The sequence below is a fragment of the Triticum urartu genome, chromosome 7 (genome assembly GCF_003073215.2).
Source record: "Triticum urartu cultivar G1812 chromosome 7, Tu2.1, whole genome shotgun sequence".
Taxonomy (NCBI): domain Eukaryota; kingdom Viridiplantae; phylum Streptophyta; class Magnoliopsida; order Poales; family Poaceae; genus Triticum; species Triticum urartu.
The window spans coordinates 132,693,043-132,765,131 of NC_053028.1; the positions used below are offsets into that span (position 1 = coordinate 132,693,043).

Here is a 72,089-nt window from a genome sequence, read left to right on the forward strand (position 1 = left end):
CCTTCTTGTAACGGAAGGAGAACTGCAGCCCCACCATCTTAGACATGGCTTTGCGCTGGAGATCGGTTACCAGTTGTTGATCGTCAAGTGCACAAAGACTCTTGTGGTCAGTGACGATCTCAAATGGAGCACGCTACAGGTACGGCCGCCATTTGTCGATGGCCATCATGACGACGAGAAATTCCTTCTCATATGTGGATAGCTTCTGATTGCGTACTCCTAGAGCCTTGCTGAGGTAGGCCACTAGATGGCCATCTTGCATAAGCACACCGCCCACGCCGGTATCGCACGCATCCGTTTTGATGGCAAACGGGCGATTGAAATTGGGCAGCGCCAATACTGGCGTGCTCACCATGGCGCGCTTGAGCATGTCAAATGCTTGCTGCGCTTTGTCGTCCCAGAGAAACCCTTTCTTCGTCAACAGTTGCGTCAGGGGCTTGGCGATGATGCCGTAATGGGGGACGAATTTACGGTAGTAGCCTGTCAGCCCCAAGAAGCCGCACAGCTCCGTGGGCGTGGTGGGCACGGGCCAGGACTGCATGGCGCTGGTCTTGCTATTTTCCGTAGCAACTCCCTCTTGTGAGATCACATGCCCGAGGTATTCAATGCTTGTTTGTGCGAACGAACACTTGCTGGCCTTGGCGAATAGTTGATGCTCGCGGAGGAGTTGCAGAGTGAGGCGAAGATGTTCCTCGTGTTCCTGCAAGTCAGTGCTGAATACCAAGATCTCGTCCAAAAATATGATGATGAACTTACGCACATAACGGCCGAACACTGTATTCATCAAGCACTGGAAGGTTGCCGGCGCATTGCAAAGGCCGAATGGCATCACCCGGAAGTGGTAGTGGCCGTGGTGTGTCTTGAAGGCAGTCTTTTCCTCGTCCTCTTCCCGCATTCGAATCTGATGGTATCCAGCACGTAAATCAATCTTGGAGGAGTACTTGGCGCCGGCCAATTCGTCCAGGAGCTCGTCAACTACCGGGAGGGGAAATTTGTTCTTCACTGTTGCAGAGTTGAGTCGTTGAAAATCGACACAGAAACGCCAACTGCCGTCCTTCTTCTTGACCAGCAGGACCGGGGAAGCGTAAGGGCTCATGTTGTGCGCGATAACACCGGAGTTGAGCATGTCCTGTACTTGCCGCTCGATTTCATCTTTTTGTGCCGACGAGTAACGGTAAGGTTTGGTGTTGATAGGCGTAGTGCCTGGCTCCAAATGAATGCCATGGTCATACTGACGACGGGGTGGCAAAGTAGTGGGTTTAGCAAACACGTCTTCAAATTCAGATAACATCTTCTGAATATTTGGGGGAACAGGTTCCGGTTGGGTTTTGTCCGTCCGCTCGATGGTAACCAGGGCTGCTGTCCAAATGTCATTCGCCACTTCCATGCGATGCAATTCACAGGCATCCAATTCCGCTATGCGAGGCAGGTCTGAAGATTTTACTCCCTGCAGGTGGACAGTTTTGCCATTGACGTCGAATTGGATCGTCTTCAGTTGCCAGTGACAGAGCATGGGGCTGTGCGCTGAGAGCCAGTCGATGCCAAGCACTCCATCATACGCGCTTAGCGGGAGAACCCGGAGATCGGTATGGAAAGTGTGCCCTGGGACCTGCCATGCCAACTGGTGAACAATTTTGTCACAATGCAATCTCTGACCATTGGCCACTCGAACTGTAACCGCGGGTAACTTCTCTGTTCGGGCAGCGATCCGGGCGGTGAACGCTTCAATGATGAAACTGTGTGAGCTTCCCGAATCCACCAGCAGCAGCATAACCTGATCACCCACTTGTGCGCGCAAGCGAATTGTAGCAGGGCCTTCCTCGCCAGATACAGCATGTTCAGACAGAGAGCAACATTCAGGCTCTTGCGCCCCTGGTGCGTCTAGCAGCTGCAAGGCATGCACCGTGTCATCAGACAAAATCTCGCCGAAATCACCCACTTCTATCATCAAAATCTGTCTAGTGCGTTTGCACTGATGCTCGCGGGAGTATTTGTCACCACAGCGGAAACAAAGGCCATTGGCACGCCTGAATTCGCGCAGTTGACGTTCCCGGGCGTACTCGTCCCCACCCTGTCGCGGAGGTGTCGCTGCTCGTGCCGGTGCGGGAACTGGTGCTGCTGGGGGAGGAGGACGACCCACTGGCAGAATGCGATGGCGCGGCAGACGTTGTTTCTCCAATTCCTCTTCCTGGATGCGCGCAAACACGGCTGCTCGTGTGATGCTGGAGGGGCTCTGCAGCCGCACCCCAAGCCGTAGCTCATCTTTAAGTCCCAAAAGAAACTGTGATATGAAGAACTGTGTGCTCAGGGTCGGGTCCAGGGACAAGAGATGATACATGCGGGTCTCGAATTGCTGCCGATAATCCTGCACACTCCCTGTCTGGCATAACTGAACCAACTCATGCATCTGTGTTTCGAATTCTTCTGGCCCGAATTCCTCCTCGATTGCTGCTCTGAAAATCGCCCAACTGACCCCGGGATGCTTCTGTCGGTATGCTTGCAGCCACATTGCCGCCAGGCCTTCCATGTACAGCGCGGCGGTGGTCACCCAATTGTGTGGCGGCACACGGTACAGCTCGAAGTAGGACACGCACCACTCCAGCCAGATGCGCGGTGTGGTGCCGTCAAACCGAGGGAAATCATGCTTGGGCGGCTTCGTGTAGTAGTCCCCCTGGCATTCGCGCTCGGTGGGCGACGGGGCCCCGACAATCAGCAGCGGGGGGCCGTGGTTGACGAGCCGCGCGAATGGGAGCTGCGCCGCGCCGTCCGTGTAGAGGTGGGTCGGTGAGGGGCGGATCGGTGGTGGAGGAGGTGGTGGTGGTGCACGTGCGGAGGAGTCCGCGGTTGCTGACGGAGACGAGGTGCCCGCGCCTTGCGTGGTGACTGGATCGGGCGCTGGCGGGGTCTTGTGGGCCTCATCCACGTCGGCCTGGGTGAGGTCGATCTGCTTGGCGAGGTGCTTGAGTTCGTCGGAGACTTGGTTCTTGTAGGAGAGCTGTGCTTGGTGGCGCTCATCGGTAGTTTTCTGGTTCGCGTCGAGACGGCGGATGACCGACTCGAGCAGGTTCTGCAGCTTGTCGGTCGTCTCCGACATGGCGTCGAGCACCCGACGAGTCTGGCCGAGGGTTTGGAGGGCGGCGCCGTGGTCTCGCTCCAAATCAACCGAACCCCGGGTAGGATTTTGTGCGAACTTGCCGGAGCGGCTCGCACCTAACCCGGTGGATGTTACCGGCGATCAAGAGGGTGTGAGACAGCGGCATCGGCGAGGTAGTGGGCAAAAAAAATTGGCTCTGAATACCAGATTTGTCACGACCCAGAGGAGAGGGGAGATCGGGATGAGAAAGGGGATCGAGATGCAGAGGGTGAGAGGAGAGCTTGGAGAAGGGGAAAGGGGAATTGAGATCTTTTTCCATTCATACCCAGCATCTCGTCCACGGTACAATATGTAGCCACCCACCTGGGCCCTCTCACACCCACACACGGCCTTAGGCCCAACACACACTGCCTACATGGCCTCTGGCCCAACACACACACACACACACTAGCTCTGTTGCAGTTCAGTTAGTTCAGTTAACTGAACTGCACTTTCAGTCCGCTGCGGATGTATCATCAGCAGGCGTGACAGGCACGGTGCTGACTAGGACGTGAGCGCGTTCACCACGGTCAGCTTCCCAGCGAACGGGCCAGTCCTTCCGACATGGCAACCTGAGATGCTTTAAGATTTGCGGTTTCCATCCAATGGTTAAGAAGGCGTCCACCGGGAAACCCATCGCAGCGAACGTTCGCCAAATAGCACTCCCCTTGTGTCTTGAATCACTGCCACTTGCCACTCGCAGTAGCCTTTAGCCCAGAGCAGTACCGATGGCTACCACTTCACCAGGAGCGACAAAAATGGTCGTGACAATTCACACATGGTGCACGGGCGATCCACCAACCTCCAATCCAAGCGAGTGCAGTCCAAAGTCCCAAAGAGGATGAACCACGCAAGCACACATGGCCCCCCCTCAGACCATCGACCGTCGACCATCGACGACACATCCGGCCTCCCACTCCCACCATCAAAACGAGCTGTCATCTTTATTCACACCATCATTTTCTTATCCACCATGAGCTGTTGCCCGTGCCAATTCACGCTAAAACTACACATTTCCAATAATTATTGGCTCATCTCTGCAGACTTAGCGCTTAAGACTTTCACGATGAGCTGTTGCCCGTGACAATTTACGCTACTAAATTAAATCACACATTTCCATTTTCAGCTCATCTCCGCAGACTTAGCGCTTAAGACTCTGGGATGTTTCCAGGACACGGGCCGGCCCCGTGCATCACGCGCCCATACACTAATCATACTGCTGTAATCCAGATCAGATAATCAGTGCTACCCCACTAATTACAGTACATGGCACCCACCCACCATCGCTTTCCTTAAACCCCTCTTCTCCCCACCCATTTTAATAGCCCCCTCGCCCCTCCGCAGAAACGCGCAATCCATTCGTCCACTCCCCGCCCGGTCTCGAGATCCCACATCGCACGCACCGCTTCCTCCGATCCCCGGCCGGCAGGCGCCCGAGCCCGATGGCGACGCTCAAGGTCCCCTCCAACGTCCCGGCCCTCGCCGACGACTGCGACAACCTCCGCAAGGCCTTCCAAGGTACGCCCGCTCCCCTCGTCGTCTTCGCGATTCCCCCGCGCGGTCCGATCGCCTGATCTGTCGGGGTTTTTTTGGTCTGTGCGTGCGCGCGCGTGCAGGGTGGGGCACGAACGAGGCGCTCATCATCTCCATCCTCGGCCACCGCGACGCGTCGCAGCGCCGCGCCATCCGCAAGCACTACGCCGACACCTACGGCGAGGAGCTGCTCCGGAGCATCACCGACGAGATCTCCGGCGACTTCGAGGTAAAACCACCCGCTGACCAGTACGCCTTTCCCCCTCTCACATACCCTGGAGCGGTCGAGCCTATTCAGATCTCTGACTGATCGGGTTGTTGGGATCAGAGGGCCGTGATCCTGTGGACGCTGGACCCGGCGGAGCGGGACGCGGTGCTCGCCAACGAGACCGCCAGGAAGTGGCACCCCGGGAACCCCGTGCTGGTCGAGATCGCCTGCGCGCGCGGCTCCAAGCAGCTCTTCGCCGTCAGGCAGGCCTACCATGACCGCTTCAAGCGCTCGCTCGAGGAGGACGTCGCTTCCCACGTCACCGGCGACTTCCGCAAGGTACCTTGTCTTGTCCCGTTCCTATCTTCCTGCACATTCAGTCTTGGAGATGCCATACTCTGCCATATACCGGCGCGTCCCTAAATTGACTGACTTATAAGTAATTACGCGGTGATAAACAAATTCGTTCGAAGCCGTGCTGTCATTTACAATGGACTTGATCTGCGTGCACCGTGCTAAAATGCCAGTAAGGTTTATGGATCCAAATATCCACTGGTATGAAAGAAAATTACTGTTGATCCTTTTGTAGAAGACTCTGTTCTTCTCTTCTGGAAAACGATATGAAAGTGCTTCTTCTATTTTGCATGCTGTTGGTGTTAACTCATGAACCATGAATTTGAAATTTCAAAATGCAGTATCTTATCCCTTTGGGCTACATTCAGATCAAATTCAAACTGCGATGGTGACTTTTGTTACCTTGTTCCTGGCCATTTTCTGATTTTAGAGGTGGAAATTTGTGCGGATATAGATGATTTTGGCAAAGTAGGGCCTGAATTTTCTTTGTTCCTTTTCAGCTGTTGGTGCCACTTGTAAGCTCACACCGCTACGAGGGACCAGAGGTCAACACAAGGTTGGCTCATTCAGAAGCCAAATTACTACACGAGAAGATTGAGCATAAGGCTTATGCTGATGATGAGGTCATCAGAATTCTCACCACCAGGAGCAAAGCTCAGCTGCTTGCAACATTCAATAATTACAATGATACATTTGGTCACCCGATCACTAAGGTGCAGAAATATCTTATGCTCTGTTTTTCCCCCTTCTGCTTTTGAAAATCTGACAGGATGTAACCAGCTCATTCTGTTCTATTTGTTGTGCCTTTGCTCTGTTTTGCATTACCAAATGTCCAATAAGTAAGATGCATCTCTGTTTCAGAAAATCTGTAATATGCAGTAACATATTTTATCTCAGTTTCACATGACTAATGATCTTTGGTAGTGCTACTCCACTATTCAAATTCTGAAGGGAAGTAATCACAAGTAGTCTTTACCTGCTCTGCCTGGTGGAGCTATATATTCAATTTCAAGCTCAACTTTATTCTGCCTTTTGTACCCAGCTGGATTTTAGATAAATTTCCATATGTATATTGTCTGGATCTGTTGCCTTGGTGCTTTTTTTCAGAAAGATGCATATTGTTAAATTTGAATGCATTGCTAGTTATTCTAAGAGTTCCTATTATATTACTAAGAGTTATTCTGCTATCCTGTATAGTTGATTTTTTTTTGTCGCTAAGATGTGTGTGTGCATCTGAACGCTCCATTCCTCTTGTAAAACCCTTTTAACTGCTTACTTGCAACTTAGAAGCAAGAACTTAATAGTATCCGCCTACCTGATTTGTTTTTAGGACATACCAGAATTAGTTATTCTTATAAATCTTCACTACTCTGCAAACTAAAAATTTCCCTTCAATAGTCGGTTTGAATCATTTGTAATACATATATCCTTTGTGTTATTTGCCTTCCTCACTTTTGTTATTACAGTTCATGATATTTAGCAGAATTTTACATCTGAGTTTCGGGACAATCTTGCTTGACCAATTCAATTCGTTCTAGATTTGTTTTATCCATTTAAGACATGCTTACTAACAATCTCTGCTATTTACAGGATCTGAAGGCTGACCCCAAGGATGAGTTCCTCAAGACCCTGCGGGCGGTCATCCGGTGCTTCACCTGCCCTGATAGGTACTTTGAGAAGGTGGCCAGGGTGGCCATTGCAGGGAATGGAACCGATGAGAACTCCCTCACTAGGGTCATCACCACCCGCGCCGAGGTGGACCTGAAGCTGATCAAAGAGGCGTACCAGAAGAGGAACAGTGTTCCCCTGGAGAAGGCCGTCGCAGGCGACACCTCCGGCGACTACGAGAGCATGCTCCTTGCCCTCCTGGGGAAGGAGTGAGCCTTGCCCCTGTATCCAATTCCACCCCCTGTTATCCTTTTATATATCTCGATCGGAGAATAAACCCTGGTGTGCAAGGCCGTAGTCACTCTGGTTATGACCTTGCATAACAGTGAGAATAAAATAGAGATGTGCTTTACGATGAGTCATATAGTAGTACCTTTTGTACTTAGATGCTGGCGTGTGAAATACCGAGGGCATATTGAAAAGTTGAGTTTTCTGTAAGCCTGAAAAGTATATACTCCTATCTTGCATCTGTTTTTCTTCCGTTACCGATTTGCCCCTTCCGATGAAATGAGATCCTCTAACATCACGAAGGGATGTGCGGATAGCTACAGTACTCTTAACATCCCTTCTTCATATTTATATGATTAAGACAAATGACTTGAATTAATTTACAAATTACAAAACTACTGTATACATTTACAAAAATTACGTACAAACAAAATTATGGAGAAAAAAATGATTTCAGATTTATTTTCTATGAACAGTAAAAATGTACAGTACCTATTGCTACCGTACTCGCCATAGTACCGTGACATTCCTTCTCCGTTTTGCACTGGATTGCACTATGGTTTTGTAACATCCCTTTATGATGTTAGAGGATCCGTTCCCCCTTCCGATTCCGTCGCGTCTTGATTGCCACGTGCCGATGCCGACTCAAAATTGATTACGACTTTGATTCTTCACCCCGCAAGCTCCCTCACCTCTATAAATCAATCTCTCACCAGCAGAGAGACTACCCACTTCCTTCGTCTGCGAATAAGTATACATCTAGATTTTGTTTAAGTCAAAGTTTTAAAACTTTGACCAACGTTATAGAAAAAAGTAGCAACATTTATGACACTAAATTAGTATCATTGGATTCCTTTCGAAATGTAGTTTCATAATGTACCAATTTGATGTCATATATGCGGACGGAAGGAGTATTCTACACCCCTTCATAATCAACTGAGCCATCGACCCCAGATCAGGTTTTTGGTAGCCGCGATGGACGGCTGGTTGGACGAGGGGTCCTCCTCCTCCTCGTCGTCTAAACGGCGGCGGCGGGATTGCGACTGCGACTAAGCCGAGAGCCGCAGGCCGCGTCGGAAGCAGCACCTCTATCTGGCGCCGAAAGTACTATGCAGCCGATGGAGGAGTGCGCAAGCTTCCCGAGCCCGCCGCCATCCTGGACGACGATTTTGGAGGAGTGCGCAAGCTTCCCGAGCCCGCCGCCATCCGGATAAGGTGGCCGGTGCGCGGCCCCATGCACTTCGCCGCTCTGGGCACCGACATCTTCTTCGCCGCCGGCCCGCGTTTCCACGGTGACGACGCCCCACCCGCAACCTTCGTCTACGAAACGCAGGCCGCCGCCCTCGCCGCGGGCCCGCCCCTTCCGACCGGGCTCCACAGCCTGGGGGCCGCCATGGCCGCCGGTCGCAAGCTCTACGCCCTAACAAGCCCCTGCCACCCCGAGGCGCCCTGCCTGCAGGCCCTGTCGTGGGACACTGGGACCTCACCGCCAGAGGAGACCGGGCGGACTGGTTCTGGAACGCCGCACCGTCATCATCGCCGCCGCCGCCGTGCTGCGGGATGGACGTCGTCGCCCACGCGCTGCACCCGGACGGGCGGGCTCTTCGTGTCCACCGCCTACGCCACCCACTCCCTGGACACCAGCGACGGCGCGTGGAGGGAGCTCGGGGACTGGGTGCTGCCCTTCAAGGGCCAGGCCCACTTCGACGCCGGCCTGGACGCGTGGGTCGGGATCCACCGCGAGGGGGACGGGCGCGTCTGCTGCTGCCCCGTCGCCTCCCGCAGCGCCGCCGCCGGACGGCCGCCGGGCTGCAGGGTGCTGAGGGAGAAGCTGTTCCTCCGTAACGGCGAGAAGGCGTACCAGAACGGCGGCCGGCACCTCAAGGCCACCCTCACCTGCATGGGCCGCGGCAGCTTCTGCCTCGTCGAGAACGTCCTGCGTCGCAAGGGTGGTCGGGACAGCGTGCTCCGTGTCACCTTGTTTAGCCTCAAGTATGATCACATGGGAGAGCTCCGGACCAAGGTTCGCCCCCGCATTAGGTCCTATGCAGTGTCCAAGAATAACCACACGTTTTCTCATGCGGCGTTTTGGATGTAATTTTTTCAAAAAGTGGCGCTTTATATTATTTAAAATATTTAAGCATTACAGCCGGCATCTACATAATTAAAATGCACACAGCCAAATAAAATCCTCACATAGAAACAAAAAATAAAAAGACGAAATACAAAGAAACATGTATGTTGGATAAAAGTACCTCTCACCGTAGCCTCTAATCGTGTACACACCTTTGTAAATAGGTCTCGATTCTTACGCTGTAGAGAGGACCATAAACGAAAAGTTCCGATACTTTTATGGATGTACTAATTAGAGCCTGCTCCCTTTGATCTCAAAATAAAGGACCGCGATGTCTTGAGTTCCCGCGAACGCCTCACTTGCCTGTCAAACCAATCAAGTCATTAATCATCCATTCATTTTAACTTGTACTCCCTCCATTTTTATTTAGTCATATTAGCTTTTGTCAAAGTCAAGCTTTGTAAACTTTGATAAAGTTTATAAACAAAGCTATTAACATATACAATAAAAATCAGTACCATTAGATTCATTATTGAATATACTTTCGCATCATATAGATTGCTATTGTAAATACTTATATTTTTCTATAAACTTTATCAAACTTTATGGATATTGACTTTAATCAAATTTAATATGCAGAGTACATAAAAACGAAGGGAGTAATTGGTCCAAATTACCATATGCCTTATTTTTGAAGAAAAGAGGGAAAGTTATATATGCTCTGTTTTGCAAGATGGAGCGAGTACACAACATTTTATCGCCGCTTCCACCCAAGATCGCCAAAATTAGTTATAGCTAAATTTGATGGAATTGAATATTTTTTCTTGACATAGTACAGACGTAGATGTTTATACATATATGCACATGCATTCACTCATATGAACACACACATGCACACCCTACTCCTTCTGATGAGCACCTTCAAGAGACTGAGCCGGCGCATCATCTTGAGATTGACGAAATCACCATAGACATCTTTGTAGTTAACAAGAACGTCTCCTTCACTAAACGCACATTGCTGGAAGGATTGAAATAAATCTGAAAAATGTGTTAAGTTAGGACTTGAACTCGGATGGGCTGAAACTAGTTTAACTTGTACTTTCTCTAGAAATGTGTAGGCTCAAGACGAGTGTAGTTTTGAATTAGCAAAGCCGATCAGAATTTGGACGAAATACCAAGGCAGACAAAGACACACTGGTTACAAAAAATCAATTCAGCTCTTGAGAGCATATGTTTTCTGCCTGAGAAAAGTGGTTATTGCAAATGTCAAAATTTTAAAAGAAAATATATGTGTTCATTGTCAGACCTAAATGATACCTACAAATTTTTAGTGGAAAAGCTTAAGCTATTTGAGTTGTGCAGAAAAAAATTCAAATGCCAAATGTTACACACTGATGAAACACTGCTATTCCATTTCACATGAAAATTGTCAAGCACGCTTGGTAGACTAACATGCCATCCACAAAAAAAAAATCAGAAGGTTTGAATCTTTTTATTATTTATTTTGAATGTACTGTTCATCCGGAAGCATATGCTCACAGAGCCAAAACGACCCTTCCCACTTGTAAGATTGATTTTTGTACTGGTACCGTTGCTGCACCTATAGTCGTAACTGTTGCCATCGGCCTAGGGCGACCTTCCGACGACTACTACACACCCTATAAGAAAGATGACGAGGGATCGTGTTTTCACCATTATCATTAGGATTCCTTGAGAATCATGGTATGGAGCCAACATAAACAGATGTTTTAGGAGTGAGGATAGGAACCATCGTGGGAGCATTGGACTGTCCTTATATACCTCGGTGGACGACCCGGTCCCTACCGGTTAAGAAAGATCCTGACAGAGGCCTCATACCGGCCCCAAACGCCCAGGCTGACCGGTGCTCCTCATATCCAGCCCAAAATCTATGGTAGATATGACCGGGCACGTCCGCCACGTCGGACTTACCCACACGAAAACAATAGTTAACCCATCGATCCGATTGACTCTTCTCCTCCGGGATGGGTGTGGACGCATTCACGCCACCTTATGGCGCCGCTCGAGGGCCAAAGGCCGCCTATTTAAACCGGACAATGACCGCCAACCCTTGTCCCGGAGGAGAAGAGTCCATCGGACCGATGTGGTGAAGGAAATATGAGGGGTGACCGGTTACTGCCTGCTCTGGGCGCATCCGCGGATGTATGGGGTCGGATTTGTCAAGTCCGGCTGTAGATGCTCTAAGATAGAAGTACATGTGCGTGTCATTAGTTGTGCCACGAACAACAAGGGTCAGCTAAAATAAAACCCAAAAAAAAACAACAAGGGTTTTGATGAGGGACGCAAGTGCCCGATCATGAGATTCTAGCACTTGGGTGACCCTAAGGACTCCATCTTTGAACTAGAAGCAACCAAGCGGTGGGACAAGGTTTTGGCTACAGTCCTTTTTTTCAGTTTATTTTATTTTTCAAACGAATTTGAATTCAATTTTTCTCTACTTTTTGCTTCGTATGGATGTTTAGGGGGGGGGGGGGGGCCGAGAAACTCGTGTGGGTGGTGGGGGGGGGGGGGGGGTCGAGAAACTCCATGACCGAGCGCTAACCGAATTTACCGCCTGGTAACCAAAACCCCAAAGCCATAATTCTTGTAATTGAAAAATGTATTTTCTTAAACTGCCCATAGGAAACATATTCTGACTTTTTATCTGTTGAATGTCCAACAAGACGTTCCTTAATAACTTATGCAATTTGCATTGGGTCGTGTGTTTTGGTGAGAGAGCTCCAGTTGAGTTTAACACACCCTATATGAAAGGAAAAGATTCCAGACAAATGAAATCCCCCGGGATTCCAAGGAAGCCAAATAAGTAGTATGCACGTGTTGGCTCCATGATGGAATGACTAGCTACTTTGTCTCACGATCATCAAACAACATATCATCAAATAAGATGAAAACAGAAAGTAAAAAAAAGAAATCAAGAGTGAAGCAACCCCAACACAAGTTCCTATTCACTTAGCCAGATAGCATATTTATCGACGTCTCAGTAGCTTTCACACAGGAAGAAAAGCAAAAAGATAGACTACAACCAGATGATACGAGCTTCAGCAACCTCAGGAAGATAAGCAAAACTCGGTGGCACAGAACAATCAATGATCATTCTCACTGAGTAGAAAGTAACATCACGCTAGGTCCCTCTTGGTTGCTCTGCCCTCTGGATCAGCTTCCATCGAGGAGCCAAACAGTGTTTCCAAGGCCGTAGTAGTGAGAAAATATATCCCTGCAACCCTCAGGCAATCGCTGATCATTTTTCCTCGTCGATATGAGCGCCTGCAGGTTGGGATGATGATGATATAAGAAACAGAACCGCAGCCTAACGTAGAGTACAACAAACAAAAGGAGAAGGAGAGTCATATTGTGCAGATTTGTAGTAAGTACGTACCAGCGTGGATCGTTGTGTTCTGGTTCCAGCTGCACGGAGAGATTTTCCAGCAGCCCAACGTTTGGCGATACTAAACTGTCGTAAATTGTGTTGTTCTTTTCATGCTCGGTAATGGCAGTGTACAGCTCCTCTTTCATCTTCTTGATTTGCCCCTCGTTTTCACTGGCGAGGCCCTGCAGCGGCGCTCGCAGATTTGTTTTTGATGAGTTTGCGTTATTAAACATTGGATAATAATAATAAGATGAGTAATGCTACACCTACATAGGTTAACATGGGTTTTACAAACAGATGGGTTGTGATCGGAGAGAAAGAGAGACCTTTGTGTTGCCGCGGGAGGCGGTGGAGAAGGGAGACGCGCGAGGAGCAGAGAGAGGCGTGCCGCCGTGGACGAGCCTCCGCCGTTGGTCCTCCTCGACAGCCGCCCGCGCTCGCTGCAGCGCGCGGCCTCCGACGGCCCTCCTGGCGGCGTACCGAAGCGCCGTCGACATCGCCGTTTGATTTCGCCTTCTCTGGATCGTGTGTTGCTTGCGGAATCGGTTTGATGGGAGGGCTTGTGTCGATCCATTAAAATCATTCAGCTGCGCATCAGGGGCGACCGTTGGCGATGTCCACGTCGGCAACAGTACGAGACAAAAAAAAGGATTTATCCTCTTCGCTATTTATTCTAAGAAAAAGAGAAGAGGAGAAAATCGCCTTCAGCCCCTTCTCTGCCCTCCGCCTCGTCCTCCTCTTCGGCGCCGCCACCCCACCCAGCGGTGTCGCCTCTCCTTCCCGGTATGTGAGCCGCCGCCTCGCCGCCGCCCCTCCTCCTCCTCCTTATCTTCCGCCGTCTCGCCGCTGCAGTCGTCCCCGTGAGCAAGCTATCTAGGCTAGGGTTCATCGGAAAGAAAGGAAAAAAATCCCCATTCCCTCCGCCGTCTCCTATGCCCTGCTGCCCGCCTACTCTTCCTCTCCACAGCATCGTGTTTATCCTCGACGCAGAAGGACAGTGCGGACTGCAGAGACGCCCTGCCGCCGTGCTCCTTTTTGTAGGGACGGGGGGTCGTCGTGTGAGTCGGATGGGGACTGGGGCCTGGGGGCGGAAGTTCCGTCGGATGGTGGCGGTCGTCGCCTCGGAGGGCGCAGGGGGAGGCGTGCTGCTCGCGTCGCTCACGAGCTCTACGAAGCGCTCTCGTTCTGCACGGAGGACGCCGGGGGCTACTTTCCCGCCGAGTCCGCCACGCGAGCGCTCGTGCGGCTGGCGACCCGAGATGCTGCTCGCCGTGCGCGCCATCACCTACCTCTACGACGCCATGCCGTGCGCCGCTGACACCGTCGTCCGCCACCGCTTGCTCCCCGTGCTCTGCTCCCGGCTCCTCGCGATCGAGTACCTTGATGTGGCCGAGCAGGTAACCGAGCAGCCCTCAAAAACAAACCAGACCATCTCATTGACCTGAACGAAGCGCTTTATGTGGTCAATCACGCTTCTTCTGTTTGTATGAGCAGTGCTTGCAAGCGTTTGAGAAGATATCGCTGCGGCAGCCGGCACAGTGCTTGCAGGCAGGCATGATAACTGTTGTGCTGGTATACATGGACTTTGTCTCTGCAAGTATTCAGGTTAGAATTGCAGAAATTCAATCTTTTGGTGCCAAGAATCTACTGCATTCGCTAATTGGGTGAGTGCTTGGATGGTTCAGAGGGTTGTTGTCTCAGCTGTTGCAAATGCCTGCAAGAAGGTCCCCGCAGATTGCTCCCAGTTTGTGATGGACTCGGTCCCAATGCTGTGTAATCTACTGCAGTCTGAGGAGAAGATGGTATTGTTACCCACTAATTTAACCGAGCTTGCTTGTATTAGGCATGTACATAGTGCTCTGCTAAAGGCAAAGGAGAGGTTGACAATGCAGACAAGGAGAAGTAGTGTCATGGATCTGCATGGAAGTGTCATCGAGAGATGTCTGGTGTCAAGGTGAGCTTCTGTCAGTCCTTCTCCCCCCTTTACTTCTAATCTGCATCACTCTCTCTCCCTTTATGCCCATATCTGCAAAGATCGCACTGTTTCATAGTGTGTGCATATTTGATATCATTCCCACTATTGTTACCATGTTGATATTTTTTAATTAATTAAGAGGACTGTATGCACTATGTAAGCGTATAAATGGTTTTTCTCCTATCATTTTTGTTTATATGATAATAGGTTCTGCAATTTTGGAGTTAACAAATGTGCTTAGGTATCTGTATATTGGTCACTCCCCAGTCATTGCTGATTGTTTTCTGTCATTAGTACATAGTTGTACAAACTGAGAATTAGTTCTGTAGTGCATATTTGTGTTGATATGCTGTACATATCGAGTTCATCATCCAAGCACCTCTTGTGGAAAGAGAGAAAAAAGGCAGGAACTCCCAAGGATGCATGTACAGTAGTATTCTTTTGGTTGACAAGTTCATGCATGGTTAATTATTAATTCATTCATAATTTGTTAACTTGATGTATAGGTTTTCACCAATTACAGCTGGGTCTGACTGCTAATTGCATCGTCACGATACTTCACCACAGAGCACCAGGTCGAGGACTCTTTGGAAAAATACCTTTACCTCACGCTACCCAAGGACAGCTACCCGAATGCTAAGAAGGTAACACCTCTCTCCGGCATTGAATTTATTCAGAAGTGTTCGGCTGCAATAATTACCATGGTTTGCTTGCTAAACAAATATGATAATGCTCCTTTATTAGTACAAATTTTCATGCATCCATACATGCATTAGATGCAGATAGTAGTATACTAAAGTAAATTTTCATACTAACTACGAGCTTCACTGTGATAAGAGATCAAGTATTCAGGCTGTCTTTTTATTTGCTAGATGCAGACTCTTAACTATGCCACTTGATCCACTCTGGAACCACACCAAACGGTAATACTTGATGAATATATAGGTTCCTAGGTTTAATATGCCATCTGTTGCTTGACACCGCACCTATACTAATTGGCATCACACAATCCTTCAAGTTCTTATGTGATCTACAACATCCTTGTTTATACAAAACTCTGATTCACAATATAAAAGTGTAACTCTTAATTTAGGAATTACTCACCTCACCATCAGTGTTGATGAATGTCAGATGACTAGCTCTCTAGATTACTTTCCTTTATATTACAGATTCAAAGTTGTTGGTCCCAATGTCTTGTTGATTAGAAGGGACAATACAAATTACTGATACACCTCACTGGTGACATTACTTTGTGTTCAGAACTGATACATACAGTAGAATGCACAGAGCTACTCTGTTGCTTTCCATTTTGTGTGTGATAATGTAGCATGTTAATTTGGATCTCCAAGGCACCCATGCTCTCTTTTCTTCTCTCTAATATCTAATTTCAAGTGTCTTTCCTTTCCTCTTCCATTGCCTAATTGGAGTGATGTTGTAGCATGTTATTGCAATGCCACTGAAGAGAGTAAAATTACAGGGTGATACATGAGAGCATGTATATAATTGGTAAGATCAAGCTTTTTACAGCTTAAACTGAATTAAACTTGTTGATATGGCGATAGGGTGTCCAGTATACATGATTGTTGATTAATTTTTTATATAAACTTCTTCCAATTTGTTCCACTATGGATATGGATCTCTTCTCTATGAAGTCCTTTTTGTAGCTTGGTCTTTTTTGTTTGTGGTGCAACTTAAGACCATCCTGACATATTGGCTTATATTGCCATTTTTTCTGAAAGACACGTGATCAGGTCTTAGGGTATAGTGTTATCATAATTTCAGATTACCAATCCCAGTCTTGGAATTTGTAGATTGGGTGGTTCGTGTGCAGGTACATCAACAAGAAGTTCAGCAATAAGTACAGCGCGGCGATCGTAGGTGCAAATCGATGACTGGCTCTTCACGTTACAAGTTCTTCATTCTTTCGATTTTCACTAGCTCAATTTGTAAGTAGATTCGAATTTTGTCTCGAAGAATAAAGAATAATCTTTTTTGATTGGGGATCCTGTTGTGGGAGAAATGACTATGTTTTGCACATCATTTTATCGGTTATGAAGTAGTTCTCTTGCTGTATTTACGTTGTCATTTATGGATAATGCAAGGAGCAGTTAATCTACATCAGGTAAAGAACATCCGAAGTCATTGCTTTCTAAAAAAATTGGTGACTAATAAAAAATGGAGCTTCCAAAATCATTGAGGCGGTGTTTTAGCAATCTATTCTAGGAAACTAACCTAGATTTCTACTGAGGCGGTGAATAATGACTGATTCAGTATACATGGTTGTTTTTGCAGGCTGAATTCACTCTTGACGAGCTCATGAAAAGCGACCATGAAATCAGAAGGTGAGCTAAAAAATCCTCTTCTCTGTTATTGTTCCAAATTGCCCAGTATGCGTAAATGTAGCATCTATAGCAAAGCAAGTATACCATAATAATAATGTCCTACTCATGTGCTCATTGTATATGGATGAAACGATAAACCACTTTCCAGTTTGCTCATAGATCTCTCACCCACAGCAGGCCATGGAGATTTGGAAGAGCCAAAACAGATATGTGATGGTGCTAGAAGGGTGGGAATTTGAAGATGCTACCCTCTGGAACATGAATTCTACAGAGGCAGAAATAGTAAGGTCTGGTCATGGTGATGGCTCAATCATCTCCAGTGAGCCCTGCAGGGCCATGTCAAGGACAACACAAGTAGGTACGTGTTTGAAGCCTTTTTCTGCTACAGGTGAGATTCAGTTTGCTGTTGGCTGCAATTGCTTATAGATTGGTGTATTTTGTTGTGGGTTAAATAGTGGTAGTAAGATCATAATATACTAATGGGCTCCTATAATCCCAAAGTGCATTGGCCAACAGATAGATATTTTACATGATCTTCTAGATGTGCTTCATTTTTGCCATCGGAAATGATTGCTGGCAAAGTGCAAATATGATAATTTTGCTGCTGGAACGATTTTAGAGACCTGACTATGCGGTTCAGAGCAGTAACAATGTCGTGTTATCCACTCTTTTCATGGAACGATTTTCAGAACTTTTTGAAGCCGTGAGCGATCAACCTTCATGATATTGTTGGGTGCATGAAATATATTTCTTTCTATTTGTCGAATTGAGAATTTCTTGCCAATTATCTGCGATGGTGTGCGTGGTGCTGCAACCATTTTAATAGACTGAAACTATTGCCTTTTCTTTTATTCTACCTTTTCCCTTAAAGATCTCTGATGTAGCCGCATTTGTGCATTACTGAATTAGAGGTCTGTCGGAACATGTTGTCAAGCCTTTTATTTACTGAATTACCAGTGATATGCGAAGGCACCAGGCAAATGTGGATCCAAACTGATACGGCATATAGATGGAAACTCTTACTGAAATATAAGAACAGAAAGAGATGAACTGAAAATTAAGTTCAGGTTTTCTTATTTCTTGCTTCTCATCCACCCTCGCACTAGCCTCCATAATCTTCTTAGTGGCAGGTTTATTTATCACTTTGAGTAGCGGAGTTCAAATGGCAGGTAAGTTCTTGTAGATAAGATATAGGAGAAATGGTAGGTGCAGCCTGCCTAGGTATAATTGCAATAAAGGAAAAAAATAGCGCGCTATAGAAAATAGCATCGCCCTTGAAAATATGCTATTAGCGTACTATAGTGCGCTATATCATGCTATTAGCGAGGCATTGTACATTGATTTATTTAGCGAGACAATTCTCTACACGCTATAGCGTGCTATTAGCGGCGCTATAGCGCGCTATTTCTTTCGGTGCAATTGTATGATGTTAACCAATCAATCTGTAAGCAAATTACTTACTTGAAGAACTATATTTGGTATTGTCCTTGTGCCAAATCTTGGGGTAACTATTCAAAGACTAGGTTGCAAGATTATTACTAGAAGTTGCAACAAAACAATCGTGTGTAACCTAGAAATACATTTGTACTGAAGTATTCTAACACACTGCATGATATAGGGGATGTAGTAGCCTCGTGTGGGCCATAGCAAACTATTGAAGGTGTTAGATATGCACAAAGCGATGAGCTGCTTCATAGCATAATACACTATTAGAACAATATTTGGTACGGACAAATATAGAACTATGTTGGTGAGCGTATAAACAGCCGCCTCTTCTTGTCTCTTCTGTTTAGGTCAGATCATTATGAGTTCGTATGTTTAATTAAATTCTGCCACATGCCAAATGATATGACTTTATAATCATATCACTATAAATAAAAATGGGTGGTATAAAATCTGGAGTTATATTAATGTCTATGCGCATGGGTCAGAGAAAGTATATTAATCATGCTAAGATAGTTGACTCTTTTATTAAAATTCAGTAAAACTGATGAGTGATCTGGGCTCCTTAAGAGCCTGCTTGAGATGTTTTGGTTCTATAAAACAATTATAAAACATCAAACTAAATTATTGTATTGTTAAGATTTTTACTTGTGTACTGTTACAGCAAAATCTGGTCTTTCCTGATTGAAGTATGGGAAAAAGGAAGCGCTCAAATATGACGTTTATCAAATACCGAGGTCAGTCAGTTCCTGCTTTTTGTTGCCCTCTGTGTTTTAGTTATGATTTTGCATCCTGACGTGTTTGACAATATAGTTAGATTAATTATGCTCTCAGTCATGGTATATCTGACTGTAGGTGCTTTATGGTTTATGGATTAATGGCTCTAGAGATAACAAACTTGTTGATTGAATTTGGATCCGTAAATGTGAGCGATGAACAAAGACTACAAAGAAAGTAGTTTGACATTTGTAGTCTTATCGATCCATGAATGTATGTTATGAACATATAATTGTTCAGAGCTATTTTGTCGAATAAATAAACTTATATTTGGACTTTCATCATGTGTTTCTGATTTTTATTTATTCAAGCCAAAATATTGGATGAACTCTGAGATTGTTACATGAATGATTTTATCGTATTTCTCTTTTGATCCGATATCATGAATCAACACCACCCTCTTGCTCAATAATGTTTAGATAATGGGAGTGTTTAATTGCATGCAGCAGTCGTATGCATAGTTCTGTAGCAAAATCACGGATATATTTATAGCACAACCCTTGCACACACACACCCCTCAGAATATATGAGAAATGGAGATCCTCATCTTTCATGCTTTGGTTGATGGAAAACAACAGAGATGGGGAAAATTATAGCACAACCCTTGCACACACACCCCTCCAGAATATATGAGAAATGGTATGTTCTTACCCTCATACAAGTATTCGATTTTTTCTCCTCCCAATATCATCTAAGCTATCATTTAGGGAATACACTTTAATGTTTTCTTTACTTGCTTTGTGGCAGCTGTTTCTTGTTTTGATTCCTTAGTCAGGAAATGTGGTACAAATAATAAAGATGTTAATCTGTGAAAACAGAGTACTGACTTTCACACTAATGGAATGCTACCACAAATTGAGACTGGAACTGTGACAATCCAGACCAGTGGTTTATATCGTTGAATTACTAAATCCTTTCATAAGCAGCTGGTATGAGTTGTCAGTGGTTGTCAACAACTATGAAGTTCCTGTTAAGGCTACTACAAACGTGTGGAGGTGACTAGACCTCACTTCAGATAATATAGTCTCACATAGCTAATATAATATGGTACCTTTCTAAAGGAAAGATAGATTATTTTAAATCTGTTATTCTGTTGTACTCATTGGTTTGAGTATGGCTTTCTGGTACAATTTACAAAGCCAGTGTTCGTATCAACCTTGTGTCAAACCATTTACATCTTCTCAGCTTTATCACTTACAAGGAGTGATCACAGATTTTTACGATCTGTTATTATTTTGTACTTCCACCTAACTGCTTGTGAAGATTGATCGTTTCCTTAGTTACTTACCTTCATGTGTTTCATCTAGGATAGCTTTCGACCTAGCTTTATCTCCAAAGAATAAATGATATTTAGGCCTATTCCATATGCAACTTCATTTCGTTCTCACCTAAATCGAATGCAATGCAGGAACACCTGTTGGGATCCAGTACTTCGGACAGCTTGAGGAGCATGGTTACTGGGGCAATGAGGTTAAACTGTACGAGCATCATGTCGATGCCCTGTTTGCCATGTTTTTGGCGCAACAAGCCACACATCAGGTACTATGTATGCACCAACAACAAGACATTTCCCAGGCAAGGTCCGAGGATGGTAACTCCAAAAATACATCCTTTCTTGCATATGCTCCCTCCGCTTCAAGGTCACCGCAAATCGCTGCCTTGCTCTCACCGTGTATCGCCTCTAGACGCACCATCAACAACAACAGAAACCTTTTGGACGCTGCAATGCCCTGCTTTTGAACAGCTAGCATATGTCTCCTTGGCGGATGTTTGCATAGTCGCAAAACTTTGACCAGTTGATGGTGATGGTGGCTCTCTTGTCCATTCCTAACATGATGTGACAATCGCCATGCACCTTGCTGTTGCATGCTTGATCTTCAACGCATCATCATAGGAGTGAATGTAGTCCTCGAGGTTTTCTTTGGTGTAGAGGACCTGAAAATAATACATGAGAAAGGAAGGAATTGAGAGGGATGCACCGTGTTATGTATATATGTTGTTGCCATGCCTCTAAGATTATCACCTATCAGCTTCAACTGCACCTGTTTATATCTATACTAAGACTCTTATCTATCTTTGTTTTTGATGCTCTGCTCTGTTTCAAATATCAGTTGTTTAACAACAAACATATAAGTTAGTAGATTCAGGAAGGAGGAAGGGGCGCGCCCCCAACCTGACACCGCCCAGCTCCCGCTCAAGAGGCGCCACCCAGTGGCGCCCCAACCCCTAGTAACTATCTATCTACGCGGCAAACGGCTGGTGGGCTGGACCTGATCCAACACGAGAACGGCTTCGTTTCCTTTTCGCTTTGGACAAAGATGGAGTCGTGTTCTTCTTTGAGTTGTTGGTAGGGTTACTCTGCTCTCTCCAGCCTCTAGAAGAGAGTCTTGATGCCATAATCTGCTACATGTCCGTGCTTCGCTAAATTGAGCTGCAATTACCCGCCTCTAAGCAAATCCGTCCGAAGCTGTGTGTGATTTACAATGGACCTAAACATTCACTATTTTATGAAAAAAAGATTACCGTGGACGGTGCCAAACTTGTAAAGCTTCACCGTCTCCCAATCATTTGTATAGATGTTGTTTTGTGCTATCTCATTTCTTCAGTTTTCTTCTTACAGTTAACCATCGAAGTAATGCCAGCTGATTCAGTGAGGGTGCAGAGGTAGGGTTGCTCCGGGCGAAAGCAGAGGTAGGGTTGCTCCGGGCGAAAGCAGACGGCGCGGTGTCTGCGGATGTTGCTCTCCTCCTGGGGGTCGTTGTGGAGTTCTCCGACCTCCTCCGCTCTCGGGTCACTTTCTTCAAGTGAAAGCCCAGGACCTGCGGCGCAGGACCAGACGATGGCGTGATGCCGCTTCCCCTCCTGAGGGCGTCGTCTTGAAGATCGTGATTCCATGCGTGCTTTCCCAGAGCTGGACTTGCACGACATCGCGGCAGGTGGCCGGCGATGCGCCCAGAGGTGGATCGGTGTTTCCTCCTCCGCATCAAAGACAACGGATCTCGGCGGCGTGGCATAGCGGAGACTCGGCGCCTGATGCGTGTAGATGGACTCGCGCAGGAGGAGGTGGCTGTCTGGCGTCATGGTGGCGTCGATGGCAGAGTGGCCTAACAAGGTAGAAGCCTCAATATCTGCTCTGAAGACGGACCTGCGGAAGATGGCGGCGACGACACATGTGAGTGCGTCAGATCGGTTGGTGCCCTAAACCCGGTATGTGGCTCGGCTGGGGCTTCCGGCTTTTGATGATAGGTTTAGGCGAGTGGTCTGGGTATTTGGCCCAGCTAGTATCCCTTCATCATGTGGATATGAGTAGTGGCATATGTTGCCAAGATGTTGGATTCAGACATATTGTTGTAATACTTTGTAAGGTCCTCGAGAATAATCAATAAAGTGGTCGCATGCATCTCCCAGATGCAGAGGCCGGGGGCCATCCTCCTTTTCTAAAAAAAGCTGATTGAGAAATAGTTATTTCTCACTCACCCTTTAACCATTGAAAAGAGCACCGTAGGATCGAAAGTATGTCTAGGGGGGGGGGGTGATTAGACTACTTGACCAAATAAAACTTATCATTTTCCCAATTTTAGTTCTTGGCAGATTTTAGTAACTTTGGACAAGTCAAGCAATCTTAACATAGTTCAATCAAGCATGCAAAGAGTATATAAGCAGCGGCAAGTAAAGCATGCAATTTGCAAGAATGTAAAAGGAAGGGTTTGGAGGATTCAAACACAATAGGAAACACGGATGTTTTTGTCGTGGTTCCGATAGGTGGTGCTATCGTACATCCACGTTGATGGAGACTTCAACCCATGAAGGGTAACGGCTGCGCGAGTCCACGGAGGGCTCCACCCACGAAGGGTCCACGAAGAAGCAACCTTGTCTATCCCACCATGACCGTCGCCCACGAAGGACTTGCCTCACTAGCGGTAGATCTTCACGAAGTAGGCGATCTCCTTACCCTTACAAACTCCTTGGTTCAACTCCACAATCTTGTCGGAGGCTCCCAAGTGACACCTAGCCAATCTAGGAGACACCATTCTCTAAGAAGTAACAAATGGTGTGTTGATGATGAACTCCTTACTCTTGTGCTTCAAATGATAGTCTTCCCAACACTCAACTCTCTCTCACAGGATATGGATTTGGTGAAAAGAAGATTTGAGTGGAAAGCAACTTGGGGAAGGCTAGAGATCAAGATTCATATGGTAGGAATGTAATATCTTGGCCTCAACACAAGTGTAGGTGGTTCTTTCTCAGAAAAAGTAAGTTGGAAGTGTCGGTTTTTTCTGATGGCTCTCTCCACGAATGAAGAGGAGGTGGAGGGGTATATATAGCATCCACACAAAATCTAACCGTTACACACAACTTGCCAATCTCGGTGGGACCGAATTGATAAACTTGGTCAGACCGATTCAGCAAAGCTAGTGACCGTTAGGATTTTCGGTGAGACCGACATGCAACTCGGTAGGACCGATATGGTTAGGGTTAGGGCATAACGTAATCTCGGTGAGACTGATTTTGGTAATAAGTTAACCAGAGAGTTGGTCAGGTAAACTCGGTGGGACCAATTCGCTCATTTCGGTGAGACTGAAATGTTACGAAAGGGAAACAGAGAGTTTACATTGCAATCTCGGTGGGACCGATCGCTCATCTCGGTGGGACCAAAACGTTACGAAGGGAAACAGAGAGATTACAATCCCATCTCAGTGAGACCGAGATCCCTATCGGTGAGACCGAGTTGCCTAGGGTTTGTGGCAGTGGCTATGACATCTGAACTCGGTGGCACCGGATAGAAAGAATCGGTGGGGTCGAGTTTGACTTTTGGTTTAGGTCATATGTGGATGTGAGAAAGTAGTTGAGGGCTTTGGAGCATATCACTAAGCATTTTGAGCAAGAGCCTCATTAAGCAACACCTCATCCCTCCTTAATAGTATTAGCTTTTCCTATAGACTCAATGTGATCTTGGATCACTAAAATAGAAAATATAGAGTCTTAAGCTTTGAGCTTGAGCCAATCCTTTTGTCCTTAGCATTTTAAGGGGTCCACTTTTCTCATCCATGCCATGCCAATCATTGAGCTTTCCTGAGATATTAATCTTGAAATAGTATTAGCTCAATGAGCTATATGTTGTTAGGAATTAACAAAACCACCTAGGGATAATTGCACTTTCAAGCACCAACAGGGCTGGCCAGTTCATTCCATACAGATTTCCGCTTTTTACTGATTAGAAATGACTCTTTTTAGAAAAAAGATGATATACCCCCGTCTCATGCATCTGGACGATGCATGAAACCATTTCATTAATTATTCATAAAGATCTTACAAAGTAATACATCAGTGAGCCTGAAACTACCAACTTGACAACACCTATCGCTTCTCATATTCCCTGATGATGAAAGGGTGACGAATGTCCGAACCGAATACCAAACAGACATCGCACGAAAGCCTAACATCTAAAGCCGAATGGCCCAGCCAGGCCACGATGCCGACACTGGGTCACACCGGACTGGCGCACCCTCTGAGGCTGCCACCGCCATCATCCACTGATCCATCTTCAGAGCATGTGCAGACGCATCGACTTTGCCAGGACTGTCATCGACTCCACCACGCCGCCAAACAACGCCACCTCCTTGCACGCGTCCATCATCACACCTCCGCCGCCAAGACCCTGCTGCACCACGCCGCTAAGATCCATCGTCTTCGATGCGGTAAATGAAACACCGCTCCACCACTTATCTCCCCCATCCGACAGCTGCTGCAAAAACGATGCCCCGATGAGGGAGAGCGACGCCTCCCGTGCTGCCATCATCCGAACCGGGAAACCGGGTTTAGGTTCTCACACGGAGCAGCGCAAGCAAGTCGACGGTAACTACAGTGGCGATGTCTTCAACAAGATAACGATGCGAAAACGCCGCCATCGCCCGCCATGACCGGAGTCATAACACGGTTTTCACCGGCAGTATCGTCCCCACTCGACGCCAGGACTGGATGCGAGATACCACAACCAGTCGGCCAACCACCTCCGGCGAAGGAGACGGCCACCACCGACGTGCCAGGGCCGGAGCTCGGAGCCCCCGACGTCCTCGTGTTGCAAGTCCAACCCAGAAGCCGCTTGACGTCGCCAGATCAGCGGAGATGCACGACAACATGTGGAGCGGCCCGTTGAAGCCCATCTGGGCCCAGATCGAACGCCCTAGCCGCCCCCGCAGAGATCTCGCCGTCGCCAGCTCCAGCACGCCGACCCTGGTCTCCGCTGGCCCGCGCCACCGCCCTTGATCCGGCTGGAGTAGAACGCCGTTGCCAGCTCCAGCACGCCGACCCTGGTCTCCGCTGGCCCACGCCACCGCCCTTGATCCGATCGGAGTAGAACACCGCCGCCTAGATCCAGCCCGGGCCGAGGAGGATTGACGTCGCCGCCGCTGCGGCCCGTAGGCTTAGCCTGCAACACCCTCGGCGACAGCGGCGGGAGGTGGGGGTTGCTGGTGGCAACTGGAGGCGGCCGGCGGGGTTGCGCTGGTGCGGCGTGGCGCTGCCGCACGCGGGGGGGGGGGGGGGGCTACCGATTAGAAATGTAGCTTCGACCAGAAATTTTGCCCCAAATAAATAAGATACGCTAAGCATAGCAGTAGCACCGATTCAGCAACCTAAAGCTTGAATGAACATGAGTCATACATGTCACTGACAAAACCTAGAAGCGTTACTAATAGAGAATATATATATATATATATATACTGCTTGCTGTCATCGCAACCACTACATAATTAAGCTGGTCTGTGATCCATGGAGCCTAGGGAAACCTGGAAGCTTGGGCAGTTCTAACTTCTAACCAAAGGAGCGTCGAATCCCTCGAATGCAATCTCACTGAGGAGAGGACCCAGAGTTCCAAACCGAGATTAGTACTAGTTGGCTGCATTGCATGAGCAGCTAGGGCGCCGCCGCTGGCGAGGGCTTGAAGGGAGACACGAATCTTCCCCCATTGCCGCCGTTGGATGGAGACTGGTCCCAGACCTTGACGATCTCGACGCGTACAACGCTGTGAGGGCCTTCCCTTGGACAGACGCCACCGCCGCCATTCCAACCACCGCACTTGATCCGAAGCTCGTGGGGGATGTCGCAAGGATTCTCCAGCCGGACGACCAGGCGGAGCCTGGAGAGTTCAGGCGCGGCGAAGCAGGCGGGGTCAATCTCGACGACGAGCCCGATGCTGGAGCAGTTGGAGCTGATGTCCTTCTCCGTCCACCCCTCCCTGGGGTAGTTGTGCAGGTTGATGTGCACGAGGTAGTCCAGCCGGGAGCCCGGGGCGGGCAGCAGTTCCTCTGCTGCCGCCGGCTGCTTGTCCGGCACGACCTGCGGCGAGGGCTTAAACGGAGACACGTATCTCCCATTGCCGTCGTTGGACCGGGACAGGTCCCAGACCTTGACGATCTCGACTGGCATGGTGGTGCGCGCGACTTCCATGGGACAGACGTGGCCGCTGCCATAGAAACCGACGTACCGAATCCGGAGCTCGCAGGCGATTTCACGAGGGTGCTCCACCTGGACGACGAGCCAGGGCGGGGAGAGCTCCGGCGCGGCGAAGCAGGCAGGGTCGATCTCGACCACGTGGCCGATGCTGGAGCAGTTGGAGTGGATGTCATCCTCCGCGCGCTCCTCCTTGGGGTAGTTGTGCAGGTTGATGTGGATGAGGTAGTCTGCCCGGGCAGGGCGGCTGTTCTTCAGGTCTTGGCCGATTTGTACCGAGTAGCCGTCGAGCTCGAAAAGCTGCTTGGCGATGGCCGCCACCCGGTCCTCCGGCATGGCGAAGAGCAGGCACATGTCGGCCATCATCGGAGTGACAGCGAGGAGCTCGAACTGCAGGTCCGGCGCCGCGGCGTGGATGGCGGAGCGGACGAGGGCCTTCGTGTCCGCGACCTCGAGGCCGCGGCCTCGGGGTCGGGGGTGATGAAGGCGTAGCCGGTGCACCTGGCCTCGAGGTCCATCTCGGGGGTCATCCGCGGGTACACCGTGGGGCCCCGGAGCGGGCGGCCGAAGTGAACCACCGGGTCCGGAGCCCCGTGGCGGGCCGCAGATGCAAGGACGGGGTAGTCGAGGGACTTGGGCGTGCAGACGTAGGCCGGGCGGCCCTTGGGCGCCTCCGGCCGAGAGGCGGCGGTGGGGCGGCGGGAGCAGGAGCGGGAGCGGCCGCGCGACATCTTGCTTGCAGTTGTAGTTGCCCTTCTCTCTCAACACCGACGACAGCGCACAAGAGGAAGACAGGAGTGGAGGAAGCCGAGAAGAGAGTCTGGTGGAGGACCAAGGAAGAGGAATGGGTGTGGCACATCACAACATTCACTCCGGCCTACACGGTGGGTGGTGGCGCAGAGATACCTCTCCGACAATCGGAGTGACAAATCCTAATCTCAAAATACGCCAACCCAACATGTACCTTTGAAGACACATGTAGAGCTCCTTTATAATCACCCAGTTACGTTGTGACGTTTGGTAGCACACAAAGTGTTCCTCCGGTAAACGGGAGTTGCATAATCTCATAGTCATAGGAACATGTATAAGTCATGAAGAAAGCAATAGCAACAAACTAAACGATCAAGTGCTATGCTAACGGAATGGGTCAAGTCAATCACATCATTCTCTAATGATGTGACCCCGTTAATCAAATGACAACTCATGTCTATGGCTAGGAAACTTAACCATCTTTGATTCAACGAGCTAGTCAAGTAGAGGCATACTAGTGACACTCTATTTGTCTATGTATTCACACATGTATTATGTTTCCGGTTAATACAATTCTAGCATGAATAATAAACATTTATCATGAAATAAGGAAATGAATAATAACTTTATTATTGCCTCTAGGGCATATTTCCTTTAGTCTCCCACTTGCACTAGAGTCAATAATCTAGTTCACATCGCCATGTAATTTAACATCAATAGTTCACATCACCATGTGATTAACACCCATAGTTCACATCGTCATGTGACCAACACCCAAAGGGTTTACTAGATTCAATAATCTAGTTCACATCGCTATGTGATTAACACCCAAAGAGTACTAAGGTGTGATCATGTTTTGCTTGTGAGGGAAGTTTAGTCAACGGGTCTGTCACATTCAGATCCATATGTATTTTGCAAATTTCTATGTCAACAATGCTCTGCACGGAGCTACTCTAGCTAATTGCTCCCACTTTCAATATGTATCCAGATTGAGACTTAGAGTCATCTGGATCAGTGTCAAAACTTGCATCGACGTAACCCTTTACGACGAACCTTTTGTCACCTCCATAATCGGGAAACATATCCTTATTCCACTAAGGATAATTTTGACCAATGTCCAGTGATCTACTCCTAGATCACTATTGTACTCCTTTGCCAAACTTAGGGCAGGGTATACAATAGGTCTGGTACACAGCACGACATACTTTACAGAACCTATGGCTGAGGCATAGGGAATGACTTCATTCTCTCTCTATCTTCTGCCGTGGTCGGGTCTTGAGTCTTACTCAACTTCACACCTTTGTAACACAGGAAAGACTCCTTCTTTGATTGTTCCATTTTGAACTACTTCAAAATCTTGTCAAGGTATGTACTCATTGAAAAACTTATCAAGTGTCTTGATCTATCTCTATAGATCTTGATGCTCAATATGTAAGCAGCTTCACCGAGGTCTTTCTTTGAAAAACTCCTTTCAAACATTCCTTTATGCTTTGCAGAATAAATCTACATTATCTCCGATCAACAATATGTCATACACATATACTTATCAGAAATGTTGTAGTGCTCCCACTCACTTTCTTGTAAATACAGGCTTCACCGTAAGTCTGTATAAAATTATATGCTTTGATCAACTTATCAAAGCGTATATTCCAACTCCGAGATGCTTGCACCAGTTCATAGATGGATCGCTGGAGCTTGCATATTTTGTTAGCACCTTTAGGATTGACAAAACCTTCTGGTTGCATCATATACAACTCTTCTTTAATAAATCCATTAAGGAATGCAGTTTTGTTTATCCATTTGCCAGATTTCATAAAATGTGGCAATTGCTAACATGATTCGGACAGACTTAAGCATAGGTACGAGTGAGAAATTCTCATCGTGGTCAACACCTTGAACTTGTCGAAAACCTTTTGCGACAATTCTAGCTTTGCAGATAGTAACACTACTATCAACGTCCGTCTTCCTCTTGAAGATCCATTTAATCTCAATGGCTCGCCGATCTTTGGGCAAGTCAATCAAAGTCTATACTTTATTCTTATACATGGATCTCATCTCAGATTTCATGGCCTCAAGCCATTTCGTGGAATCTGGACTCATCATCGCTTCCTCATAGTTCATAGGTTCGTCATGGTCAAGTAACATGACCTCCAGAACATGATTACCATACCACTCTGGTGCGGATCTCACTCTGGTTTACCTACAAGGTTTGATAGTAACTTGATCTGAAGTTACATGATCATCATCATTAGCTTCCTCACTAATTGGTGTAGGAGTCACAGAAACAGATTTCTGTGATGAACTACTTTCCAATAGGGAGCAGGTACAGTTACCTCATCAAGTTTTACTTTCCTCCCACTCACTTCTTTCAAGAGAAACTCCTTCTCTAGAAAGGATCCATTCTCAGCAATGAATAACTTGCCTTTGGATCTGTGATAGAAGGTGTACCCAATATTTTCTTTTGGGTATCCTATGAAAACGCACTTCTCCGATTTGGGTTTGAGCTTATCAGGTTGAAACTTTTCCACATAAGCATTGCAACCTCAAACTTTAAGAAACGACATCTTTGGTTTCTTGCCAAACCATAGTTCGTACGGTGTCGCCTCAATGGATTTAGATGGTGCCCTTTTTAACGTGAATGCAGCTGTCTCTAATGCATAACCCCAAAACTATAGTGATTAATCGGTAAGAAACATCATAGATTGCACTATATCCAATAATAGTACGGTTATGACGTTCGGACACACCATTATGCTGTGGTGTTCCAGGTGGCATGATTTTGTGAAACTATTCCACATTGTTTTAATTGAAGACCAAACTCGTAACTCAAATATTTGTCTCTGCGATCAGATCGTAGAAACTTTATTTTCTTGTCACGATGATTTTCCACTTCACTCTGAAGTTCTTTGAACTTTTCAAATATTTCAGACTTATGTTTCATCAAGTAGATATACCCATATCTACTCAAATCATCTGTGAAGGGCAGAAAATAACGATACCCGCCGCGAGCCTCAACACTCATCGGACTGCATACATTAGTATGTATTATTTCCAATATGTCAGTTGCTCGCTCCATTGTTCCGGAGAACGGAGTCTTAGTCATCTTGCCCATGAGGCATGGTTCGCAAGCATCAAATGATTCATAATCAAGTGATTCCAAAAGCCCATCAGCATGGATTTTCTTCATGCGCTTTACACCAATATGACCTAAACGGCAGTGCCACAAATAAGTTGCACTATCATTATTAACTTTACATCTTTTGGCTTCAATATTATGAGAATGTGTATCACCACAATCGAGATCCAACAAACCATTTTCATTGGGTGTATGACCATAGAAGGTTTTATTCATGTAAACAGAACAATAATTTATTCGCTTACTTAAATGAATAACCATATTGCAATAAACATGATCAAATCATATTCATGTTCAACGCAAACACCAAATAACACTTATTTAGGTTCAACACTAATCCCGAAAGTATAGGGAGTGTGCGATGATGATCATATCAATCTTGGAACCACTTCCAACACACATCGTCACTTCGCCCTTAACTAGTCTCTGTTCATTCTGCAACTCCCGTTTCGAGTTACTACTCTTAGCAACTGAACCAGTATCAAATACCAAGGGGTTGCTACGAACAATAGTAAAATACACATCAATAATCTGTATATCAAATATACCTTTGTTCACTTTGCCATCCTTTCTTATCCGCCAAATACTTGGGGTAGTTCCGCTTGCAGTGACCAGTCCCTTTGCAGTAGAAGCACTTAGTCTCAGGCTTAGGTACAGACTTGGGTTTTCACTTGAGTAGTAACTTGCTTGCCGTTCTTCTTGAAGTTCCCCTTTCTTCCCTTTGTCCCTTTACTTGAAACTAGTGGTTTTGTTTACCATCAACACTTGATGCTTTTCTTGATTTCTACCTTCGTCGATTTTAGCATCACGAAGAGTTTGGGAATCGTTTCCGTTATCCCTTGCATATTATAGTTCATCACGAAGTTCTACTAACTTGGTGATGGTGACTAGAGAATTCTGTCAATCACTATTTTATCTGGAAGATTAACTCCCACTTGATTCAAGCGATTGTAGTACCCAGACAATCTGAGCACATGCTCACTGCTTGAGCTATTCTCCTCCATCTTTTAGCTATAGAACTTGTTGGAGACTTCATATCTCTCAAAACGGGTATTTGCTTAAAATATTAACTTCAACTCCTGGAACATCCATATGATCCATGACGTTCAAAATGTCTTTGAAGTCCCGATTCTAAGCTGTTAAGCATGGTGCACTAAACTATCAAGTAGTCATCATATTGAGCTAGCCAAACGTTCATGATGTCTGCATCTGCTCCTGCAATAGGTCTGTCACCTAGCGGTGCATTAAGGACATAATTCTTCTATGCAGCAATGAGGATAAACCTCAGATCACGGATCCAATCCGCATCATTGCTACTAACATCTTTCAACTTAGTTTTCTCTAGGAACATATCAAAAATAAAACAGGGGAGCTAAACGCGAGCTATTGATCTACAACATAGATATGCTAATACTACCAGGACTAAGTTCATGATAAATTTAAGTTCAATTTAATCATATTACTTAAGAACTCCCACTTAGATCGAGATCCCCCTAATCCTCTAAGTGATCACGTGATCCAAATCAACTAAACCATGTCCGATCATCACGTGAGATGGAGTAGTATCAATGGTGAACATCAATATGTTGATCATATCTACTATATGATTCACGCTCGACCTTTCGGTCTCCGTGTTCCGAGGCCATATCTGTTATATGCTAGGCTCGTCAAGTTTAACATGAGTATTCCGCGTGTGCAACTGTTTTGCACCCGTTGTATTTGAACATAGAGCCTATCACACCCGATCATCACGTGGTGTCTCAGCACAAAGAACTTTGGCAACATAAACGATAAACATCACATGCAATCAATATAAGTGATATGATATGGCCATCATCATCTTGTACTTGTGATCTCCATCTCCGAAGTACCGTCATGATCATCATTGTCACCGGCACGACACCTTGATCTCCATCATAGCATCGTTGTCGTCTCGCCAATCTTATGCTTCCACGACTATCGCTACCGCTTAGTGATAAAGTAAAGCATTACAGCGCGGTTGCATTGCATACAATAAAGCGACAACCATATGGCTCCTGCCAGTTGCCGATAACTCGGTTACAAAACATGATCATCTCATACAATAAAATTTAGCATCATGTCTTGACCATATCACATCACAACATGCCCTGCAAAAACAAGTTAGACGTCCTCTACTTTGTTGTTGCAAGTTTTACGTGGTTGCTACGGGCTTAGCAAGAACCGTTCTTACCTACGCATCAAAAACTACAACGATAGTTTGTCAAGTTGGTGCTGTTTTAACCTTCGCAAGGACCGGGCGTAGCCACACTTGGTTCAACTAAAGTTGGAGAAACTGACACCCGCCAGCCACCTGTGTGCAAAGCACGTCGGTAGAACCAGTCTCGCGTAAGTGTACGCGTAATGTCGGTCCGGGCCGCTTCATCCAACAATACCGCCGAACCAAAGTATGACATGCTGGTAAGCAGTATGACTTATATCGCCCACAACTCACCTGTGTTCTACTTGTGCACAACCTCAACGCATAAAACCTAGGCTCGGATGCCACTGTTGGGGAACGTAGTAATTTCAAAAAAATTCCTACGCACACGCAAGATCATGGTGATGCATAGCAACGAAAGGGGAGAGTGTTGTCTACGTACCCTCGTAGACCGGAAGCGGAAGCGTTATAACAACGCGGTTGATGTAGTCGTACGTCTTCACGGCCCAACCGATCAAGCACCGAAACTACGACACCTCCGAGTTCTAGCACACGTTCAGCTCGATGGCGATCCCCGTTCTCTGATCCAGCAGAATGTCGGGGAAGAGTTCCGTCAGCACGACGGCGTGGTGACGATCTTGATGTTCTATCGTCGCAGGGCTTCGCCTAAGCACCGCTACAATATTATCGAGGATTATGGTGGAGGGGGGCACCGCACACGGCTAAGAGATCAATAATCAATTGTTGTGTCTATGGGGTGCCCCTTGCCCCCGTATATAAAGGAGCAAGCGAGGGAGGCGGCCAGCCTAGGAGGAGGGCGCGCCAAGGGGGGAGTCCTACTCCCACCGGAAGTAGGACTCCTCCTTCCCTTGTTGGAGTAGGAGAGAAGGAAAGAGGGGGAGAGGAACAAGGAAAAGGGGGCTGCACCCCTTGTCCAATTCGGACCAGAGGGGGGACGCGCCTCCTTCGTTTTGGCCTCTCTCCTCTATTCCCGTATGGCCCAATAAGGCCCATATACTCCCCGGCGAATCCCCGTAACTCTCCGGTACTCCGAAAAATACCCGAATCACTCGAAACCTTTCCGATGTCCGAATATAGTCGTCCAATATATCGATCTTTACGTCTCGACCATTTCGAGACTCCTCGTCATGTCCCCGATCTCATCCGGGACTCCGAACTCCTTCGGTACATCAAAACTCATAAACTCATAATATAACTGTCATCGAAACCTTAAGCGTGCGGACCCTACGGGTTCGAGAACAATGTAGACATGACCGAGACACGTCTCCGGTCAATAACCAATAGCGGAACCTGGATGCTCATATTGGCTCCCACATATTCTACGAAGATCTTTATCGGCCAGGCCGCATAACAACATACGTTGTTCCCTTTGTCATCGGTATGTTACTTGCCGAGATTCGATCGTCAGTATCTCAATACCTAGTTCAATCTCGTTACCGGCAAGTCTCTTTACTCGTTTCGTAATACATCATCCTGCAACTAACTCATTAGTTGCAATGCTTGCAAAGCTTAAGTGATGTGCATTACCGAGAGGGCCCAGAGATACCTCCCCGACAATCGGAGTGACAAATCCTAATCTCGAAATACGCCAACCCAACAAGTACCTTCGGAGACACCTATAGAGCACCTTTATAATCACCCAGTTACGTTGTGACGTTTGGTAGCACACAAAGTGTTCCTCCGGTAAACGGGAGTTGCATAATCTCATAGTCATAGGAACATGTATAAGTCATGAAGAAAGCAATAACAACAAACTAAACGATCAAGTGTTATGCTAACGGAATGGGTCAAGTCAATCACATCATTCTCTAATGATGTGACCCCGTTAGTCAAATGACAACTCATGTCTATGGCTAGGAAACTTAACCATGTTTGATTCAACGAGCTAGTCAAGTAGAGGCATACTAGTGACACTTTGTTTGTCTATGTATTCACACATGTATTATGTTTCCGGTTAATACAATTCTAGCATGAATAATAAACATTTATCATGAAATAAGGAAATAAATAATAACTTTATTATTGCCTCTAGGGCATATTTCCTTCAGCATGTACTACTAGGATGGTCACATAGGCAAGACACCGCATTATTCCATGGATGTGCATGTCCATTTATTCGGGTTTTCAAGTTTTTAAAAAGCCATATCTTTTAAACCGTGATTCGGAATTTAGATCCGTTTTCACTATTGGAATCCTCGCGACGAGATCTTTGAAACTAGATCCCGCATGGGTATGTTTTGACGAATTTTGTTTGATGTCAACTTTGATGCTATGTTGTGCAACTCTATTACTGATTGTGCAACTTTATTATTATATCGTGCAACTTTTTTTTCCAAAACTAATGTTTGGAGTTGCACCTTCGTATGAGGTTACAACCTAGCAACCACGACAACTTTGATGTGCAACTAGTCTATTGTCTTGACGAAAGTCGATGTACAACATCCTCTTGTAATGTAGTCTAGTTGCACACACATTGATATTTAGTTGACAGGAAGACTAGTTGCACACACATATGCTCAGTTGGCTTGTAATTTAGTCTAGTTGCACACACATTGATGTTTAGTTGATAGGACACTAGTTGCACACACATATGCTCAATTGGCGCGGCAATCTAGTCTAGTGCACACACGTTGATGTTTAGTTGGCAGGACTTTTTTGACACACACACATATGCTTAGTTGGCGCGGCAATTTAGTCTAATTGCACACACATTGATGTTTAGTTGGCAGGACACTAGTTGCACACACATATGCTCAGTTGGCGCGACAATCTAGTCTAGTTGCACATACATTGATGTTTAGTTGGCAGAAAGACTAGTTCGTCGAAACATCCCCATGCAGGATCTAGTTTCGAAGAGCACGTCACGAGGATTTCAACAGTGAAAACGGATCTTAATTCCGACATGCAGATTAAAAATTATGTTTTTTTAGTTTTTAAACCATGAATTAAATACATCAAAAAAATAAAACGCATGCACTGAAGGGATGGTTGTGCAGACATTTAAGGACCAGGTGAAAAACTTTCTTAATTAGGATGGTTAATTAGGAAGAGGACACAAAATTTCTAGTTTAAGCCGGCTGCTCGCGTAGGCTAAGCGAGCAGCCGACCGCTCGCTAAACTTGGCCTTATATCATTAGAAACTTCTTTTCACGTACAAATTTGATGGCGCTATATGTAATATACATGTCAGTATTATTGTGCTTACCCGTTGACAAAGATAACCTTGGAAAACGTATGAAGGGAGTGCTTTTCTTTTTTGTTGCAATGACCAGAATTATGTGGGAAAAGAACGGCTTCAATTGAAGCAATTGCTCCAAGATAATTGTTGTTTTTTCCTTAAATTTGTTCCCTGTCACCTAAGAGCAAGTACAATAGTGAGGTCTTCTGAAATACGCATATACGCTACATATCACCATCCAAACGTTCGTCTATACTCCAACTAGCACATCCAGCTGTCCGAATCACGATGGCATGCGCGCCGTCGATGCCCTGTGTGCAGCTGCCGCTGCGTGCAGGGATGCACTTCTCGCGGACGCCCTGGACGCAGCAGCAGCTGATCGCATCTATCTAGCCGATCGTCCTGGCGAGGTGATCCGTGCGCTAAAGTTTGTTAAAACGAGAAAAGGCGAGATACATTGGTCCATAACTGCGAATACCATTGACCGCGTGGGTCTGGTGGGCTTGTGGGGGTACACGTCTGACGCAAAAGGACCTTTTGCGTAGAGCATGCGTGTGTCAGCCCTTTCATTACTCGGCGGGCGTGGTACTATCGTAGCCAAATTACTGTCCTGCGTCTCGCACCACCGTACTAAGCCGGAAGCAATTGGGGCGCTGGAGGTCCGTCTGGATCTGGCCATGGCGATTCCTAGAGCGACGACGCCGGCGTTGGCCTCTGGGTGAGTTAAACTCTGGCGCCATCCTTGCTCTCCATCGTCTTTAGGACTTACGAGTTTTCTCCGGGGCGCCACTACTGTAGATGGATGGGGGCGGCAACCGATTCAGCTGTGCGCGAGGGGGCGTCTGTTTGGGGGCGCCGCCGGTCTCGTCATGGCCGATCAGGTCAGGATGGAGCACGGCCCGGTTGGCGACTTGTCTGATGCCGAGTTGTCCGGCGCGTCCTGCACGAGTTCAGTTCTGGTGGCGGAAAGTGTGGCGTCGGCAGGCGCAGGCAACGTGGCGTGCGCTGTCAGACTCGTGCAGCGCGATTCAGTCCTTCAGCCCCGGTGCTCCGACGGTGGCAAACACCAGGACAAAATTACTGTTCTGACCTAAAAGGCTAACAAAATCCCTATTTGACCTCGTTTAAAAAAATCGATTTTGACCTCTTTGGGTGACGCCAACATCCCTGGCGTCTGGGTTGCGAAACAGACGCCAGGAACCCTGGCGTCTGGCCCCTGGCCCGCACTGCCCGCCTGCCCGTTGACCTGCTGACGTGGCAAAGGGGCCAGACGCCAAGGACCCTGGCGTCTGGCCCTGGTAAGTGGATAACCCACGGGAAAGTGTGTGGGACCCACCCCACACACTTTCCCCAATCCACAACCCAAGCTTGAAGAACACTTGGAGCTCCCACACTCTCTCCCACCCCTCAAGCTCCCCCTCAAATCCTCTCCAAAAGGTGCATCCCTTAGGTGGACATTTCCATCACTTTGTTGCTCTTGATAATCTCCCCCAAATCATCCAATTATTTTTTGTTAAATCTTGTTATTTTGGTTGCATTTTATACATGTTGGTGGAACCCTAGTTTTTGTTTTCTCCCTTATGTTAGTGTGAATGGCTTGGTTAACTTTGATAATATAGTGATATGCATGGTGTGTAGTAGGAATATATGCTTGTCGAGTAGAAAGATTGAGGGTTAGGGTTAGTTAGTGATTAGGGTTAACTTTGCTTAATGTGTGTTAATTAGTGATACTTTTTTGACCATGGCAATAATTTAGTGTTGATATGATTTGGATATAATGAGATGTATTTGGATAAACACCAATTCTCATTGAAGTCTTAAATGCATTCATGCTATTTTTAGATGGAGAGACTTGTTAATGTTCATTACACGGGTGAGGAACCATTGGTTTTTGGTACAAGCCCTAGCTATGAGGATATTGTTGCAAAAGTGAGACAAGTCTTAAAGTGGATGGACACCAGTGTTGATGTTAAGTTAATAGGAAGGTATGATGTTGGAGTTGGAGCCAAATCTCGCTTGAAAAGTATGCCTATCACCTCGGATTTGCATTGAGATGTATACAAGGAAAAAGTTTCCCAATCGGAAGACAAGTCACTTGAATTGTTTGCCACCAAGGTTGAATCTCCTCGGTTTACCTTTGATTTGAACCGGCATGTCTCTTCCCCAATGGATGACATGAGCGAGAGGACAATGGTGCCACTTGTTGAGCATAGGGTTGTGGTTGATGCCCCCAATGCTTATTGCCAACCACGTCCCCGTGTACCATCTATTAAAGCAAATGAGGTTGAGTTGTATGCCCCCAATGCTTCTAGCCAACCACCAACTAGCCAAGCAAATGAATTTGAGGTGATTGCTAGTGATGAAGTAATTCAAGAGGATGAAGATGCTTATGATGACGACGAAGAGCAAGAGGAAGGGTTTCATGGTAATGATGTTGGTGACTTGGATGCGTACATAGCGCAAAAGGACATGGATCGTGACTTGCCTTTTAGTCGTCAATATGCGTATGTCTCGGATGACGAGGGTCCAGTTGAACAGTTGGACGAGGATGGATTCACAAAGGAGGAAAACCAAATCCACTTTGAGCTGACGGGCTTAGAAAAAAGAACTCACTTGTTTAAAGATCTCAGCCTTGCCCATAAAGCTATTGTTGACGGTGGAATGAGAATGACGGCGATTGAGCCAACACCATGCCCGGATCCAGGAGAACCAAGGGTGGAGAATGAGGACGAGAATGCTTATTTGAAGAAAGGAGTGAAGTTTCTGAGCTTGCCTATGCTGAAGTTTTGGTTGGCTGACTATGCCATTCGAAACCATAGGCCAATTTATGTTGAGTACTCCGACATGAAGTTGCGTTACACCGTGGTGTGTGAGCAAGAAGGATGCCCATGGAAGGTTCGTGCAAGAAAGCTTAAAGAAACCAAAGAATGGGTGTTAAAAAGTTGTGTTTCCACTCATAGATGCAAACCGCCATCGAAACGACTTAGAAAGACACACCGTCAACTCACATCTGAGTATTTCGGATACAAATGGATGAAAGACATAGGCTTTGATCCCACTGTGAAAGTGAGGTTTCTCATGCGGACGGTGAAAAAACAATTTGGTTATGAAGTCAAGTATGGGAAGGCATGGAAGGCAAAGGCAAATGCTATTAGGATGTTGTATGGTGGTTATGAAGAAGCATACAACCAGCTCCCAAGGTTGTTGGCCGCGATTGCACATAGGAACCCGGGCATGTTTCATGTGGTCGAGGATCACGAGGGAGTGTTCCACCGTGCCTTCTGGAGTTATGGACAATGCGTGGAGGTGTTTCAGCATTGTCGTCCGGTCTTGTCTATAGATGGCACGTTCTTGACCGGTAGATACAAGGGCACACTAATGGTAGCAATGGCGCACTCATCAAACGACAACGTGTTGCCGTGTGTATTTGCTTTGGTGCCTTCCGAGCACCAAGACAACTGGGAGTGGTTCATGGGTCATGTTAGGCACAACGTGATTGGGGCTAGGGAGGTATGCATCATATCGGACAGGCATCATGGCATACTCAAGGCAATGGACATTGTTATTCCAGGATTTCCAAAGCTTCACCACAGATGGTGCATGAGGCATTTCGTGGCCAACTTTTACCGGGCATGTAAGAGCAAGGAGCTCAGCAAAGACCTTACCCATCTATGTGTGGCCTTCACCACCCAAGGTTTCGATGCTCGGTACAACAAACTCTTTGCAGCGGTGAACGAAGGGGGAAAAGAGTTCTTAACTAGGAATTTAAGCGAGAAGCACAAGTGGGCACGCGCTCATGACGATGGTGGTAGGCGATATGGCGACATGACGAGCAATCTGGTAGAATGTTTCAACAATGTGCTGAAGGGTGCTCGTGCATTGCCGGTGACTGCAATAGTGGAGTACACATTCTTCAAGCTTAATGAGTACTTTCAGAGGCATTCTGAAGAGACTGCAAAATGGATAGGTGAAAAAAAGGATTATCCGGAAAAGGTTGATGAATGGTTGCAGTTACAAGCAAGCAAGTCTTCACAGCAACAAGTTATCATATTCGACAGAACTGAAATGATCTATCAAATTGATGAGCCAGGTGGCACAACACGAGACGGTAGACAATATGGTGGTGCTGCATTTGAGGTGCGTCTGAAGACTCGGTGGTGCCAGTGCGAGAGGCCTAGTAAGTATCATTGGCCATGCTCGCATTTGATAACGGCGGCGAAGGCGAGAAACATACATGTTTGTGATGGAAAAACTGTGCAGATGCAAGAGTTCCATGTGGAAGCTACTAGGTTGACATGGGCACCAAGATTTCACCCTTTCTTGGACCAATCACAGTGGCCTGAGTACCATGGCCCTCATATTAGGCCAGACCCTCTTCTGAAGGTGGAGACCAAGGGTAGAAGGAGAACTAAGAGGTTCAGGGGTGATATGGATGACCTGGCCGGATACACTGGCATGAAACAATTTGGTAGCGGTCATTTCATGGAGGCTCCTGACACTATCAACTGTGAGGTGTGCGGTGAAGGGGGACACAATGAGCGGACATGCAAGAATAGGAAAACCAAAAAAAGAAAAACAAGTCGTGGAGGTGGCACCGATGGTAAACGAGGTGGAAGAGGTGATGGTGGTGGTGGTAAAGGAAGCACAAGTGCTAGAGGTGGTGGTCGAGCAGGCACAAGTGCTAGAGGTGGTGGTCGAGCAAGCACAAGTGCTAGAGGTGGTGGTGGTCGAAGAGGAAGCACAAGTGCTAGAGGTGGTGGTGGTCGGAGAGGAAGCACAAATGCTAGAGGTGGTGGTGGTCGGAGAGGAAGCACAAGTGCTAGAGGTGGTGGTGGTCGGAGAGGAATGGTTGATAATGGATCGGCCTTCGGTTATTTGCTTAATCCAGATGGTTGATCTAATAATAATGGTATATTATTTGTTCTTAAAATTCCTAGCATTTATTGATTTACTGTATTTACACATGTATCTCTTTGTGTCTTGTGCTAACAATTGTTCTTTTTGTAGGCATGGCTTCATCCGGTTCCAGGACGAGGCCGGCGTGCGCGGACCAAGAGGACATGCCGAAGACGTGGATGGAGGCCACGTTGGACAAGGAGAAGGAGAAGGATGTGCCCACACCACCATGTTGGTGTGGTGATGTTTGCAAGCTGAAGGTGTCCACGGATCGCAAGAAGTCATGGACAGAAGGTAGAAGGTTTTTCATGTGTCCCAACTATGCACATGATCGTCGAAGGCCAACTAACGCATATGACATACCACCGGTATGTTGGGTGTACATACAAAAAACCTCATCAAGTTTGAACTCATATTACTAACAAAAACATGACTTTTATGTAGTCGCCTCCTCCACTTTGCAAGTACTTCACTTGGATAGATCACGAGGTACCAAAAGATGTCCAAGAGGACCAACAACGAGATTACTTACGGAGGCAGCGCCTGTTCGAGGAGTCCTTTGCACGGGGATTGGAGCATGAGCGTCGTGAGAAGGAGAAGAATGAGCGCAAGAAGCGTGATCAAGAGAGGGCACGCAAAGAGAAGGAGGCTCGTCAAGAAGAGAGGGCAAGAAAACTTGCAAGGGCTCGCGATGCACGAGAGGAGGATGAGGCACGTGACAAGAAGGGAAAGTGGCCCCGTACTACTCAGTAGACAAATGAAAAGGCACCGGCGTCGATGATGGAATATCGATACTTTGTTTAATGTATGAACTTGTCATTCGAGACCGTGTGTGGTCATGAACTACTTATGTCATTTGAGACATCATGTGTGAACTTGTTATTCGAGACCTATTTAAAATTATGTGTAATGCTTTGTTCATATTTTTGTTTGATTTACAATGTTTAAAAGTCTGTGCAACCTATTTGAAATTATGTGCAAACTATCCAGAGAGCATTTTGCCCATCCGAAAAGCGACAAGAACATGACCAGAGAGCATTTTGCCTATCCAGAGAGCCAGACGCCATGAACTCTGGCGTCTGGCTCCCTATCCAGACCAGACGCCAAGGTCCCTGGCGTCTGGCTCGTTTTGGTCGCGTAGGAGACCAGACACCTGTCTGATCATCCAGAGAGCCAGACGCCAGGAACCCTGGTGTCTGGGTCCATATCCAGACCAGACGCCAAGGTCCCTGGCATCTGGCTCGTTTTGGTCGCGCAGGAGACCAGACACCTGTCTGATCATCCAGAGAGCCAGACGCCAGGAACCCTGGTGTCTGGGTCCATATCCAGACCAGACGCCAAGGTCCCTGGCGTCTGGCTCGTTTTGGTCGCGCAGGAGACCAGACACTTGTCTGCCCGATCCAGAGAGCCAGACGCCAGGCACCCTGGCGTCTGGCTCGTTTTGGTCGCACAGGAGACCAGACAATTGTCTGATCTGTCTGATGCCCGATCCAGAGAGCCAGATGCCAGGCACCCTGGCGTCTGGGTCTCCAGACCCAGACGCCAAAGTCCCTGGCGTCTGGCTCCCTATCCAGAGAGCAAGTTTCGAGTGGATAAGATTCTTTGAGCCCACCTCTAGCCCTCTCATCCATTCATCTCCACCTCTACCCCTCTCATTCCTTTCATCTCCACTCACTCTCACCTCTATCCCTCTCATCCACTCACTCTCATCCAGTACCCTAACCCCCCCTCAAATCTCTCACGAATCGGTCCGGTTTCACCGTTGGATCTTCAGTATTTCGAAACTAGAAGGTAAATCAACTCCACCCCCATCTTTTGGTTGGTTTAATGCATCATAGTTTTGTGTAAACCCTAGTTTGTTTTCCTCGTGGTTTAATGTATCATAGGTTAGGTACTAAGAGATTTGTGTGTTGTAGATGGCTAAGGGTACTCAGTGGGTGCTTAGCCTTGTTGTTCATGTCCTAGGCTTGTCTCCATGTGTTGTGCAAGTTAATGAAGTGGACCTCACTTTCGATTGGTTGAAGACTAAATTCATGTTGAAGCAAGGGTTGAAGGAAGAGGATTTTGTGTACTATGTCAGCAGGAAGCAGTCAGATGGCCCCGTCGGAAGAAAATTGGTTGACATAACTGATGATGACAAGATTCAAGAAATGCTACAAGAATGGGGATGGAAAAGGGTTGTTGACTTGCATTGCTACAGGAAACCGAGTTATATGTGATGTTCATGTCGTTTCAATTATCGTGGACCATCGTGGTTATGAACTACTTATGTCATTCGAGACTTTGTATGTGATGAACTTCTCATTCGAGACTATTTGTATAATTTGAGATTATGTAATAACTATGTTTGTCATTTGCTATTATGTGAACACTAATGTTTGTCATTTGCTATTATGTGATACTATAGGTGTTTGATAGAACAAAATATCTATGTGAACACTAATGATTGTCATTCGATACAACAGGTGTTTGATAGAAAAAACTACTACACCAGGGCCAGATGCCATGGACCCTAGCGTCTGGCTGCCCTGTTTCTGCTGTCCCATGCCTCTGCTTTTGCTTCCAGTCGACCACCAGACGCCAGGGACCTTGGCCTCTGGTCCCCTGACTTCATACCAGACGCCATGGACCCTGGCGTCTGGTCCCCTGACTTCATACCAGACGCCAAGGACCCTGGCGTCTAGAGCCCTGTATTAATTTTTGTACTTATTTCACACAAGAAGATAGCACATATATAATAATATGACAGGTTCATAAAACACAGAAGATAGCACATTTCACAGAACTTTCACCACGACAAATTCTTGCATACAAACGACAACAAGTTCACAGATTTTTCATCACGACAAATTCATGCATACATAAGACACCAAGTGCATACATAAGACACCAAATTCAAGACAACCTTAAAAGTTTTTACCACAACACCAAGTTCATGCATACAAACGCCACCTAGTTCATACACTTCCAAACAAGAAGCTCACTTCCTCCTTCCTCTCTTAACGAGTGCTGCAAGTGTAGGCTCCTCCTCTTCGCTAGCCTCTTCCTCCTCTTCGTTGTATGCCTCCTCCTCCGCCTCAATGTTGGCCTTATATCTTTGCATTCCTGTTGGGATAAGCTGATGAGGATACTCCGAACTATGGAATTGTGTGTTCCATGTCTTCTTTCTACCTTTCTTGCCTGGTGTCTTAGCTATGGCTTTGCCTTTCCTAGAACGAGCATTGCCTTGTGTCGGTTGTGTAACCTGTGATGGTTGTGGAGCATCAACATCATATTCATGATCCTCTTGATGTGTTGCATCATACTCATGCTCCTCATCTTGTGTTGGCTCCTCTTGATGTGATGGATCCTCTTCATGGACCTCCTCCTCCATGTCCTCATCGTTCTGGGTATAACACCGTCTATTAGCTCTGGCGCGGGTACCAGGTGCATACACGTCACTGGACTGAGCACCATGGCAAGAAAGCATTGCTGCCATCTTATGGAACCGCTTCTTGAACTTCTGCAATAACATAAAATATGCTATGATATGAGATACAAATAAATAATCCGCGAAAAGAAACTTTTATAATATATTGGTCACACCTCCATCGTGCTCCTAAGAGTACTCTCAGATAATACACCACCAGGTGGATGACTCAGTGCAACATTGGCATCGTTGACGCACAGAAGCAACGATCTGCCCTGCAATTCATGAAAAAACCAAACTTATGTATTTGAAAGAAGACAATATGATGCATGCAAGTTTGTTAGAATAGGTCAAACAGACTACCATTTCGTCATGCATCGGTGCATAGTCAACGTGAGCCCCTCTGGTGTCTCTCACAGCCGTGTTGAAGGTATGATAACCTTCTGCAGTCTCCGGGTCTTCAGACACCAACTCCGACCACTCCTCGTGAGTCCAACCAGGCTTTAGCTTTAACCGGTAACGATCCGCATACCACACTTGATACTTCTGATATGCTAACTGATTGTGAGGTCTATTCTCTGATTGCACTAACGTGTCTCTTTGATTCCAAATTTCTATCCACGCACGGTGTTTGTTTGCCCAATCCGATATATCCTGATTGTTCCTTCGATCGAACCTACAAATGATGCACGGGACAAAGCATTAGCAAACATAGACTTATTCAATGCTCTACTACATATTCAAGGCATGCTTGCTCACCGATGCAGAGATAGCATTTCCTCTTTGCTCTCCTCAATTGGAATACCTTGTCTTCTTCCAAATTGTCTTGCCACACGGTCTACAAAGTGCCACTCGACTACGAAGAAGCATATCATTGGGCACCTCGCCCGCCAAAGATGGCTATCATGCGTGCACATCTCATTAAGATCATAGTCACGATCTTCCATATAAGGCAACCAATGTACCTGCAAAACAAAGAGATACATTGTTAGATACAAGTTTCATTCTTGACTAAATTTGGTCTCATCGAACTTCTCTATACCTGCTCAGCAGTCAAGGTGTCCAGCTGTTCATATAGCACTTGTATCGCACATGCGAGCTTCCTGTGTACACTGTCACTTGTTCCCAATAGTAAGCAAGCGTAGAGCGCCGATATGGATCATCATCATGCAGCCCGTCTGGATTACCCCGTGGGTTTGCCATGTTGGGGTCCTTGATATCGGGCCGTCCAACCGGGATCCGCTCCCACATCCACACGGATAGGCTCCAAACAAACCCAGCCAATGAGGATGTATCTCCCTTCCTGCGACACGCCAAGTCAAGCTACAATCAAACAAACATGTTAGATATGGAGGCGCATGACAAATGCAAGTTAAATGTTTGCAAATATCTCTTACCTGACGATACAAATATGCTAGCGCGTCCGAACCCTAGCTATACTGGGTATCCCAGTTATTGAGTAGCTCCAGGAACATCCAGAGGGCCGAGTTCCCGGTTGCATCTGAGAAGACTACCTTGGTTAGCACATACCAAAGATAGGCCCACGCGTACTGCTGCACAACCACGTCATTAGCACCCTGAGGACACGGATTGGTGTTTCCTCTAACCGCTTTTAGCCAATAATGCCTCACTCTCGCGGTATCGGCCTTGCCTTCCTCAGGGGCGTCGGGCTGAACACCAATTAAAATGTCAGTCCGTTCTCGCCAATTAACGGCACTGACACGACCGATAACAGCTCGTCCGTTGATAGGAAGGCCGCTTATCATAGCCATGTCCTCAAGGGTCATCGTCATCTCCCCAAATGGAAGGTGGAACGAGTGAGTCTCCGGCCTCCAACGATCCACAAGTGCGGTCAGTGCCGCGTGGTTCACCGGCGGAGCGCGTCGCTTAAACTGCAACATGAATGGGAGAAGACCCAATCTCCGAATGTAAGGCTCGTACCGCGGGTCGTAAGTAAAGTCATCAGCCGAATGTTCCCTCATGCGCATAGCAACTACAAGCTGCAAATAAAGTGATGTTTTAATCAATAGAAGAACACAAATGAGAAACAACGAAAATTGATAAGTCTTGCTTCTTACATGTCCGTTCTCAATGGCACGAGCACGATGCTCCTTATCCCACTCATCGATTAATCCGTCATACCAAGGTCCATCACCATCTGCCATCCTACAAAACAAATCACAAACATCTATGAATACATGAACAATATCAAACAATACAATTTTCTTCTCCAAGTTATGCCATATGTACACACCATTCTTCTCAAACATAACCACATCATTTTTTTCTTCTTCATATGCACACATAATTCTTCTTAAACATACCAACATCATCTCAAGCAAATAAATTTGTCAAATAATATGGTGTCACATATGCAAATACATATCATCTAGAGTACCGAATTTCACCATGTCTTTTGCAACTAAAGTATGCCAACAATAGGATTATCTACACATAGAGACATCATATTTAAATTCAACTGTATTGTTATACCACATACACACATCATCTATCAAACCAAATTATCAAACAAGTCTATTTTACATACAAAAATCATGTATTCATCACCCCTCTTAGTTTAAATTTTTTTCCTATGGATAACATATGCACAAAACGGAATTGATTTTGCCTACATGTTCAACTACACATCATCTACTGCCTACCAAATCATCTATCAACTACAAACAATTTCCTAAAACAAAGAAACCATCTACTCATCTAACATCACCTAGTGTTGAATAATGCATCATAAAGAAGAGGACTCAACCCAGATAAATTGGAGGGGATGGGGGAGAATACCTCAAGGATGCTTGGGGGCCTCAGATCCACAAATTTAGATGGAGGATGGAGTAGATCAAGGGAGGATTTGGTGTGAGGGAGAAGAGGGGCGAAGGAGAGAAGCCCCTTTGTTTCTTGCCTTCGGCCGCCACAGGGAGAGGTTGGGGATGGGTGGGCTGGGCCCGCGCGTGGTGTTATCCACTTACCAGGGCCAGACGCCAGGGTCCTTGGCGTCTGGCCCCTTTGCCACGTCAGCAGGTCAACGGGCAGGCGAGCAGTGCGGGCCAGGGGCCAGACGGCAAGGTTCCTGGCATCTGGTTCGCAACCCAGACGCCAGGGATGTTGGCGTCACCCGAAGAGGTCAAAATCGAAATTTTTTTAAAGCGAGGTTAAATAGGGATTTTGTTAGCCTTTTAGGTCAGAACAGTAATTTTGTTCCAAACACCACTATCGGCGTTGGCTGGAAGCGCAGGTACCTCCTGCATCTTGTTGGCTGAGATGAAGTCGGAGCTGATTCTGGTCCTTGCGATTGCTTCTTTTTTATTATGGAAGTATTTTCTGATGGCAATTGCATTTTGGCCCGCAAAAAAGGTAGTGGGTAATCATATGAGCAGCTAGGCATTGCGTACATAGAGCAGCAGAACGAATAAACTCTGAAGCCACCCTGCCAAAGTAGTTCTCGCTTGATTTATTTTTAGGAAACCCCGTGAATTGCTTCTACTAAGTACTATTGGTTTGCAGGAGTAGGTTCTCTAGACGATTTTAGTCTGGTGCATTTCAGATGGTGTTTTGTGGGTGGGTGGATTTAAAAAAAATTATGTACAAAACTGCAAAGAAAATTCTAGATGTGGTATAGTCACACTTTTTCAGCAACAGGGGGTGTGCTCAATTGTTTTTCATTTGTTATTCAGCTTTTCATGGTATTTTTTTATATATAATCACGCTGTTGTGCTATCCAACTGCAGGCCAAGGGTACCCTGTGCGCCGGACGAGAGGACGGCCTTAGTTGATCGTGTGCAGCCGCTTGAAGCTGCCATCCGAGAATTCGCCGAACATGACGTTGCTCCACCCTCCGGCTACCTTGAAGAGAAGGTTGGTGCCAACCCTGGTGATGAAGAACGCCTACTGGTCCGTCCTCCCACAACCAAAAATCACACGGGCCTCCGTCGTGCATTTGTTAGGCCAACTCCACTGCGCGATCCTATTTTGTCCGTCCCCGTCCATTTGAGGTAAAACGGGCAAACGAGACGGCCCAGCGCGCGGGCGCAAACGGATTTTTGTCCGCTTTGTGTTCGCTTTCGATCCATCCCCGGCCCAAGTTTGCGCTGGTTTTGGGGTGAAATGAACAGCGCGCGGACGGGTGGGACACGCGCGCTTTTTCTCCCCTGGCCCGCCTGTCGGTGGGAGAGCGACCGTCAAGGTCAATGCCGCCGCGGCCAAGTTCGCCGCCCAGCGCGAGGAGCTGGAGGCCTCGCGACGCAAGGCCGCTGCCGACAAGAAGGAGGACCTCATCAACAAAGCGCACACCATCCTCATGCTTGGCGGCATGGGCCGTCCGGCCGGGTTCCCTGCAGCGGCCGTCGGCCCGGCGAGCACAGGCTCGTCGGTCGCCCGACCTACGCACTGACAGTCGCCGACGTCGCGCACCGCGCCCATGTCGCCCGGCTTTTCTTCGTCAAGGCACAACGGCCAGACCCGTTTCTCGGCGTCGCCGGACGTGGGCTTGTTCGCGCCGCCCACACCGCGGCCCACGACCGTCATCGACCTCAACGTCATGCCTGGGTCCAGCAGCGGCGGCCGGCCGTCCGTCGAGATGCAAAGAAAGCAGGCACGGGCACCGTTCACGGGCTCCATGTCGGCCCCTCGCGTCTTGTTTGACGGAATGCCAACCCTAACGTCGACGGTCGACGACCCCTTCTACAACCAGTACATGGAGGACGTGATCTTCGAGAGTGGGCATGGCCGTGCCTACGACCCCGAGGAGACCCAAAGTCAGGATGGCCACGCCGAGTACGTGCCCGATGAAGAGGCCGACGACCGTGCTGACTACGACCATGGTGACTCGTGGCATGAAGACGATGACATCTATGTCGAAGGTGATGAAGAAGAAGGCAATGACGTTGATATTAGTGGCGAGCCATTGTTCATCGACGAGCTCACCCAAAGAGCGGAAGCACAAAAGAAAAGGAAGAGCATTCGCACGGGTTCATACACACAAGATGAGGACAAGTTGATTTGCCAAGCTTGGATGGATATTAGCCAAGATCCGAGGACCGGCGCGCAACAAAAGGGCATTGTTTTTTGGACGAGAGTCCACAAAACATTCCATGAAAGGAAGATGTTTGAGCCCTACCAATTTACAAGCAACCGTGGCATCGGCTCGATTTAAAAGAGATGGTTGTTCATCCAACAAGAGTGCAACAAGTATTGCGCCGCATTAGAGAGCGTTGAAGCACGGCCCGTGAGTGGTCTCGGCGTTGGGGACATGGTATGCTCTCCTCTTCCTAACCCTTTCCTTGCTACGGCCATGACACTTCGGCCGTGTATATGTTTGCATGTTCACTTGTTGTTGATCATGTGATTTAGGCATTTCAATCTTTGGAGGCATTCAAGGCCCGGCACAATGACAAGCCATTCACTCTTACGCATTGTTGGACGATTATCAATAATTGCCCTAAGTTCAAGGACCAATACCGTGAACTACGAAGGAAGGGGGGACTAAAGACGGTCAAGTACGCCAGAGGTGGAGATGGCGAGGCCTTGAAGAGGCCGAGGGGTAAGACCAACTCCAAGGTTGATGACATACGTGATGCCTCATCCATGGCATTGCATGACACTTTGCATGGCATGATGTCCCAAAGGGATGTGAGGGACGAGAAGAAGCGGCAAAGAAAGGAGAAGCAAATGAAGCAATACCTATACCTTCAAACAAAGAAGCTTGAGATGGAGGAGGCGGCCAAGAGGAGGAAGATCGACATGAAGGAGGCGGCCTGGCAAAGGCAGCTCGACATCGAGGCCGACAACGTCAAGGCCAGGCAGAGGCAGCTCGACATTGAGGCCACGAACGCCGCCACCAAAGCGAAGGAGGTGGCCCTTGCGATTATGAGCGTGGACTTGTCGAAAATGAGCGACAAGACGAGGGCCTGGTTCGAGGCCAAGCAGAAGGAGATGCTCGAAGCCGAAGGCCTGAACTAGGTCGTCCGATCGGCCGTGGTCGTTCTTTTTGGAGGCTGTCATGGGTGCCGCCCGCCCGCTGGGCCGCTGGCTGTGTGCCGGCGAGAAAACATTCATTTTGATGGCCGGCTGTGTTGCCGGCGAGGACAACTATTCATTTTGGAGGCTGACTGTGTTGTCGTGATGGGTTTCGTAGTAATTTCAAAAAAATTCCTATGCTCACGCAATATCATGATGATGCATAGCAACGAGAGGGGAGAGTATGATCTACGTACCCTTGTAGATCGACAACGGAAGCGTTTGGTTGATGTAGTCGTATGTCTCCACGGCCCGACCGATCAAGCACCGAAACTACGGCACCTCCGAGTTCTAGCACACGTTCAGCTCGATGACGATCCCCGGACTCCGATCCAGCAAAGTGTCGGGGAAGAGTTCCATCAGCACGACGGCGTGGTGACGATCTTGATGCTCTACTGCAGCAGGGCTTCGCCTAAACACTGCTACAATATTATCGAGGACTATGGTGGAAGGGGGCACCGCACACGGCTAAGAATATGATCACGTGGATCAACTTGTGTTTCTCTGGGGTGCCCCTGCCTCCGTACATAAAGGCTCAAGGGGGGGGGGGGTGCGGCCGGCCAAGGAGAGGCGCGCCAGGAGGAGTCCTACTCCCTCTGGTAGTAGGATCCCCCCCCAATCCTAGTTGGAATAGGATTCGCGAAGGGGGGGAAAAGAGAGAGGGGGGCCGGCCCCCTCTCCTTGTCCTATTCGGACCAAGGGAGAGGAGGGGCGCGCGGCCCATCTTGGGCTGCTCCTTCTCTTTTCCACTAAGGCCCACTTAGGCCAATATAGCTCCCGGGGGGTTCCGGTAACCTCCCGGTACTCCGGTGAAATCCGGATTTCACCCGGAACACTTCCGATATCCAAACATAGGCTTCCAATATATCAATCTTTATGTCTCGACCATTTCGAGACTCCTCGTCATGTCCGTGATCACATCCGGGACTCCGAACAACCTTCGGTACATCAAAATGTATAAATTCATAATATAACTGTCATCGTAACCTTAAGCGTGCGGACCCTACGGGTTCGAGAACAATGTAGACATGACCGAGACACGTCTCCGGTCAATAACCAATAGCGGAACCTGGATGCTCATATTGGCTCCTACATATTCTACGAAGATCTTTTATCGGTCAGACCGCATAACAACATACGTTGTTCCCTTTGTCATCGGTTTGTTACTTGCCCGAGATTCGATCGTCGGTATCCCATACCTAGTTCAATCTCGTTACCGACAAGTCTCTTTACTCGTTCTATAATACATCATCCCGCAACTAACTCATTAGTTGCAATGCTTGCAAGGCTTAAGTGATGTGCATTACCGAGAGGGCCCAGAGATACCTCTCCGACAATCGGAATGACAAATCCTAATCTCGAAATACGCCAACCCAACATGTACCTTTGGAGACACCTGTAGAGCTCCTTTATAATCACCCAGTTACGTTGTGACGTTTGGTAGCACACAAAGTGTTCCTCTGGTAAATGGGAGTTGCATAATCTCATAGTCATAGGAACATGTATAAGTCATGAAGAAAGCAATAGCAACATACTAAACGATTGGGTGCTAAGCTAATGGAATGGGTCATGTCAATCAGATCATTCAACTAATGATGTGATCCTGTTAATCAAATGACAACTCTTTGTCCATGGTTATGAAACATAACCATCTTTGATTAACAAGCTAGTCTAGTAGAGGCATACTAGTGACACTCTGTTTGTCTATGTATTCACACATGTATTATGTTTCCGGTTAATACAATTCTAGCATGAATAATAAACTTTTATCATGATATAAGGAAATAAATAATAACTTTATTATTGCCTCTAGGGCATATTTCCTTCATGTCGGCCGCTGGCTGATGCCGGCGATGGACGTGTAGGCCGCTGGCTCTGTTGCCGGCGTGATGAACCGGGGCCGCTGGCCTGAACTAAGGCTTGGCATTTGAAACGTTGCTACTGATTTTTAAAATAGATGCGGACAGGACGAGGCAAATGGATGCGGCCACACGCTGGGCGCACGGCCACCGCATCCCAGGACACGCCTGGACACGACCCCAAATCGCTACCCAAATGGACAAAATCCAAATAAAGCGGACATCCGTTTAGGGTCGCACGATGAAATTGGCCTTACCAAACTGAATGATGAGCAAATACAGGTTCATCTATGTCGATCGATGTCCAGTGAAACTTATTGCCTGATTCGGGCATCTGTAAAACCGGATGCCGTGGTTCCAGTCAGTCCCGGGCACAAGCCACCTGGTCCTAGTCCCGGGGCACCTTGGGTACAGTATCAATGGCAGCGATGGTGGAGTTGCCCAGAGACGACGAGCAGACGAGACCAACGAGATGCTTGTGCTGGTGGGAAAAGGAGGTCGCAGTACTGTCGCCGGGACGTGTGAGCGTGATAGGCTTTTAATACACCATGGTGAAAAAGAGTTTACGTTATAAAGTTGTCTCATGGAACGGTCGCATTCGTCCTCGTCTGTGCGCGTACCTCAGCGTGTCAGATCGTGCTGTCAGTGAGGTCCTCTGAAATACGCATATACGCTACATACCACTATCCAAACATTCGCCTATACTCCAACTAGCACATCCAGCTATCCGAATCGCGATGGCACGCGCGCTGTCGATGCCCTGCGTGCAGCTGCCGCTGCCTGCAGGGATGCACTTCTCGTCTATAGCCGGCCTACATGGCATTTTTTCCTATGTGGAGGAGAGAGATTAGTATTTATTACTCTCTCTATTCCTAAATATAAGTAGTTTTAGAGATTCAAATGCACTACGTACAGAGTAAAATGAGTGAATCTACACTCTAAAATATGTCTATATACATCTGTATACAGTTCTCATTGAAATCTCTAAAAAAACTTATATTTAGAAATGGAGGGAGTACTTGTTCTTAAAACTGCCCCCTTCATGAATAAATGTTCATTTTTCTTTACATTTGTTCTTTCAATCAATAGTGTTTGCTTCCCCAAAAAATGAAAGTGGGCGTCTATTTAATAGGTATACCTGGGAAAAAAAATGTTTCAAGCGGTCACTTTCTTTTCTGGCCATCAGACCAATATCCAACATCCACTTGGCTCCCGTCGAACAACGGTCTAGTTGTTTTCGGGGCTGGACTCTATTGTAAATTTGTCTAAGGATGAGAAGCCTCCATAATTAATGAAATCCCCCTTTCACTCGCAAAAAGAACCCAACAGCCACGATCATGACATGGCCTGCTCATCTTCTTCCTCCCATGCGCATGACAATTCCACCTCCCCCACGGTCTACACAACCCTTATTGCCTGCCTCTGGCTAGCGCGGCCGGCGGTTAACGCAGCCCCTCCCCTCGACCTCCCACAACCACCGTGGTTGTTGTCGCCTCGGCCATCCCTTTAAGCCCCGCACCGTTGAACAACTCCGGCGACTCCCCGCACCCCTAAGATATAAGCGGAAATCGACTGGCGCACGGGAAAAAGTTTAGGCACTTGAGATTTAGCAAAACCAAAAAATGTTTCTTCTTCTTTAATATTGTTCCACTAGTTGACGGAGGAAACCTGAGCATTAGGTGAAACTCTACTTTAACCATCTTTGTAATTTAGCTAGGTGTTATCTTGATGTAATGGTATCATGCACTTCTGTTACTTTTCTGTTGTATGAAATATGTCTACAATATATGGTGAATCTAATGAGCTCTCCTTGGTCGTTAGATTATGTGCAACTCTATCTCTTTTTGTGTGTCTTACTATACACCCAATTTGCAACTTCGAATTTGAGAGCACTGTTATTAGTTTTTGACTAGGGAAACTAATACCGGGCAAATCACACAGTGGTCCCATATTTACGAATTGAAGGTGGATTGAGGAGAAAACACAAGCATCATGATAAACTGATGGGATCACAAGAGCAAATCACTCAAAGGACAAAATCTGATGGGAAACGAAGCATGAAAATTAAAAAAAAATCCTACAAACACTCAAGATCTATCTAGAAGAAGCACAACAACAAGAGGGGAGAGTGTGTCTACGTACCCTCGTAGACCGAAAGTGAAAGCATATATAACGTGGTTGATGTAGTCGTACTCTTCGCGATCCGATCTCGATTCAACCGATCTAGTGTCGAATGAACGACACCGAGTTTAACAGACGTTCGGCTCGATAACGTCTCATTCTCCTTGATCCAACAAGATAAGGTGGATAAGTAGATGAGATCACAACCAGCACGACGGCGTGGTGATGGTGGTGGAGCAACGGCAGCGCTTCACTAAGCAAAAAACCGTGGACGGGAACTTTGCCGGGATGGAGAGACGGGGCAGTAGCCAAGGCCATTGTGTTGGGGTGCCTTACTGCGCCCCCTCCCCTATATTTATATGTGTGAGAGGGCTGAGAGTCCAGCCCTACTCTCAATAGGAGTTGGCGCCAAGGGGAAGAGGACTTGGACTCCAAGTCCAATCCTATTCCTACTAGGACTCCCTTTTTTCCCCTTCCCTGGCCGCATGGGCTTTTGAGGACTTGGTCCGCCTGGCTCAATAAGGCCAGGGTGCCTCCCCTCAGCCCATGCTAGCCCTTGGGACATGGTGAACCCACTTGTGGACTTTCGGACCCCTCCGGAATCCTTCGAAACCTTCTGGAAGCTTCCCGATACAATACAGAGAAAACTACACCTTTTTTGGAACCCAAAATATGACTTCCATATATAAATCTTTACCTCTCGACAATTCCGAGACTCCTCGTGACGTTTGGGATCTCATCCGGGACTCCGAACAATATTCAGTTACTATTCATCAAATATGCGAATGCTACTCTAGCGTCAACGAACGTTAAGCGTGCGACCCTCCGGGTTCGGAAATCATGTAGTCATGATCGAGACCTCTCTCCGATCAATAACCAATAGCGGGACCTAGATGGTCATATTGGTTCCTACATATTCCACGAAGATCTTTTATCGGTTGAACCACGCTGTCAAGGATTCGGTTAATCCCGTATGTAATTCCCTTTGTTCGGTGATATGTTACTTTCCCGAGATTCGATCGCCGGTATCTCCATACCTAATTCAATCTCTTTACCGACAAGTATCTTTACTTATTCCATAATACAAGATCTTGTGACTAACTCATTAGCCACATTGCTTGTAAGCTCTTTACGATGTTGTATTGCTGAGAGGGCCCAAAGATATCTCTCTGTCATATGGAGTGACAAATCACAGTCTCGATCCATGCCAACCCAACAGACACCTTTGGAGATATCTGTAGAGCATCTTTATGATCACCCAGTTATGAAGTGACGTTTGATAGCACATAAGGTATTCCTCCGGTATCCAGGAGTTGCATGATCTCATGGTCTTAGGAATAGATACTTGATATGAAGAAAGCTATAGCAATAAACTCAAGTGATACGATCAAATGCTAAGCTTAGGGCTGGTGTAGGATCGAAAGTATGTCTAGAGGGGGGGGGTGATTAGACTACTTGACCAAATAAAAATCTAGCATTTTCCCAATTTTAGTTCTTGGCAGATTTTAGCTATCTTAGCACAAGTCAAGCAATCTCCACACAATTCAAGCAAGCATGCAAAAGAGTATATGAGCAGCGGAAAGTAAAGCATGCAACTTGTAAGAATGTAAAGGGAAGGGTTTGGAGGATTCAAACGCAATTGGAGACACGGATGTTTTTGTCATGGTTCCGATAGGTGGTGCTATCGTACATCCACGTTGATGGAGACTTCAATCCACGGAGGGTAACGGTTGCGCGAGTCCACGGAGGGCTCCACCCACGAAGAGTCCACGAAGAAGCAACCTTGTCTATTCCATCATGGCCGTCGCCCACGAAGGACTTGCCTCACTAGCGGTAGATCTTCACGAAGTAGGCGATCTCCTTGCCCTTACAAACTCCTTGGTTCAACTCTACAATCTTGTCGGAGGCTCCCAAGTGACACCTAGCCAATCTAGGAGACACCACTCTCCAAGAAGTAACAAATGGTGTGTTGATGATGAACTCCTTGCTCTTGTGCTTCAAATGATAGTCCCCCAACACTCAACTCTCTCTCTCAGGATTTGGATTTGGTGGAAAGAAGATTTGAGTGGAAAGCAACTTGGGGAAGGCTAGAGATCAAGATTCATATTGTTGGAATGGAATATCTTGACCTCAACACAAGTGTAGGTGGTTCTCTCTCAGAAAATGTGTATTGGAAGTGTAGGTATGTTCTGATGGCTCTCTCCACGAATTAAGAGTGGGTGGAGGGGTATATATAGCCTCCGCACAGAATCTAACCGTTACACACAATTTGCCAAACTCGGTGGGACCGAATGGTTAAACTCGGTCGGACCGATTCAGCAAACCTAGTGACTGTTAGGATTTTCGGTGGGACTGAGATGCAACTCGGTAGGACCGATATGGTTAGGGTTAGGGCATAATGTAATCTCGGTGTGACCGATTACACAAACTCGGTGGGACCGATTTTGGTAATAAGCTAACCAGAGAGTTGGTCAGGTAAACTCGGTGGGACCGATTCGCTCATCTCGGTGAGACCGAAATGTTACAAAAGGGAAACAGAGAGTTTACATTGCAATCTCGATGGGACCGATCGCTCATCTCGGTAAGACCAAAACGTTATGAAGGTAAATAGAGAGATTACAATCCCATCTCGGTGAGACCGAGATCCCTATCGGTGAAACTGATTTGCCTAGGGTTTGTGGCAGTGGCTATGACATTTGAAACTCGGTGGCGCCGGATAGAAAGAATCGGTGGGGCCGAGTTTGACTTTTGGTTTAGGTCATATGTGGATGTGGGAAGGTAGTTGAGGGTTTTGGAGCATATCACTAAGCACTTTGAGCAAGCAAGCCATTAAGCAACACCTCATCCCTCCTTGATAGTATTGGCTTTTCCTATAGACTCAATGTGATCTTGGATCACTAAAATATAAAATGTAGAGTCTTGATCTTGAAGCTTGAGCCAAACTTTTTATCCTTAGAGTTTTGAGGGATCCACTTTCCTCATCCATGCCATGCCATTCATTGAGCTTTTCCTGAAATATTAATCTTGGAATAATGTTAGCTCAATGAGCTATATGTTGTTAGGAATTACCAAAACCACCCAGGGATAGTTGCACTTTCAATCTCCCCCTTTTTGGTAATTGATGACAACATATAGATCAAAGCTTCGACAAATGATAATAAGAGTGAAAGATATTGTCGCTTTGAGAAGTATGTGAAAAGCAAGAGCTCCCCCTAAATTTGTGCATATCTTAAGATTTGCTTTGGACTGTAAATGCACAATGAGTTAGGATCATGGGTTACTATTCCATGTCACATACATCTTGGTGGAGCGCTCAAAATGATAAGAATTAAATACATGCACTCATCACCAAGCAAAGTGAATGATCATATAAGGATAAGTAAGATAATATCATCTAACAAGCATAAGTGTAGCTTATGATCAACCACATGATCATCAATGTCTCACAGATAATAGCGTAGTATCTCAAGCAATCAAAAGACAAACAAAGTTCAACCACCAAAGCAAGAGAGAATAAAAAGCAATGCTCTCTCTCGAAGCCTATGATCTATACATTTTTCTCCCCCTTTGGCAACAAGTTACCAAAAAGTTCATAGAAAATGCATAGCACTAGAACGTCTCTCAGGCTTGGTCTTCAAGTGGTGGTGTCCGGAGAACTCCAAGGACGAAGGCTTCAGTCGAAGTAGACGGAGCTGATGGGGTAGGTGCTGGAGCTGGTGGCACTGAAGCTGTAGCTGGTGCAGATGAAGTGGCTCTAGTGTCTAGTATAGGCACTGCAGCAGATCTCTGAGCTCAAGGAACTCTGGCAAATGCATCAATGGTTGTCTTTCCCTTCCTCTCCTACATGTCATCCTGTAGCTGCTCCACAACAGACTGAATCTTAGTTACTTTGACATCTAAATCATAGAATTTTTGTTCCATGATTCTTTCTAGGCTCTCCTGGTTTTGAGTTAGGGTGTCCAACCCCTTCTCAATCCTCAGAGATGATGCTATCAAGTAACCAAGCTGGTCCTGCTTGCTTTTCAAAAAGTACTCAGATGCCTCCTCTTGAGTTGGCATCTTGGCAGCCTTCTCTTTCTTTGCCTTCTCCTTCTTTGCTTGTGCTTGCACTGAGGAGGGTTCATCTTCATTCATCACAACTTGGTTGTCCTCGAAGTCAGGATAGATAGGCAAGTGTTCCTTATCCAACAAGTATGTGCCTGTGCCCATCTTTGAGTTTATCAACTCCTGGATCTGTGGGGCATATCCACAACTTCATTTCTGGTCAGCTGCGGTCCTCTTGATAGTCTCAACTATAAGGTTCATGACCTTGAACTTCTGTGGCACATCAAATATATGTAGCAAGTTAATTGCATGGCCTCTGATCATTCTGTGATCACCAGACTTGGGCAAGAGAGTGTGCCTAAGGATCCAATTGATTGTAGGCAGCCCTGACAGCAAGTGTTTTACTGACCCAAACTGGTGAGTCTCAAGATCATCTTCAGGAATCTCCTTGTACATATTTGCCATAGAGTTGTGATCCATCTTCTTCTTGGCATAGACGTCCAAGTCATCTTCTTTTTCCTTAGGAGCATTGTGTTGGAAATATGCCCTAGAGGCAATAATAAATTGATTATTATTATATTTCCTTGTTCATGATAATCGTTTATTATCCATGCTAGAATTGTATTGATAGGAAACTCAGATACATGTGTGGATACATAGACAACACCATGTCCCTAGTAAGCCTCTAGTTGACTAGCTCGTTGATCAATAGATGGTTATGGTTTCCTGACCATGGACATTGGATGTCGTTGATAACGGGATCACATCATTAGGAGAATGATGTGATGGACAAGACCCAATCCTAAGCATAGCACTAGATCGTGTAGTTCGTATGCTAAAGCTTTTCTAATGTCAAGTATCATTTCCTTAGACCATGAGATTGTGCAACTCCCGGATACCGTAGGAGTGCTTTGGGTGTGCCAAACGTCACAACGTAACTGGGTGGCTATAAAGGTACACTACGGGTATCTCCGAAAGTGTTTGTTGGGTTGGCACGAATCGAGACTGGGATTTGTCACTCCGTGTGACGGAGAGGTATCTCTGGGCCCACTCGGTAGGACATCATCATAATGTGCACAATGTGATCAAGGAGTTGATCACGGGATGATGTGTTACGGAACGAGTAAAGAGACTTGCCGGTAACGAGATTGAACAAGGTATCGGGATACCGACGATCGAATCTCGAGCAAGTATCATACCGATAGACAAAAGGAATTGTATACGGGATTGATTAAGTCCTTGACATCGTGGTTCATCCGATGAGATCATCGTGGAACTTGTGGGAGCCAACATGGGTATCCAGATCCCGCTGTTGGTTATTGACCGGAGAACATCTCGGTCATGTCTGCATGTCTTCCGAACCCGTAGGGTCTACACACTTAAGGTTCGATGACGCTAGGGTTATAAAGGAAGTTTGTATGTGGTTACCGAATGTTGTTCGGAGTCCCGGATGAGATCCCGGACGTCACGAGGAGTTCCGGAATGGTCCGGAGGTAAATATTTATATATGGGAAGTCCTGTTTTGGTCACCGGACAAGTTTCGGGGTCACCGGTATTGTACCGGGACCACCGGAAGGGTCCCGGGGGTCCACCGGGTGGGGCCACCTGCCCCGGGGGGGCCACATGGGCTGTAGGGGTGTGCACCTTGGACTATATGGGCCAAGGGCACCAGCCCCAAGAGGCCCATGCGCCAAGGGATAAGGAAAGGAAGAGTCCTAAAAGGGGAAGGCACCTCCGAGGTGCCTTGGGGAGGAGGGACTCCTCCTAGCCGCACCCTTCCTTGGAGGAAGGGCCAAGGCTGCGCCTCCCCCCTCTCCCTTGCCCCTATATATATGTGGGGGGTGGGAGGGCAGCCATACCAATGTTCTGGTGCAGCCCTCTCCCCTCTCCCAAGTACTTCTCCTCTCCCGTGGTGCTTGGCGAAGCCCTGCAGGATTGCCATGCTCCTCCATCACCACCACGCCGTTGTGCTGCTGCTGGATGGAGTCTTCCTCAACCTCTCCCTCTCTCCTTGCTGGATCAAGGCGTGGGAGACATCGTCGGGCTGTACGTGTGTTGAACGCGGAGGTGCCGTCTGTTCGGCACTTGGTCATCGGTGATTTGGATCACGACGAGTACGACTCCATCAACCCTGTTCACTTGAACGCTTCCGCTTAGCGATCTACAAGGGTATGTAGATGCACTCTCCTTCCCTTCGTTGCTGGTCTCTCCATAGATAGATCTTGGTGACACGTAGGAAAATTTTGAATTTCTGCTACGTTCCCCAACACATTGATCCGATTTGCCCATTCCTCAATAGTTGAGTGGTACCTTGTACCTTCAGACATCCATACTATCCTGCCATCTGGATAGAAGTGTGCTGTGGAGTAGAATTGCATTATGAGCTCCTCATTCCATTTTGTGAGCTTCTGCCCAACAAAGTCTGCAACTCCACAAGCACTGAAGCTGTCAAACACACCAGGATAGTGTTCCTCATTTTTCTTGATATACTTCCAGTCGACTCACCTCATTTCACACACTATAGGCTTCTTGTCCAGCAGCACTGTCTCATAGAAATCCTGCTGTTCCTTTGTGTGGAACCTATAATCAACAGCAGTCCTTCTCCTGGTAGCATATGGATCTGTCTCTCTCCATTTCCTCAGTCCTGAGTCTCTCCTGATCTTCATGTTCTCAGCCACAGGATGAGCATCATTGTGGTCTGGAATTTTTGGCTTCAATTTTCTCAGAACATACTCTTCATCTTCTTCTTCAGCAACAGTCTCAGGCACTGGGGCCTTGTTCTTCTCAGCAGCTGGTATGTTTCTGGTATTTCTCTTTGGTGCAGTCTTGGGCTTGGAGGCAACTTTGGGTGCTTCTTTGGGCTTTGATATTGCAGCCCCTGTCCTGATAGAATCACCCATAAGCTTCTGTGCCTTGGTTGCTGGTGCAGCAACCTCTTCTTCCTCTTCTTCTTCCATCATGGAAGCCTTTCCAATCACTCTGGCCATGGTCTTCTTGACCCTTTCCTTCCTTTTCTTTCCTTCTGCAGCAGGCTCTTTGGGTTGAGATTCCAAAGATGTTTGAGAGGATGCTCTGGCCTTAGACATTGGTTGTCTTCCTGCTGGCCTTTTGATCTTCATCCCTGGCTTAACTGCAGCTGAGTTGTACTCCTTCTTAACCACTTTCTTCTTTGATGTGGCCTCATCCTCAGTGGCCACATAGTCTGTTGGGGATCGTAGCAGAAATTTAAAATTTTCTACGCATCACCAAGATCAATCTATGGAGTAATCTAGCAACGAGGGGAAGGAGAGTGCATCTACATACCCTTGTAGATTGCTAAGCGGAAGCGTTCAAGCGAACGGGGTTGATGGAGTCGTACTCGTCGTGATCCAAATCACCGATGATCCTAGCGCCGAACGGACGGCACCTCCGCGTTCAACACACATATGGTTGTGAGACGTCTCCTCCTTCTTGATCCAGCAAGGTGAGAGGAGAAGTTGAGGGAAAACTCCGACAGCACGACGGCGTGGTGGTGATGGAGCTCGTGGTTCTCCGGCAGGGCTTCGCCAAGTACTACGGAGGAGGATGAGGTGTTGGAGGAGGAAGAGGGCTGCGCCAGGGGAAGAGTGCGGCTGCCCTCTCTCTCCCTCACTATATATAGGGGGAAGGGAGGAGGGGGAGGCACCCTAGGGTTCCCTAGGGGAGGGGCGGCGGCCATAGGGGAAACCCTAGATGGGTTTGGGCGCCCCCACCCCCTAGGAAACTTGCCCCCCAAGCCGGGAGGGGCGGCTGCCCTAGGGGTGGCGCCCCCACCTCTCCTGGTTACGTGAGATGGGGTGGGAGGGGCGCTCATCCCCTTAGTGGGCTGATGTGCCCTCTCCCCTTGGCCCATAAGGCCCCCCAACGCTTGCCGGGGCCTCCAAAACCCCTTTCGGACACGCTGGTCATCACCTGGTACCCCCGGAACAATTCCGGACTCCAATACCCTTCGTCCAATATACCGATCTTCACCTTCGGACCATTCCGGAGCTCCTCGTCATGTCCGGGATCTCATCCGGGACTCCGAACAACATTCGGTAACCACATACTATTTCCCATAACAACTCTAGCGTCACCCAACCTTAAGTGTGTAGACCCTACGGGTTCGGGAACCATGCAGACATGGCCGAGACATCTCTCCGGTCAATAACCAACAGCGGGATCTGGATACCCATGTTGGCTCCCACATGCTCCACGATGATCTCATCGGATGAACCATGATGTCGAGGATTCAATCAATCCCGTATACAATTCCCTTTGTCCTGCGGTATTGTACTTGCCCGAGATTCGATCGTCGGTATCCGATACCTTGTTCAATATCGTTACCGGCAAGTCTCTTTACTCGTTCCGTAACACATCATCCTGTGATCAACTCCTTGGTCACATTGTGCACATTATGATGATGTCCTACCGAGTGGGCCCAGAGATACCTCTCCGTTTACACGGAGTGACAAATCCCAGTCTCGATTTGTGCCAACCCAACAGACACTTTCGGAGATACCTGTAGTGTACCTTTATAGCCACCTAGTTACGTTGTGACGTTTGGCACACCCAAAGCACTCCTACGGTATCTGGGAGTTGCACAATCTCATGGTCTAAGGAAATGATACTTGACATTAGAAAAGCTTTAGCAAACGAACTACACGATCTTGTGCTAGGCTTAGGATTGGGTCTTGTCCATCACATCATTCTCCTAATGATGTGATCCCGTTATCAACGACATCCAATGTCCATGGTCAGGAAACCGTAACCATCTATTGATCAACGAGCTAGTCAACTAGAGGCTTACTAGGGACATGGTGTTGTCTATGTATCCACACATGTATCTGAGTTTCCTATCAATACAATTCTAGCATGGATAATAAACGATTATCATGAACAATGAAATATAATATAATAATAACTAATTTATTATTGCCTCTAGGGCATATTTCCAACAGTCTCCCACTTGCACTAGAGTCAATAATCTAGCTCACATCGCCATGTGATTAACACTCACAGGTCACATCGCCATGTGACCAACATCCAAAGAGTTTACTAGTCACTAATCTAGTTCACATCACTTATGTGATTAATACTCAATGAGTTCTGGGTTTGATCATGTTATGCTTGTGAGAGAGGTTGTAGTCAACGGGTCTTGCCATATTCAGATCCCTATGTATTTCGCAAAACTTTATATCGTAGATGCTGCTACCACGTTCCACTTGGAGCTATTCCAAATTATTGCTCAATTATACGTATCCGGTATCTCTACTCAGAGCTATCTGGATAGGTGTTAAGCTTGCATCGACGTAACTCTTTATGTCGAACTCTTTATCACCTCCATAACCGAGAAACATTTCCTTATTCCTCTAAGGACAATTTTGACCGCTATCTGGTGATCCAGTCCTAGATCACCTTTGTACCCTCTTGCCAGACATGTGTCAAGGTACACATCAGGTGCGGTACTCAGCATGGCATACCGTATAGAGCCTATGACAAAAGCATAGGGGACGACCTTCGTCCTTCCTCTTTCTTCTGCCGTGGTCAATCTTCGAGTCTTACTCAACTTCACACCTTACAACTCAGGTAAGAATCCCTTCTTTGACTGATCTATTTTGAACTCTTTCAAAAACATGTCAAGGTGTGCGTTCTTTGAAAGTATCATCAGGCGTTTTGATCTATCTCTATAGATCTTGATGCCCAATATGTAAGCAGCTTTATCCAGGTCTTCCTTTGAAAATCACTATTCAAACAACCGTTTATGCTTTCCAAAAATTCTACATCATTTCGAATCAACAATATGTAATCCACATATACTTATCAGAAATGTTGTAGTGCTCCCACTCACTTTCTTGTAAATACAAGTTTCTAGCAAACATTGTATAAACCTAAAAGCTTTGATCACTCCATCAAAACATATATTCCGATTCCGAGATGCTTGCTCTAGTCCATAGAAGGATTGCTGGAGCCAGCATACCTTTTAGCATCCTTAGGATCGACAAAACCTTTTATTGTATCACATACAACTTTTCTTACGAAAACTAGTAAGAAAACTTGTTTTGACATCCATCTGTAAGATTTCATAATCGAAAAATATAGCTAATGCTAACATGATTCCGACGGACTTAAGCATCGCTATGGGTGAGAAATTCTCATTGTAGTCAACTTCTTGAACTTGTGAAAAAACTCTTTCCCACAAGTCAAGCTTCATAGACGGTAACATTACCGCCCACGTCCGTCTTCTTCTTAAGGATCCATTTATCTCAATGGCTTGCCGATCATCGGGCAAGTCCACCAAAGTTCATACTTTGCTCTGATATATGGATCCTATCTCGGATTTCATGGCTTCTAACCATTTGTCGGAATACGGTCCCACCATCGCTTCTCCATAGCTCGTAGGTTCATTGTTGTCTAACAACATGATATCTAAGACAGGATTACCTTACCACTCAGGAGTAGTACATATCCTTGTCGACCTACGAGGTTCGATAGCAACTTGATCTGAAGCTTCATGATCACTATCATTAACTTCCTATTCAACAGACATAGGCGCCACAGAAAACATCTTTCTGTGTTGCATTACTCTCTGGTTGAAGTAAAGGTTCGACAACCTCATCAAGTTCTATCTTCCTCCCACTCAATTCTTTCGAGAGAAACTCCTTCTCGAGAAAGGACCCGTTCTTAGCGACAAACAATTTGCCCTCGGATCTGAGATAGAAGGTGTACCCAACTATCACCTTTGGGTATCCTATGAAGATGTGTTTGTCTGCTTTGGGTTCGAGCTTCTTCGGCTGAAGCCTTAAGCATCACAGCCCCAAACATTAAGAAGCGACAACTTTGGTTTCTTGCCAAACCAATGTTCACACGACGTCGTTTCAATGGACATAAATGGTGTCCTATCTAAAGTGAATGCAGCTGTCTCTAACGCATAACCTCAAAATGAAAATGGTAGATTGGTAAGAGACATCATAGATCGCACCATATCTCATAGGGTTCGATTACGACGTTCGGACACACCATTACCTTGTGGTGTTCCAGGTGGCTTCAACTGTGAAACAATTCCATAATGTCTTACGTGATTGCCAAACTCATAACTCAGAAAATCCCCTTTTGATCAGATCGTAGGAACATGATCTTATTGTTATGATGATTCTTAACTTCACTCTGAAATCGCTTGAACTTTTCAAACGTTTCAGACTTGTGCTTCATTAAGTAGATATACCTATATCTACCCAAATCGTCAGTGAAGATGAGAAAATAGCAATATCCACCGCACGCTTCCATTCTCATTGGATCACACGCATCAGCATGCATGATTTCCAACAAGTCACTTGCCCGTTTCATTGTACCTGAAAACGGGGTCTTAGTCATCCTGCCCATGAAGCATGGCTCGCATGTGTCAAGTGATTCAAAATCATGTGACTTCAAAACATCCATCGATATGGAGTTTCTTCATGCATCTTACGCCAATATGACCTAAGCGGCAGTGCCACAAGAAAGTGGTACTATCATTATTAACTCTACATCTTTTGGCGTGAACATGTCTATTACCAGGACCGAGATTCAATGAACCATTCACATAGGGTGCATGACCATGAAAGGTATTATTCATGTAAACAGAATAACCATTATTCTCTAACTTAAATGAATAACCGTATTGCAATGAACATGATCTAATCATATTCATGCTCAACGTAGACACCTGATAACATTTATCTGGGTTCAATACTAATCCCGAAGGCAGATGGAGCGTGTGATGGTGATCTCATCAAATTTGGAAACACTTCCAACACACATCGTCACCTCGCCCTTAGCCAGTCTCCGTTTAGTCCGTAGCTTTTGCTTCAAGTCACCAATAATAGCAACTGAACCGGTATCCAATACCCAGGTGCTACCAGGAGTACTAGTAAGGTACACATTAATAACACGTATATACTTTGTTGAAGTTGCCAGCCTTCTTATCTACCATGCATTTGGGGTAATTCCGCTACCAGTGACCGTTCCCCTTACAATAGAAGCACTTAGTCTCGGGTTTGGGTTCAACCTTGGGTTCCTTCACTGGAGCGGCAACTGGTTTGCCATCCATGAAGTTTCCCTTCTAGCCCTTGCCCTTCTTGAAACCAGTGGTCTTGTTAAACCATCAACACTTGATGCTCCTTCTTGATTTCTACCTTTTGTGGTCTTAAGCACCGCGAACAGCTCCGAGATCAATTCCATCCCTTGCATGTCACAGTTCATCACGAAGATCTAGTAGCTTAGTGATAGTGGCTAGAGAACTCTATCAATCACTATCTTATCTGGAAGTTTAACTCCCACTTGATTTAAGTGATTGTAGCACCCAGACATTCTGAGCACATGCTCACTAGCTGAGCTATTCTCCTCCATCTTGTTGGCAAAAAAACTTGTCAGAGGTCTCACACCTCTCAACACGGGCATGAGCCTGAAATCCCAATTTCAGCTCTTGGAACATCTCATATGTTCTATGGCATTCAAAACGTCATTGGAATCCCGATTCTAAGCCGTAAAGTATGGTGCACTAAACTATCAAGTAGTCATCAGGATGTGTCTGTCAGGTGTTCACAACATCCACAGACGACGTTGTAGGGGTTTGCACATCGAGCGGTGCATCAAAGACGTAAGCCTTCTGTGTAGCGGTGAGGACACTCCTCGGACTACGGACCTAGTCCGCATCATTGCTTACAATATCTTTCAACTTAATCTTTCTCTAGGAACGTATTGAAACAGGGAGCTTCAACGTGAGCTATTTATCTACAACATATTTGCGAAGACAATTTAGACTATGTTCATGATAATTGAGTTCATCTAATCAAATTATTTAATGAACTCCCACTCAGATAGACATCCCTCTAGTTATCTAAGTGAAACATGATCCGAATCGACTAGGCCGTGTCCGATCATCACGTGAGACGGACTAGTCATCAACGGTGAACATCTCATGTTGATCGTATCTTCTATACGAATCATGCTCGACCTTTCGGTCTTCCGTGTTCCGAGGCCATGTCTGTACATGCTAGGCTCGTCAAGTCAACCTAAGTGTATTGCATGTGTAAATCTGGCTTACACCCGTTGTATTCGAACGTTAGAATCTATCACACCCGATCATCACGTGGTGCTTCGAAACAACAAACCTTCACAACGGTGCACAGTTAGGGGGAACACTTTTCTTGAAATTTTAGTGAGGGATCATCTTATTTAAGCTACCGTCGTTCTAAGAAAATAAGATGTAAAACATGATAAACATCACATGCAATCAAATAGTGACATGATATGGCCAATATCATTTTGCTCCTTTTGATCTCCATCTTCGGGGCTCCATGATCATCGTTGTCACCAGCATGACACCATGATCTCCATCATCGTGTCTTCTTGAAGTTGTCTCATCATCCATTACTTCTACTACTATGGCTAACGCTTTAGCAATAAAGTAAAGTAATTACATGACGTTTATGTTGACACGCAGGTCATAAATAAATTAGGACAACTCCTATGGCTCCTGCCGGTTGTCATACTCATCGACATGCAAGTCGTGATTCCTATTACAAGAACATGATCAATCTCATACATCACATATATCATTCATCACATCCTTTTGGCCATATCACATCACAAGGCATATGCTGCAAAAACAAGTTAGACGTCCTCTAATTGTTGTTGCAAGTTTTTTTTACGTGGCTGCTATAGGTTTCTAGCAAGAACGTTTCTTACCTACGCGAAAACCACAATGTGATATGCCAATTTCTATTTACCATTCATAAGGACCCTTTTCATCGAATCTGATCCGACTAAAGTGGGAGAGACAGACACCCGCTAGCCACCTTATGCAACTAGTGCATGTCAGTCGGTGGAACCAGTCTCACGTAAGAGTACGTGTAAGGTCGGTCCGGGCCACTTCATCCCATGATGCCGCCGAATCAAGATAAGACTAGTAACGGCAAGTAAATTGACAATATCGATGCCCACAACTGCTTTGTGTTCTACTCGTGCATAGAAACTACGCATAGACCTAGCTCATGATGCCACTGTTGGGGATCGTAGCAGAAATTTAAAATTTTCTACGCATCACCAAGATTAATCTATGGAGTAATCTAGCAACGAGCGGAAGGAGAGTGCATCTACATACCCTTGTAGATCGCTAAGCGGAAGCGTTCAAGCGAACGGGGTTGATGGAGTCGTACTCGTCGTGATCCAAATCACCGATGATCCTAGCGCCGAACGGACGACACCTCCGCGTTCAACACACGTATGGTTGGGAGACGTCTCCTCCTTCTTGATCCAGCAAGGTGAGAGGAGAAGTTGAGGGAAAACTCTGACAGCACGACGGCGTGGTGGTGATGGAGCTCGTGGTTCTCCGGCAGGGCTTCGCCAAGCACTACGGAGGAGGATGAGGTGTTGGAGGAGGAAGAGGGCTGCGCCAGGGGAAGGGTGCGGCTGCGGCTGCCCTCTCTCTCCCTCACTATATATAGGGGGAAGGGAGGAGGGGGAGGCGCCCTAGGGTTCCCTACGGGAGGGGCGGCGGCCACAGGGGAAACCCTAGATGGGTTTGGGCGCCCCCACCCCCTAGGAAACTTGCCCCCCAAGCCGGGAGGGGCGGCTGCCCTAGGGGTGGCGCCCCCACCTCTCCTGGTTACATGAGATGGGGTGGGAGGGGCTCTCAGCCCCTTAGTGGGCTGATGTGCCCTCTCCCCTTGGCCCATAAGGCCCCCCAACGCTTGCCGGGGCCTCCGAAACCCCTTTCGGACACGCTGGTCATCACCTGGTACCCCCGGAACAATTCCGGACTCCAATACCCTTCGTCCAATATACCGATCTTCACCTCCGGATCATTCCGGAGCTCCTCGTCATGTCCGGGATCTCATCCGGGACTCCGAACAACATTCGGTAACCACATACTATTTCCCATAACAACTCTAGCGTCACCCAACCTTAAGTGTGTAGACCCTATGGGTTCGGGAACCATGCAGACATGGCCGAGACATATTTCCGGTCAATAACCAACAGCAGGATCTGGATACCCATGTTGGCTCCCACATGCTCCACGATGATCTCATCGGATGAACCACGATGTCGAGGATTCAATCAATCCCGTATACAATTCCCTTTGTCCAGCGGTATTGTACTTGCCCAAGATTCGATCGTTGGTATCCGATACCTTGTTCAATCTCGTTACAGGCAAGTCCCTTTACTCGTTTTGTAACACATCATCCCGTGATCAACTCCTTGGTCACATTGTGCACATTATGATGATGTCCTACCGAGTGGGCCCAGAGATACCTCTCCGTTTACACGGAGTGACAAATCCCAGTCTCGATTCGTGCCAACCCAACAGACACTTACGGAGATACCTCTAGTGTACCTTTATAGCCACCCAGTTACGTTGTGACGTTTGGGACACCCAAAGCACTCCTACGGTATCCGGGAGTTGCACAATCTCATGGTCTAAGGAAATGATACTTGACATTAGAAAAGCTTTAGCAAACGAACTACACGATCTTGTGCTAGGCTTAGGATTGGGTCTTGTCCATCACATCATTCTCCTAATGATGTGATCCCGTTATCAACGACATCCAATGTCCATGGTCAGGAAACTGTAACCATCTATTGATCAACGAGCTAGTCAACTAGAGGCTTACTAGGTACATGGTGTTGTCTATGTATCCACACATGTATCTGAGTTTCCTATCAATACAATTCTAGCATGGATAATAAATGATTATCATGAACAATGAAATATAATATAATAATAAATAATTTATTATTGCCTCTAGGGCATATTTCCAACATAGTCTTCATCCTCAGACTCTGAAGTTTTCTTCTTGCTTGCTCTAGTGGCAGCCTTTGGCAAATTGCTCGGGGTGCTCCTGCTACCATCATCTGAATTGCTAGAGGGACTAGTGCCCTCACTCATGTGAACCTACTTCTCTGACCTGTTCTGGCTGTCACTCTGGTCAGACATGTTGCAAACACTGACAGCAGACCCTGTGAATAGATATAGATGAGATAGAGTGGATGAGCATCACAAAATGCAGAGGTTTTTGCAAAAGAATGAGTCAAAAACTTAGTTTTAGTTTTCCACAGAAAGCATTTCGGATCAACCGATTTGCAAACTCGGTGATACCGAAGCAGCTGTTGGAACCTAAACTAGTGAACTCGGTCAGACCGAGTCATAGTTCGGTGGCACCGAGACTGCTAGGGTTTCACAAAGTCCTGAACTCGGTCACACCGATTTGCAATTCTTGGTCTGACCGAGAACCACATGTGCAATGGCCTTGGCCGAATCGGTGAAACCGAGTTCTACAACCCGGTGGGTCCGAGATGGTTTCGGCGGAAACCTAACCCTAAATTTTCGATTCAACTCTAATCTACAGAGTGTTTTGACTGGATAGAAGCGTTTCAATCATGGTAATAATCATAATGAACACAATGTGCTAGGAATCGGACGGGGGTAGCACTGTGATTGAGTCCATACCCTAGTTCGGCGATGAACTCGCTACGGCGGCAACGGCGGGGAAGAATTCCGTTGACGGCGGCGGAGACCAGTGACAGGGGGCGGCTGGCGACGAGGAGGACGATCTGGATACCCAGGAGGCAGAGTGAGCTATGCGCGGGCGAAGGGGTTTCGGAGAAATTTCCTAAATTTTGCCCGTGAGTATATATAGCCCGACCCTGTCGGTGTGACCGAGTGGAACAACTTGGTGGCACCGAGATGCATAACTGTTGACAGTTACAACAACTCGGTGTGACCGAAAAGTTTAAATCGGTTGCACCGAGATTGAGAACCTAGATCGACTTAGTGATCTCGGTATGACCGAAATGGAGGAATCGGTCAGACCGAAACGCACAAAGAAGTTTTGGAAGTTTAAGTCTATGACGAATCGCGGACTCCGAGTGCTCCTCACACAGAGTGGTTCAAATCTGACTTGATCAAATTTTGTGATGTAGCATGAATAGAGTTTGAGACGAGAAAAGCATAGGTAGCTAGAGAGGGTTCTTAGGCATTCTTGTCCATCCACTTGGCAAAAGAAAAGAAAATCAATCAATCAAAACAACAAGTGGATGTCCTCGAATGAGTAAAATATGCAATCAACATGCTCACACAATAAAATGGCAATTGAAATATGTGGCAAAGCATGCACAACCAATTCTAGCATCTATCAAACAATTTGCGATGACTAGGTCATCTATATATGAGTATATTGACTTAGGAGTCAAATGAGAACATTTGATCATAGGTCATACTCATCGTTTAAGCACAAGTGGGGTTACCACTTTTACATAAAGCATTGTTGTGTTCACACCATTAGAGTTGCTTTAGCTCAATTCTTAGAGTAAAGCTCCCCCTAGATGTGAGATCCCCCCTAAGAGGGATGAACTAACCTTGGGTTTTGTCGATGATGACTTCATGTAGATGTGAAGATGTGGATGCTCAATGTTGATGTAGATCATTTGGAGCTATCCATTGGAGTGAGTTGCACTTTCAATACCTACACGGGTTAGTCCCACAAGTAACAAACAAGGATATCCATAGACATAGAGTGATGCACACACAAGGTGATGTCTATGAAAGCTTTTAGGTTACCTTGTCCCTTGTCTTACCAACAAGAGGGTTTGTGACTCCTTGAACTAGTGCAAGATGTGGAAGTTGATTGCACTTGTTCTTGCCAAGATGATAAGAGTGAAGTATGTTGGCGGAGTCACCCTCAAGAACTCTCTAGTTCTTCTTCTTCGGGATCCACACCATCTTGATGGGAATCCTCGGTGTTGTAGTTGTACTTGATGAAGTGGAACTTGGAGTAGTCTTGGGAACCCACTTGACCAAGGCCTTAGGAGCTTCTTCAAATGTATCAATTTCCTC

General features: G+C 46.8%; 2 protein-coding genes and 1 pseudogene across 19 annotated transcripts; all 3 read left to right on the top strand.

The window, feature by feature from the left end:
* Window positions 1-4,467: 4,467 nt before the first annotated feature.
* LOC125521750 (annexin Gh1-like) lies at window positions 4,468-7,381 on the top strand. The gene is made up of 5 exons (XM_048686814.1): window positions 4,468-4,651; window positions 4,750-4,895; window positions 4,995-5,213; window positions 5,729-5,941; window positions 6,819-7,381. The coding sequence occupies exons 1-5, from the start codon at window positions 4,576-4,578 to the stop codon at window positions 7,107-7,109; spliced, it is 945 nt and encodes a 314-aa protein (XP_048542771.1). The 5' UTR covers window positions 4,468-4,575; the 3' UTR covers window positions 7,110-7,381.
* A 718-nt stretch (window positions 7,382-8,099) lies between these two features.
* Window positions 8,100-10,042, top strand: LOC125518551 (annotated as a pseudogene).
* A 3,242-nt stretch (window positions 10,043-13,284) lies between these two features.
* Window positions 13,285-21,227, top strand: LOC125523791 (E3 ubiquitin-protein ligase UPL3-like). Of its 18 annotated transcripts, XR_007290407.1 has the most exons (9): window positions 13,286-14,001; window positions 14,099-14,209; window positions 14,290-14,558; window positions 15,147-16,525; window positions 16,872-16,921; window positions 17,099-17,279; window positions 19,029-19,101; window positions 19,720-19,780; window positions 20,550-21,227. XR_007290407.1 is itself a non-coding variant. In XM_048688862.1 (5 exons), the coding sequence occupies exons 1-4, from the start codon at window positions 13,537-13,539 to the stop codon at window positions 15,217-15,219; spliced, it is 918 nt and encodes a 305-aa protein (XP_048544819.1). In that variant the 5' UTR covers window positions 13,285-13,536; the 3' UTR covers window positions 15,220-15,223; window positions 16,018-16,438. The 18 variants fall into 18 exon arrangements, 6 of the variants coding, with proteins under 6 accessions (XP_048544819.1, XP_048544820.1, XP_048544821.1 ...); XR_007290406.1 differs by having other exon boundaries at window positions 19,029-19,780; XR_007290404.1 differs by lacking the exon at window positions 19,720-19,780.
* Window positions 21,228-72,089: the final 50,862 nt, after the last annotated feature.

What these genes read in the sequence shown, in the direction of transcription:
- LOC125523791 (XM_048688862.1), top strand. Translation starts at nt 13,537, where the DNA reads ATGCCCTGCTGCCCGCCTACTCTTCCTCTCCACAGCATCGTGTTTATC. An exon ending in ACCTTGATGTGGCCGAGCAG is followed by an intron (nt 14,002 to 14,098) that starts GTAACCGAGCAG and finishes TTGTATGAGCAG; the next exon opens with TGCTTGCAAGCGTTTGAGAA. An exon ending in GAGAGATGTCTGGTGTCAAG is followed by an intron (nt 14,559 to 15,146) that starts GTGAGCTTCTGT and finishes ACTTCACCACAG; the next exon opens with AGCACCAGGTCGAGGACTCT.
- LOC125521750 (XM_048686814.1), top strand. Translation starts at nt 4,576, where the DNA reads ATGGCGACGCTCAAGGTCCCCTCCAACGTCCCGGCCCTCGCCGACGAC. An exon ending in CCTCCGCAAGGCCTTCCAAG is followed by an intron (nt 4,652 to 4,749) that starts GTACGCCCGCTC and finishes GCGCGCGTGCAG; the next exon opens with GGTGGGGCACGAACGAGGCG. An exon ending in TTGGTCACCCGATCACTAAG is followed by an intron (nt 5,942 to 6,818) that starts GTGCAGAAATAT and finishes TGCTATTTACAG; the next exon opens with GATCTGAAGGCTGACCCCAA.